We start from the raw sequence: 60,948 nt of genomic DNA, 5'->3' as shown, positions 1-60,948 counted from the left end.
GGAAACTGGGGTGTGCTGGGCTGGCGGACAGAGGCGTTGGGGGGCGCAGGGAGAGCCACCCCCTTCCTCCCATGATGGGCTGAGACGGGGCTGGGAGCCCTCCGCGGGGCTCTGCGGGTCCCCGGGGGCCGCCGCTTCCCCCGGGGCTGTGCCCACCCGCCGCGCCCCCCGGCGAAGGGACCTGGCTCCGGTGTCCCCCTCCCCGTCCCCCCGAGGCGGGGGCATCCCGCCTTGTCCCCACGGCGGCGGGGCGGGGGGGGATCTCTGCGGCTCCACCTGCTCCCCAGCCCCGCCACCCGACGGGGCGGCCCCGGCCGTGCCGGGAGGCGGGAGGGGTGGGGGGGGAAGGCGGGCCGGGCTGGGCTGGGCTCGGCGCGGCGCGGCTCCGCCCGCTGCCCGCCGCCGTTACAGGCTCCTACCGGGGCCGGGACCTGGGGTTTGGGGACAGGGCGGGTGGCGCAGAGCCGTTACCCTCCCGTCCCCGCCGTCCCTTACCGGGGAGGAGCCGGGGGAGAGGGGAGGGAGGGACGGGAGGGTGGGGGGGGGTGGGGGTCTCCCCATGAAGCGCCGGAGGATGAACAAGCTGTACATCGGGAACCTCAGCCCCGCCGCCACCGCCGAGGACCTCAGGCAGCTTTTCGGGGAGAGGAAGCTGCCCCTGGCCGGCCAGGTCCTGCTCAAGTCCGGCTACGCCTTCGTGGATTACCCGGACCAAAATTGGGCCATCCGGGCCATCGAGACCCTCTCGGGTAAGCCAGGAGCCGACACCGCCCCCCCCCCCCCCCCCAAACCTCCGGCATCCCCCCCCCCCCCCCCCCACTCCTCCGGGGCTCCCCCATCCTCTGACCCCCCCCCTCCCCGGTCATCCCTGTCGCTCCGGTGTCCCGTGTCGCCCCCCCCCCCCCCCCCCCGCCCCGTTCCCTTCCCGGCGGCCGCCCCGGCTCTTTCCAACCCCGGCGATTTTTCGCTGATTTTTTTCTTCGATTTTATTAAGAGGCGAGCGGGCGGCGAGCCCCCCGACCCGCCGCTCCCCCGGCACCCGCTCCCCTTCGGGAACCATTTTACGAGGTGCCCGGTCCCAACTCCCCGGGGGAGCGGAGCAAAGGGCGGCCGAAGGGGCGGCTGGGGGCCGGCGGCGGCGGCGGCACAGGCAGGGGACCGGCAGGGCGGGGACCGGCAGGGGATGGCGGGGGGGTGTGTGTGGGGAGGGTGTGGGGGGGTGTGATGGAGGGTGGGGGGTGGTGGTACGGGGGGGCGGGGGGGTGGTCTGCTCCGGGGTGATGCTGACCCCCCCCCCGCCCCCCCGCTGTCTCCGCAGGGAAAGTGGAGCTGCACGGCAAAGTGATGGAGGTGGATTATTCCGTGCCCAAAAAGCTCAGGTAAACCCCCTCGCCATCACCCCCCCAACACACGCACACACCTCATCCCATCCAAAATGGGGGGGGGGGGGTGTACCGGGAACGGGATGGGAGGTGGGGGGGGGAATGAAGGCGGGAGCCCCACCGGGTTTTACTTTCGCTCCGGAAAGCGGGGGCGGGGGAAGGGAGCTCCCGGCCCACGCAGCGCTCCCACGGGCCGGCATCCACCCGGGGGGGGCCCTGTCTGTGTGTGTGTCCGTGTGTCCCGTCCCCCCCCCGCCCCCGCGGGGGCGAGTGGAAACCGGTTGCTTTTTGGAGGGAAAAAGCAAGAAAACCCTCCTTTTCCCCCACTTTCTCTGTGGGATTTACACCCAGGGAGGTGGCGCACAGCAGAATATATTGTTTTTAATCAGTAAGTCAGCAATTTGCTCTCCCCAAACTCCCCTTTGTGCGGCCAGAGGAGCCAGAAACTATATATTCTATATAGTTTTATATTATTATTATAGTTATGTATTGCGCGGAAGCGCGCCCTCTCGTTTTACTCAGGTGTCGGGGCGCGCTGAGGCCGGCCGGCCGGGACACGCTCGTGTCATAGAAAACCCAAGCCGGGACCGCGTTGCGTAGCTGCCTTCTCCTGAGATTCCCCCCCCCCCCCCCCAACAACAATGTATCGGGGTAAAAAAAGTCCGGTAAAAAACCCCGTCGGCTTGATCCTGCCGGCTAATTTGCGGCCGTTTGGTCCCGTGTTTGATGTTGGATTATTAATTTTGAAATTATAAATTAGGGGGCAAGGGGGGTGTGTGTGTGTATGGGGAGGGGGGGGGGAAATGCTGTTGTGTAATTGAGGCTCGGTGGGGGGAATGGCTCGTGCCCGGCATCACGTGTGCCGGAGCGGGATTTCTTCTTCGTCAGGGATCACACGCTTCTCTTACCTTAAAAACTCTTAAAAAAACAAGCCCCCAAAAATAATTTAAAAAATCCTAATTGTAATATTTCTAAGGCAAATCCCTGCAGCAGCCTCAGGCTGGGCCACCGGTGGCTTTTTCAGAGTGATGGAGCCAGAAATTGGGAGTTTGGGAAGATAGTATGGACCCGGGACTTGACCTTTACCATGTACGAAGGGGATGTAAACAAGGAATTAATCTTTACCTAAATTCTCCGTCGGGCTGGGGTGCTGCTGCTTTTCCTTCCGAGTTTGAAAAGGAGGGGGGGGCGGGGGAAAGACATTTTAAACAGCCCAGAAATAAATGCTGATTTATTTTGCATCGGTCTGTTTTCGGCCGGCTCCCAAGTTTTCTGTTCCGGCTCGGCTCCCAAGTTCCCTCAGATTATTGAGATCGAATTTAAGCCGATACCTGTTTTTCACAGCTAAAAAAAAATATATTCTGCTTTACGTTAATATATCCAATACCGAGGCATGCCTTTGCCTCGGTAGATTATAGATTTTATATTAATAATGTGATTTTTGGCAGGGAACAGAGCCTCACGTGGTCATGTTTTTATCCCCCCCCACCCCCCGCTTTAAATTTGTAGAAAATCCAGTTTTTGTAGTTGCGGTCGAGTCCCAGAGAGGCGCTGAGATTTCAGGGGGGTTTAATCGGGTAAAAAAACCCCAAAAAACAACACCCTGGTTATTTAAATGAATTTATGTTTTAATTGGGTTTGGGGAACCCGAGCCCCTCTTGGCTCCGGTCCCCCGGCGTTTCTGCGTCACGGGGCTGGGAACCCGGAGGTGCCGATGCCCGCGCCCGCGTTCACCTGCGCTGCCGGATTTTTTTTACAACAAATACAATTTACCGACGGATTTATACGCGTCTAAAGCGGGTTCGGTAAGAAAAGGGCTGGAAAACACCTCCGGCTTCTGGACGTAGGGCCGGGATTTCCTCGAGGTGCCGCCGGGAGCTGCTGGCAGGGGGTTGTTGGTGTTTCTCCGAAGGCAGGACTTCGGCGTGCGGGAGGTGGGAAGGAGCAGGAATCCTGCCCTTTCCCCCCCGCATCTGCCTCTCAGGAGTTAAAAATCAGCCCTTCTGCCGCCATGCACATGGTTTGGGCTCCTATAGGAAGGAGCCAACAGTGTCTCGATTGTTCCCCCCCCCACACCCCCCGCCCTTGTATATTCTGTATTGTGCCTTGGAGAAGTAAAGAAAAAAAAAATAAATCACCCTTTTTGCTTTTTTATCAGCGTTCGAAAATTGTAAGTTAATTTTTAAACTGATCTTTCAATTCGGCAGGAGCAGAGAATACTTCCCTTTGCTCAAAGCGGGGGCGATGCGATCCTGCTTCCAGAGGATTTTATATCCGGAGCAAAGCATCGCCACCCTGCCCCTTACAGAGAGGTTGTACCTCTCTGAAACCTTGGAAAATCCCGTTAATGGGGAAGAAAGGCATAAAAAGAAAAATATTAGGATGGCTTGTGAAGTACGGGAAGTAAAACCCGACCACCCCCTTAGTGACTTTTATAGAAGGACTGGGTAAAAAATGATGAGTTTAATGAGTAGCGAAGCCCCATTTAATGTCTTCAAACCAGGGAAATGTGCAGGTTCCCCGTCGCGAAGATGCCTTTTAATTTCTGCGTCTGCCGTTAACTTTCAGCGATGAGGAAGAAAAGCACGAGGGACCTGTGACCGGCGCAGAGGGGGAGGCTGGAAATCTCCCTGATATTAAAAATCATAATTTTTGCTCTTTTAATGAATGGCAGAACTTGGGCGGTTTTGCCCCAGGCAGCGGTGGCTGGAGGGGTAGCGATGAGCAGCTTTGCTGGGGGGGTGATTTTATGGGATTTTCAGGATTTTCTCCTGTTTCAAAAGGAATTATCCTTAAATCAGTTTCCTCTCTTGAGCATCGGTGCGATTCTCGTTTGCGTGTATTTGGGCTTTATTTATTTATTCTTCCCCACCCCCTTGTTTTTGCTGGGGATGTTAAGGCTTGGAATAAATGCCCTTTGGTCTCCCCATGGGCAGCCCATCGTTTCTTTCCTTATTCTTAATTGCTTGTCATCGATGAGATGCTTAATTAGGGGAGAGGAAATCCGCGTGCGAACCAGTTGCTTCGCCAGGAAAAACCACCAGCACCTATTCGCCTGAAAAATAACGCTCCGGGAAAAAAAAAAATTACTCCCCTGGCATTCCCATTCTAATATCTCTTTAGCTTCAAAAATATCTCTAATTTTTAAAAAAATGAGAGAAACCTAAAGAGGCAGAAGAGGTTTTTTCCTCCGGCCGTGGCACGGGGAGGGTTTGCTTCGCTTCGCCAAGAGAGTGAAACTTGCTGGAGATTTTCTCCTGCGTGGAATCTGTTGGGTTACACTGGATTTCAGACGGAATTCAGGGCTGCTCCCAGGTCTGGGCCGGCTTTTAAATATCCATATTTAATATCTTTTATGTCTATGCAAATTAATAATGTATCCTTTAGGATTTAAAGTATTTAGTATCTTCTATGTATATATAAATAAAATATACTATAAGATACTTTATACTTCTACTAGATATATAAAAGGTACTTTTAAATATATATATTTACATATACTTAAAACTATACTTTATGTATATATTTATATGTATTTATACGTATTTTTATATATACACACGCATAAATATGACATTGCTGGTTGCAATATATTTATTTATTTATATGTATTTTTTTTATACATATATACACACACACATACACAGAAATATGACATTGCTGGTCGCAATATATATATTTATATGTATTTTATATACGCACATATGCAGAAATACGACATTGCCAGGGCGATGCTGGTGGCACCAGCCATGGGGAAACCCCCTCCTGCTGCTCGCTGGCTGCGCCCCAGCTTTCCCATTGGTCTTGGGTGCTGTTCCCTATGGAACTGACCAGGAGAAACCCCTTGGAGACGATCCTTTCCCAGTCGGACTCCGGCGCTTGTTATGGCTGGGTGTGACGCCGTCGCTCGTTGTATTTCCTCTGCTTTCAGGTGTGGGTGAACTGGGAGCTGGTGGCATCTGAGGGGTTTAATTTTCCTTTAGCTGCCCGGCGCTTGGTTCTTTGACACCCGCCAGGATGCAGGGATGCAGGGATGGGAGCGGGGCGGCATCGGGAATAGGAGTGCGGAGACATCGGGGATGCAGGGATGGGAGCGGGGTGGCATCGGGGCTAGGAGTGCGGTGGCATCGGGGATGCAGGGATGGGAGCGGGGTGACATCAAGACATGGGACAGGACATGGAGGATGCAGGGCGGTGACCGAGGCCATTAATTACCTTTTATTTTTGTCGTTTTACGGTTCCTCCGGCGGCGTGAAGTTGCCCTCCTGCCCCGTTGGGCACGGCTCTGGTGCCCGCCCTGCGCCAGCGCTCCCCGGGGGCAGGCGGGTGCCGGGGCTGGGGGGACAGCGGGTGCTTTGGGTGGCAGAGGAGGGGAGCGCAGGGCGGCCGCGGCAGGGCTGGCAGCGTGCCAGGCTTGGCTTTCCCCTTCATCCCCATGATAAATGGGGCTGCGGGGGCTGCTTTCCCCCCCTTTCCTCCCCCTCCCTTCCCCCCTCCTTTTTCTCCACCTCCCCCCTCTTTTTGTTCCCCCCTTTTCTATTTTTTATTCCCCCCCTTTTCTATTTTTTATTCACCCCTTTTTTATTCCCCCCTTTTTCATCCCTCCCCTTTTTTATTCCTGCCTTTATATTCCCTGCCCCTTTATTTCCCCCCTCTTTTATTTCTGCCTTCTCTTTATTCCCCCCTCTTTATTTTTTGCCCCCTCTTTATTTCCCCCCTCTTTTCTACCTTCTTTTATTTCCCCCCATTTTTATTCCCTCCCTTCACCCCTTTTTTTTCTCCCTCTTTTTTTTTTTTCCCCCCACCTTTCCCCCCTCCCCCTTTTCTCCCCCCCGCCTTAATCTTGGCAAGCTGTGACAGATGGGAGGTTATTTCCCATTCACCCCCCCAGTTAATACACCCCCAGCTGGCGGGGCTGGATCCATCACGTGCCGCCCTCGCCGCCCCCCCCCCGCCCCGGCTCCATCCCTGGGCAGGTTGTTCGTCCTGCGGAAGAGGACAGGGCTTTAACGATGAACGGATTTTAATTCCTTAAGAGCGTCAAGGCAAAGCCCCCGGGCTGGGAGGGGAACTGGAGCAGGCGCATCCGCGATGCTCTTGGCAACTGGTTGAAACTGGGGCAGCTCTTTAATGCTTATCCAGCCCGGCGCTGACGGAGCCGTTGCTCATTAAGATCCGCTGCAGGATTGGGTTGGGTGAGAGCAAAACTTGTTGAGGATGACCCCAATAGACCGAAAAAAAATAAAAATATATATATATAATAATTGAGAGAGGCAAACCCAACAGATGCTTTCTTCCCTGCCTGGTTAGGGGAGCGCGCCCGACTCCGGCTCCGAGCTGCTGAGTCTGGAAAATTCAGGTGGGACTGAGTTTTTGGTCCCCGCCTGCTGATGAACATCATTTCTTGGAGATATTTTCTTGCCTGGGACAAATATTTCATAAAGCAGGCAGGGCCGCCGGGGAGACGGTTGGTTTCCAGCGTGTTTGCTCTCTGGTTTTTTCCTCCAGTTCTCTTTAAAACTGGTTTTCATTTAAATAGGAGTTGCCGCACAGTGTTTTCTCTGCCCTCGGCACCAGTCCAAGGTGGAAGGTGATAAAATCCCTTTATGGCTTTATTACAGTAAGATATTACAAAGCTTGAATAGAAAAAAAAAATCTTCATTTTTTAGGACAAAGAGCAGTGAAGCCATCCCACCCTCTTGTAAGGCTTATATTTAAGCCAGCTCGGTGAAATCCAGTTTCTGGTTCACTCATGGGATGGGAGGTGGAGATGAAGCCCCTCTGGAGTAGGAGACCAGGGGATGGTGGGTGGTCCATGGAGGTGAAGCCCCTCTGGAGCAGGAGACCAGGGGATGGTGGGTGGTCCATGGAGGTGAAGCCCCTCTGGAGCAGGAGACCAGGGGGTGGTGAGTTGTCCATGGAGGTGAAGCCCCTCCGGAGCAGGAGACGAGGGGGTGGTGGGGATGGTGGGTTGTCCATGGAGGTGAAGTTCTTCTGGAGCAGGAGACCAGGGGGTGGTGGGTGGTCCATGGAGGTGAAGCCCCTCTGGAGTCGGAGACCAGGGGATGGTGGGCAGCCCATGGAGGTGAAGCCCCTCCGGAGCAGAAGACGAGGGGGTGGTGGGGATGATCTGTGGTCCACAGAGGTGAAGCTCTTCTGGAGCAGGAGACCAGGGGGTGGTGGAGACGGTGGGTGGTCCATGGAGCTACACTCCGATGGGCAGGGGATGGATGGGCAGACACGGGGAGGGATCGTGGAGGTTGGGCAGGGGGTTTCGCGGCTGATTTTCATTTCACAGCTTTGTCTCATCTTCATTCTTCTGCCTCTGTGTCCCTGGATTTCGGAGGTGGCGGTTATCCGTTATTTCCCTGGGAGCTCTGGGAAGGGTAGCCACAAAGCCGTGTGAGTGGTGCTGCTGACCTGGGCTGCTGGAAGTGGGAGACGTGTGCAAAAAGCACCCCAATCCACCTGATTCTGGGGAATAAACTGCAGGTTTTAAGGCATCTTCTGTTTTATTGCTTGATGTCAAGAAGTACAGCTGTCCAGCACGTGCCATGTGAAGCTCGTGTTTGTGGACATCAGCCGGTGATGCTGGTGGGACGCAGGTGGCCGTGGGTTTTCCGTCCCCTTTCCTTGCACAATTGCGGCGTCGACTTCGCAATTTCAGTCTAACGGATGTGTGAAATACAGCCCAGCTCCCTCATGGATTATTTCATGAAGCCGGTTTACGGCCTTGCTTCGAGCCGGCCCTTCATCCTGCACGTGATGCTGGCCGGCACGTGGTACCCACAACCCAGCTCTGGGATGGAGGAGATGTTTCCTCCTCAAGCTGGGATAGCTGCTAGCACGCAGGGCGGGTTTTTGGTTGAATTTAGCAGGGCAAAAAAAACAGGTGAACTGGTTTCTTTAGCAGTTGAGGCCGATGCTCGGTTGCCACCAGGCATTTGGTCCTGGGTTGGGCACTGAGGCGGCTGGTGAGCACATGCAGGTGAGGAAGAGCAGGAGGATGATGCAGAAGGACATCTCGGGGGCAGCTCCTTACGGCTGGGCCATTTGCACCACATAATTAAGTATTTTTCCACAAACACCGTGCCCCTAGTTGCTGGTTATTATGATTATTTTTTATTTTTTTTTTTAAATTCTTGCCAGCCTGGGGCAAAACAGGTTGGCTGAAACATGGCCGCTGCCTTCGTCACGAGCTCCTGGGCCGCGGGTTGTGTGCGTGCGCTGAAACCACTCCCCCATCTCCCAGCGGGGAAAATGAAAATAAATGGGTTTTCTGCCCCAAAGTCCTCCCCGGAGGGGTGGTGTTGGAGGAGGCTGGCCTTGAGCTCTGCTGCCCTGGGAATAACCACATCCAGGGACCGCGGGTGGTCCTTGCCCCAGCCCTGGGAATAACGCGTCCATCTATCGTGGCCCTGGGTGGACATCCACCACTCTGTCAGCGATGACCGCGCACGGTCCAGCACCGTTTCAACCGGGTGGGGAATTACGAGAGCTATAAAAAATATACCTGGTTGGAATAATAACCTTATTTTAAATGCTGAGTGGTGACAATGAGCTGCTGGGAGACCTGCCAGGTGGTGGGGGTGAAGCCTTGAGCCCCGTTTGGGTGTCTTTGGATGCTCTGCATCAGCTCAGGTGGACCTCAGCAGCGTGAATCTGCTGTAGTGTCCCACTGAGGATGGGGGTTACATGGCTGTGGTCCTTCTCTTTGGGTGTTTCGGGAGATGGGCGAGTGGCACGGAACAGTGAGGCAGCACCTGGGGGGACTGGGGCTGCCCTGGCATCTCCCTGGGCAGAGGTGTAGGGAAGGTGATGCCGCGGTGCAAGTCGGTTCAAGGCAGAGGCTTTTCTGGGGTTGATCCTGATGCCGTTCAGGACTTCACTTGGATGCACTGCGTGGAAGGACTGGTACCACCAGCCTAACCTCCTCGAGGGAGGTCATCCTCCCCCTCTGCTCTGCCTTGGTGGGGCCGCATCTGGAGCACCGTGTCCAGTTCTGGGCTCCCTGGTTCAAGAAGGACAGGGAACTGCTGGAGAGGGGACAGCAAAGGGCTACCAAGATGCTGAGGGGACTGGAACACCTCTCTTATGAAGAAAGGCTGAAGGATGTGGGTCTTTTCAGTCTGGAAAAAAGATGACTGAGGAGGGATCTTACCAATGCTTATAAATACTGAAAGGGTGGGTGTCAGGAGGATGGGGCCATGCTCTTTTCAGTGGTGCCCAGGGACAGGACAAGAGGTAACGGGCGCAAACTTGACATAGGAAGTTCCACCTAAACATGAGGAGGAGCTTCTTTCCTTTGAGGGTGGCAGAGCCCTGGCACAGGCTGCCCAGAGAGGTGGTGGAGTCTCCATCTCTGGAGACATTCCAAACTCGGCTGGACGCGTTCCTGTGCAACCTGCTCTGGGTGAACCTGCTCTGGCAGGGGGTTGGACTGGATGATCTCCAGAGGTCCCTTCCAGCCCCCACCATTCTGTGATTCTGTGAAAATGCCCCATGTCCCCTGGGCTGCTAGGCTTCGGTGATGGGGCAAGCTGAGCCAAATGAACCCCAGAAGGAGGGTGGCTTCTCCATGGTCCAGCCTGAAGCGTCCGTGGGCACCAGTGGTTCCCAGGATGGAGAAGGAGGATGGTTGTAGCGATGCATTGGCTTGCACCTGAGTGGTGGCATCTTGGGATAAGGCAGGTGAAGGTGCCACCCGTTCTGTTTTGGGGCTGGAAGGTGGTGGAAATAACCAGGCAGCATGTCCAGTGCTCTCCACCAGCGGGGAGAGGCCAGTCCTGGGCTTGGGTTAGGCTTTCAGAGCGGAGAAGGGCTTTTCCCCATAAAGCTGTCATGGTTTGAGACTCGTTGGCACTTGGGCTGGGGTTTCCTTGGGCAAACTGGCCTCGCAGCGTGCCGCTGGTCGGCTTGGGAGCAGGATGCATCTCTTGGAGCAGCCAGGAGTGGTCCCCCTGGGAGCTGAGCAACCTCCTGGGATTTGACCCAGGCACCTTAAAGTAGGCTCTCTGGGAGATGTTGGTGGGGTTTAAAATTAAACATGTCCCGTTTTCTGGAGTGGTCTCTGAAGAGGTTCCTGGCTATGGATTTTGTTTTGCCCTCACAGCTCACATCTCAAGGAACATCCTTTCCCTGCCATCCCTTTCTCGCATGGAGCCTGTGTTTTATCTGCGGCGTGTGGGGCGGACACCCCAGATTGCTGCACATATTCGCCAGGATCCAGGTGTTGCTCATGCTGCACCCCAAATCCATGTTTCACAAGGCAGATGGTTGTCCAGCACAAGGTTCTGGTTGTCCTGTGCAGGAGCAGGGTAGGCGGAGTGTGCTGCTGCTGTAGGGACAGAAGGATCACGTCTGGAGCACACCAACCTCCAGCGCTGCCGTGCACGGCTCTCCCCAGCCCTGGCTGCTTTGGGTCTGCATGGACCAGCCTTTCCTCCGCTTCATGCTGTGCCCCACGTTCCCTCCCTGCTCCCAGTGTCTGGCCCCGAACTACCTTAGAAGCTCTTTATTGGCCAAAATTGTTTGTGGGCTGCAGAGGTTCAGGGTGCGCATGGGCGATGAGCAGCTTGGGCCAAAGTTTGAAGGTCTCTTTTTCCAGCTGTTGAAGACCTCTGGTGGAATCGGGGTGGTGGGTGTTGATGGCTTGCAGGTGAGCAGAGCTTCTCCTGCTTCCTCCTGCAGGGCTCATCCTGCAGGATTTGTCCCAAAACCCCTGCGTGTTGCCGGCTGTCTGCTGGGGCTGCTGCTGGTTGCTTGCATGTCCCCATGTAGCGTTCAGGCTGGTGGTACCAGTCCTTCCAAGCGTCCTTCTTGAGCTCATCCCAAGGAAGGGCAAAGCTTCGCAAAGCCAGCTTCCCGCTGCTGATTGACTCCCAAAACCCGGCTCTGTGCGTGGGGTGGCTCAGTTGGAAAACTTATTTCTGATGTTGGGAGAGGTGGTCCTGCTCTGCTCTGCTCAGAGCATCAGAGCTGGACCAGGTGAGAACACAGGACACTGCTTTGGTCGGAGGTGATTGACTATAAGCGGGATGATGAACGCTGGTCTGGGTGAACAAGGGATGAGTTCGTGGCTTGGCTGGATCCTCCATGGACTCAAGTGTCTCAAAGTTCCCTGCTGCCCAAGCGTGTCTTCTTGCAGCCAGGCTGGGGAGGTGTTGGGTGGTCGATACCTCTTGGGAAGCCTTTGCAATGCTTCCTGTGCATCCATGCCCCGAGCCTGCATCGCGGTGAGGTTGAGAGTGCCACCATGTGAGGTTGGGAGTGCAACCACAGCCAGGTTGGGAGTGCTGTCATGTGAGCTTGTGCAACCAGACAAGATTGGCTGTGTTGGCCATCTCCAAGGGATGTGTATTTAGGTTTCCCCACGGAAAACAGCCCCACGTTGCTGGGAAGTGGTGGACATCAGCAGGACACACCTTTGGAGAGCTGTGGTGGGTCTGGGGGCATCCCCCTGTCGCACCGCAGATGGCCAGCCCAGGGCAGTGTGGTCAGGGGTGTGCGTGCGTGCACCTCAGCCGTGCCTGTGCGGACGTGACTCTGCAGAGGCTCATTTCAGGAGGTTTCCTTGGAAACCCAGCAGCCAGTGTGAGGAGGGAGCGTTCCCGAGACAGCTTCGACCCCGGTGGGAGGTGACCGGGGCAAGGCTGGGAGGAATGGCTTTCTCCGGGGCTGACCTGCTCCAGGTCAGCATGGGGAAGCGGGATGCTTTGGCAAGCCCTCACCACCTGCCCTCTGATTCCCGGAAAGCCTTTTTGCCTGCAGACCCTAACCCAGGGCTTTGTCTTTTCAGGAGCAGGAAGATCCAGATCCGAAACATCCCCCCCCACCTGCAGTGGGAGGTAAGAAGTGGACAATCCTAAAATTAATCTCCTCCTCCTCCTTCATCAGTCATGCAAAGCAGCACGAGCTGTGCTGCTGGAGCTCATGGTCTCCATATGGGCCACCCTTTACCTTCCCAGTAACCCCAGGAGGGAGGTAGAGCGTGTACTGGGCTCCATCTCCTGCCTGCTGGTGGGTCCAGAGCTGTGGGCAGCTTTGAGCAGTGGGGCATCATTGGGATAATGGGATGCAGGTGGGTGACGGCATTTAAGCAGTTGGGTGACGCTGGCTCTTTGGAGGGTGTCTGTGGGTGAAGAAGGCTCTTCCCCTGCCTGGCCGACAGCATCTCCTGCCTCACTCACCTGCCCTCTTTGCTGCTCTGTCCCCAGGTGCTGGATGGCCTGTTAGCTCAGTATGGGACAGTGGAGAACGTAGAGCAAGGTAAGATGGTCCAGCGTGGTGGTCCCCATCTGTGCAAAAGCCCCAGTGCCGCTCCCCAGCTCCGCCAACACCGGAGAAAACCCAATGGGGTGAAACCTGGTTTTGGCAGTCATTGTTGCTGGGCTAAAATGTTTTTTCCTGAGGACACAAGCCCTGCTGGCAGAGGTGGGACCACCCATCCGGTGGTGGGATGGCATGGGCCATCAGTCGTCCATCCCCAGGGCTTCTCTTGGTCGCTGGCAAATTGAAAAACCAATTGTCCCTGCAAGCAAAAACAAGCCAAGTGTTGTTTGGGGTCTGCTGGTGGATCGGTAATGTCCGGCCACGCGTCCTCCTTGGTGGGAGTGGCAGGATCGGTCCTTGGCACCTTCTGGTCCTTTGCCAGCCCAGCCCCATCCTTGTGCTGGGGGAAAATCCAGCGGTGCACAAGCTCGCACTCTGTGCGGTGGCTGGGGCCGTACCCCATGGGACAGGCATTACCCTCCCACTGTTGCACCTGCATCCCTGCTCCGGAGCGTACTGGGGGGGGGCGGGAGCAGCAGCGACATCTCCCCGGCTCCTCTAACGCTCCTTCTCTTGCTTTTCCCCCAGTCAACACAGACACAGAAACAGCTGTTGTCAACGTAACATATGCAAGTAAAGAAGAAGCAAAAGTGTAAGTGGGTTTTATTTCATTTTGTCCATATTTTCACACCACCTGAACTTTTTCCGAGGAATCCCAGGTATTTTCTGCCGGGCATTTTTCCAGGCTGCTTCTTGTCTTCTTCCTAAGCCTCCTTGGGTTGTTTCTAAGCTCTTAAGAGTGTAACCTTCAAGTGCCTTAAGGGCTGTTTGTGTATCTTCTTGAGACACAGCAGGCAGATGTTGGTTTTATCTTGAGCTGTGTCACATCCCGTGTCCTCTGCCAGCAGCCAGCTCCACCTTCTCCTCTTCACCGCACCGCTGGGTGATCTCCTGCCTTCTCCCCTCACATGGGAGATAGGGTTTCTCGTGGTGCGCCATCATACATGCACAGGCACCACTGGACCACCTTGGGTCTGTCAGCCATGTGGTTGTCCCCTCTTCCTCTGTGCCTTCTCCTCTTGTCTCCAAGGGGCTCCCGGATGTGGCATGTTGCAGTTCCCTTTGGACACTGTCCTTCCTACAGGGTCTCCTGCTGAGTCACAGCGGGCTTGTCTGCCGGCAGAAAGGCGCTCTAGAAAGCTGATGGTCACGTCAGATAAGCAGTTCCTCAAGGAGTCGTCTTCCCAGGTTGGAAGTCCAGACCTAAACTGGGAATGCACTGGATTAATCACCAGTCTGACCACCCAGTCAGAGCTGCTGAAGAGGTGGAATATGGTGAAGGAGGTGGGAGAGATGGTGAAGAAATGCTTTGATGATGGGAGACGTAAGGACTCCCTGCCATTTGGGGAAAGTTCAAGTTGGAGACCAAAATATTCTAAGCTGTCACCTCCTGCTTCCTGGAGCCCGGAGAAACTGGCTGATGAACTTCTAAAAGGCTTTTGAAAAGTTCTTCTACCATGGACAAGAGGGAGGGCCTTTGGATGAGTGGGGGTGAGAGTGGTCCATGGCTGGGTCCTGTAGGGGAGGGAGGGCAGCAGAGGGTCAATCACCAGGGCGTTGGCCGCCCATCAAGACCAACTTTTAAAGGCCGGAAGAACCTGTTGAGGCCGTGCATCAGTGCAGTAGGGCTGTGTGAAGACGTCCTTAAAGATTTATCATAGCCAGCAGAGGGGAAAAAAAAACCAAACCCAAATTAGAGGTTAATTAAGGAATGCAGGGACTATTTCAAGCAAAATGCTTTGTTAGAGGTAGAGACTTCAGCCCCGTGCTAGAGACCAGCCTTAAGTTAGCTACGAGTAAGCAGTGAGCACATCTCAGACTTAGTGGCCAGGGTATTTTTGATATGACCAAGAGCCAGGCAGACGCCATGCAAGGAAGAGCCATTTCCAGAGTCCGTTTGCCGATGGACATTCCAGCAACTTCCCATCTGAGTTGACCACCACAAGGTTGGACTTGTGAGGGCAACGATGGGGAGAACAATCTGCTAGTTCAGGAGGCCAGAGAACAGCCCACCTTGCTCCAGTTGGGGTGGCCACGCCGGGCGTGTGGTCCAGCCTCGGCTGGCCAGAGGAAGGTGGTTGCCAGAAGGTGAAGGGAAGGTGCTGTGGACCACACATTAACAAGGTGTGAGTTGCCATGTCTTAGGATGCCTGGCGGGAAAGGAAGATGAAGAGTCTCGCCAACACAGCAGTGCTTGACACTTTGGGGTAAGAGTCTTCAGGATTAGCGAAGACGCTGTGATTGGTCACATATCCAGCCAGACTGATGCCAGTTTTCGGTGGTGCTCAGCAACTTGATGCAGAAGCGACTGATGGAATGAAAGGCCAGGATGGTTTGTGGGTATGTGTGTTTGGCTTAGAGGAGGTTGTGATAGGAACAGGTGAAGTGAAGACCTTGGCAGAGAAGTCAGGCTGAGGGGCACTGTGCTGATTTTGGAAAGGGACGGCGAAGCTGCAGAAGTCATTGTTGGATGTGATGTTCAGCCTGGCAAGGCCTGCCTATACACAGCCAAAGTGAGATGTGGTAGGAAGACGACAGAAGTATAGCTGAAGCCATCACTGCTCGCAGAAGTCATCGCAAACTCCGGTATGGCTGAGCATCACCTCACCGAGGAAGAACTTGTGGGGATGAAGAGTCCTGGTGGTGTACCCCCGAGCTGGAAGGGGAGTTGGGGTTCCCAGTAGAGGGGCACCACATGCCATGTTCTTCTCCTTGGAGTGGCAGCTCTTGCTCGGAGTCCCTCTGTCACCTTTTCCATATCCAAAAAGCCCACGAGAGTGTTTCCACGCTGCGTGATAGGTTCTGGCCAGCACTTTCCCTGGGTGAAGTGTCAGATCACCAGGCTGGCATCTCACCTCTGCTGGGGGAACAAGCCGTGTGCCAGTCCTGCCAGTGCCCCCCATGTGGGTCAGGACCACGCTAACGGGCTTGTTCTGCACAGGGAAAGTTGGGGTCTCTGGTTTTCCATGGCTGCCTCCTCCAGACTGGGGAGGGAGGAAGATGCAGGGTTGGGGAAGGACCGTAGTCTACAAGGGCAAGTTCTGGAGGTGTCCCCATCCCTGGACCATCCCCTCACCACCCCCCACCTCTCCCTGCCTTGCAGAGCAATTGAGAAGCTGAGCGGCCACCAGTTTGAGAACTATTCCTTCAAGATTTCCTACATCCCGGATGAAGAGGTGAGCTCCCCTCCGCCCCCCCAGCGATCCCGCCGCGGGGGCCACTCTTCCAGGGAGCGGGGCTCCTCCCCGGGGGGCTCCTCGCAGCCCAAACAGCTCGATTTCCCACTGCGGATGCTGGTGCCCACGCAGTTTGTTGGTGCGATCATAGGAAAGGAGGGCTTGACCATAAAGAACCTTACTAAGCAAACCCAGTCCAAGTAAGTACCTTGAATGGTTTTGTTTCCTTCCGTAGGGTGCTGTAGGTCCCCGGCGTGGGTCCTCCATGCACTCGGGGCTTTTGAGTGCTGGCCAGTGCTGTTTTCTTGGGGTGCAGCCTTCATGGGATGGTGGCAAAGCCCATGTCCTAAACCATTCCTGCTGGCCAGGGTGGTCTGGGTGCGGCAGGAGGGGGATGCACACTCAAAAGGGTCAGAAATGGGTTTCTAAAGCCTAATCATGAGAACAGTTGGGGGTGAGGCTTTAGGGAAAAAAATGGCAAGTTTGGGGCTAAAATGCTGAAGGGGGATCCCAGGTACAGCGGTCGGCACCCATGCGGTCTTTGCCCTCGGGATTTGCTCATCCCGCGGTGCCCTGTACGGGCCGGAGCTGTTGTAGGGGGAAAGGGGGCACCGTGGGAGCGCCTTGAGAAGGATGGGCTTTTCATAACTGTTCAAAGCCTTTCTTTGCAGTCTAATGTTTTTATTTTTGAAGAAAGCAAAAAAAAAAAAAAAAAGGAGGGGGGAGGGGACTGTCTTGCCAAAGTTTTCCATGTTTCTCTTGTCAATGTTCACATTGATTTCACCTCTGATTTTCTGCATGGTTTTCCTGCATGGTTTGTTCCTGCCCAGATTTGTTTGTGTTTAACCCAAAGCTGTCTTCTCCCATGCTCATCATCCTGAACCCGGTGGTCCCACAGGACGTAGGACTCCTGTACCAGAACATCCTCCAGGGCGTCCTAGTTCTCAGAGAAGCTTTTAGAGGCAAATTATTTGGTAATAGCGCATCTGCTTGAGCAGGAGGTAGGAAGATGCGCTGCTCTGCAGCCGAGCGAGCTGAACCCCGGCATCGGGTTTACAGGAAGAGGTTTGTACGGAAAGGGGGCAGACGTGTAGGGAGAGGAGCTCCTTGAGCCCGGCTAGCCCTAGAGGGTGGCCACCTAGTAGCCATGAGCTGGTCCCGGTTGGCAGCAAGCCCTTCTTCTCCAGGTGAGTCCCCTGGCGTGATGAGCAGCAGGTGTAGCCGTATCCTTGCCACTCAAGACTGGAAGGTTGCCCTTTGCAAGCCTTGTGCCTGGTGAGGAAGGTGAGGGGCACTGGCTGTCGGTTTCTCCTGACCATGAGGCCAAACACTGCTGCCTGGGGCAGTTTCTGCTGCCAAGCCGTCCCTCCTCATGGGTTGGCTCCCCATTCCTGCCCCAAAAACCTGGTGCCGTGGAGGAAGGCCATGCTCCACGCTTTCACCTCTCCTGACCTGCCTGAGGAGGCCATGTGCCATGGTGGGCCACCACCTCAGCTCCAGACTTGGGCAAGGGGGGGGCCTCATGTGTCCAGCCCGGGCAGTTGCAAGAGACTGTTTGGGGTGTCAGCCCACAGCTCTGTGCCTGCCCAGGTCTCCCTCACACACCAGCGTGCAGATCCTGGTGACAAGGGTGCTGATGACATCCTGTTGCCCGGCCCCTGCTCCTACACAGAACAAGGTTGGGTCCTGGATTCCTCTGGTCACGTAGGACTTCACCCCTGTCTCCGTGTACAGTGATGGCTGGAGATGCTCTTGAGCTCCAGGGGACAAAACTGTCCCCAGGTTGAGCCGTCTTCTTCCTTGGCTGAGAAGGAGCCCAGACCAAGAGCCCACCCCACCAGAGGACTTTCCACGATGATTGCAGCCCTTGTAGTTTGATGAGGAGAGAAGACCATCGCTACCAAGCATCCAGGCGGCCAGGATAACCCTACGTGCACATTGTATCGTCCACCTGGAGAGGGCTGTCCCTCATGGCCACCACTCTCTGAAGCCTTCCCAGCCCCTGTAAGGTGCCTGAGGTCCCAGGCAGCCAGGGTGAAGGTGTTGAGGGTCCCCTTCTTCATCCTCCTGTTGGACTGGAGCTGTGCAGCAGCAGCACTGGGACATGCTGGAAAGTCCAGAGCCCTCCTCCACCCTCCAGCTCTTCGGGGCAGGACTTGCCTGAATGCAGCAGCCCCTTCCTGGCACCCCATCTTCTCTCTGCAAATTGAGCTCCTTCCTGCACATCCAGGTTTGGGATGGGTTGGAGGTCAGCCAGAAACCTGGCCCGTGTCCCTCTCCTTGGCATGTCCAGGGCACTTGTCACTTGGGTGCATCCATCCAGCCCGTCTGTGTCTCTTGGCCCCTGTTTGGTACAAAGGCGCAGCTCTGTGCCCCGTCTCTACCTCGACTGCTCATGGGTTCAAGACGCTGCCAAATCCACCCCATCCATGGGGTTTGGGGTGGCTGTGGATTCCCCATCGGTTCAGTCAGCGTCAGCCCAGCGTCATGTTGTGGCACCACTCTGGAGCATGGGCCTGTCATTGCCTCTTGTGGCACATCGTGATGTGTTTGCCATCTCCCCGGTGGAGGGTGTGACAGTGGGTGTCCCTGTGGCTGCTGGGCGCTGCCTTTGAAGGAACACATCCTCCACGTCATCCTGCTGGAGCTTCACAACTGGGAGCGCCTTAGAGGGTGTCACATGCGAGTGACAGCATGCAACTGGGTCACTGTGTGACATAACCTGGCGGTGCTCTTGTCTCTAGCACCTCTTTGCCCAGTCCAGGCAGGACCAGTCTCCTGCCTGAGCTGCTCTGACTGAAGCTGTAGGAGATCTGGAGAGATGTAGCCTGCAAAGGGGATCAAACTCTTGTCTTCATTCCCTCTTCAACCCTGGGTTCCCTTTCGAGGCTGGTGGTGTTAGGTTCTTCCCTTATCTCAGGGAAGGCTCACCCAGCTCCTCATCCTCTACCTGTAGATGAAATGTCCTTGTTCCTACACGCTGGTTCATGAACTCCTGGAAGAGTTGACCTGTGCAAACCCACCGTGACCCTGCAACATCCAAATGTGGTGCTAGCTACAGGTGACTGCACCACAACCCTTGGCCATGCATGCACAGCAGCATCCATGAATGATCCCAGTCAGGATGGGGACCTCTTTCAAAAACATAGACATGGCTGAAGGGCAGCGTGTTGGAGCTGAGCGCTGGTGGCATTCACTGGGTGGCTGAGCGGTCACTACAGCACCTTCCTCAGAAGATCTGACCCAGCCCAGCTCTGGCTGCGGCAGTGACAGGGACCCTGAGGTGGTGGCCGATGGCAGGATGGCTGCACGGCATCATCCTCCAGTGGGAAGAGTGCACAGACTCACATGGAGAAGATGGAAAGGTTGATGTTCTTGAAGACGCGTGGTTGACACGGGAGTCTGCTACCCTGCTTTCCTCTCTCCCTCTCTCTCAGGGCCTTTGCCAGGTATGGTTGAGTGGTGAGGAGCGAGCTGGAGGCATGTGCCTCCTCCCTGCCATGAGCTGAGGGGAGGACCAGAGGAGCTAGAGCACGGTCCCTGCCGGTGTGCAAGGGAGAGCTTTCTGGTCTCCCATGGAAGGGCGTGAGTAAAAGCGCTGTTGTTGACGCATACCTCCGTGTTGTGACAGCGCTGCCTACGGGTAAGTTGTCTCTCTGTCCTGAAGGACACGCAATGATTGTGGCAGCCGCTGGTCACTGGACAGCCTCGGGTGTTGTGCAGAGAGAGGTTGAGGTTGGAAGGGACCTCCGGAGACCTCTAATCTGGTCTCCTGCTCCAAGCAGGACTGGTGTCAAAGACGATAGACTGGGTTGCTCAGGGCTTTGTCCAGTTGAGGAGGTGTTCTCCCCACTCTTGATGCATCATTTGACGTTGACTGACATCCCTCAGCTCCTAGGCAGACCTCAGGTTATGAAGGCGAACGTAGCTCAAATCTGATCTAAAGCAACCGAAGTGAAACGCTGCCTGGGCTTGCATGAGACCAGGTGATGGTAGATGTACATCAGTGAGACCCAGGTTCACCCCAAAGCTTGAGCAGGTGTTGAAATGAGCTTTTCTGTGAATAGCGAGCTCAGCTCCTGAGCTCTTGAAAGCCTTTGTGTGACACCAGACGCATCTCAGGGGGCTTTTCTCTGCTGGTTGTTTCACTGTAGGGTTGACATCCATCGGAAGGAGAACGCTGGCGCCGCCGAAAAGCCCATCACCATCCATGCCACGCCAGAGGGGTGCTCCGAAGCGTGTCGCATGATCCTTGATATCATGCAGAAGGAGGCTGATGAAACTAAATCGTAAGTGTCCTTGGCTTGGCAAAACAGGCAGGTTTGGAGAAAGGGAGGTAAGCTCAGCCATCAGAGGAGTTTTTCTCCACTTCTGTCACCTCCCACCCCCTGCCAGAACTGCTGGCATTTGAAGTTTCAGGACAGAGTCATAGGTCAGTTAATAACTTACCACTTAAGAACTTCTCCATGATGTGGTTGACAGTGTTGTAGAGACCAGAAGCTCAGGTGGGTACAAAGAGCACGTAGGCAAACTTGGAGAACAAAATCTCGTGAAATATAGATGTGTCATTGGGCTTGGGAAGTTCTTGACTTCCCATTCCCCTGAAGCTGAGGAGATACATTCCCTCCCTGAGGAGGGAAATGGTGGTGGTTCTTCTGCTCCTTCCACCACATCGTTAGTGCCTGTTGCTGAAAGTTGGTTTACTGGCCAGATGGACCATTAGATTTAATTTTTTAATCCATTTCAGAACAGAAGAGATTCCCTTGAAAATCCTAGCACACAACAGTCTGGTGGGGAGGCTGATTGGCAAGGAGGGCCGCAACCTCAAGAAGATTGAGCAGGACACGGGCACGAAGATCACCATCTCCCCGTAAGTCCTGGTGAACACCAAGCCATCCCCCTCCATCCAACACGGTACGGGCAGCACTGGAGCCAGAAAATAGAGCAGTTGCGTCCTCCCATACATGGTCCCTATCCTGGGTGGATGTTCTGCATTCCAGGTGGACGCTGGCATTGGGCAGGGAGAGGGCCCGTGGTTTTACATGGTCTCGGGGAGGAACCCTCATCTGAGTTTCCCTTTTTTTTTTTTGACTTGGAAGAAAACGTAACTGTGTCTCTGGTTTTATCCATGGGCTAGTTTGCAGGATTTAACCATTTATAACCCCGAGCGGACCATCACAGTAAAGGGCAGCACAGAGGCGTGCTCCAATGCCGAAGTGGAGATCATGAAGAAGTTGCGAGAGGCCTACGAGAATGACGTCGTGGCCATCAATGTAAGCTCCCAGCCCTCCCACCTGGGACACCCCTGCTTCAAAGCCACTGCTGAGGTGGCCAGAAGAAAACTTGAGCGGGGGGAGGGGGGGGTGTTGATCTGTTATGGCAAGGATTGGCCCTCACCCATCACGTCCACACTATGTGGTGAGAACGCCAGAAACCCAACTCTGTCTTTTACACGTTTCTCCATGTCTTTGCTTTCCCAGCAACAAGCCAACCTGATCCCTGGACTGAACCTCAGTGCTTTGGGCATCTTCTCGACGGGACTGTCCATGCTCCCATCCACCCCAGGGGCCAGAGGGGCTGCGGCAGCCGCCCCGTACCACCCGTTTGCAGTAAGTGCATGAGATTTTGAGGTGTGGGGGGCGTGTTCTTGAAGGCAGAGTGGTCTCTAGACTCTCCTGCTGTAGCTCTTGGGTTTGGGTGGACACCATAGCTATAGGAGCCATCTCATGGGGAGCCTTGAACAGGAACTCTGAGTGTTGGCCATTTAGGGAAGATGCTCATCACAGCAGCGAAGTGGAGAAAACAGTGAATGACCGTGGCTTGTCCCTCCTTGGATTTAGCACCCTGGGAAGATCAGCTGCATCCCCATGTTGTGCTGAGCTCAGTTTCACATGTGGTTAGGGACTAGCTGTGTCCCAAGGGTGCTGCTCTCTGCAGGTGGCTTTGGACAGCCTGTGCCAATGCCAGCACGGAAAAACCACATAGATGGTCTTCAGTCCTGAGCCCAAACCCACCACCGGGTTGTGGTGTTGTGGACGCGGTTGTGCCCCCGTGGGTCTGGTTGTGGTGGCCACATGATCGCATCACCGCAGGGTGTGGGGAGCGTGATGTGAAAGGGGACGAGCTGCGTGCCCCATGCAGCCATCATCCTCGGTCCCTGCCCTGGCACCTGAAGGGTTACGCCTGCTGGGAGCTGATCCTCACCTGGTTCCGCAGGCGGTTTTTCTCTTTCTCGGGGTGCTGTGGCTGCTGCGACCTGGGGCAAAGCAAGCCTGGGAAGCTGCTTCAAAAACCACTGAGGTTGCAACGCAGGCAGGGACAGTCCAGCACTGGGAAGACAGGTCGGCCAAAGTGCCGGTGGAGAAGGTCCATCCCCAACCCGCTAGCACCTGCAGAGCACCCTTGGGATGGCGGGGCTCTGCGGTCTCTCTCCATTAGTCTCTAAATACATCTGCTGCGATGCTTTGGCCGCACGGCGACGGGCGCGCGGGTTGATTTACTTGTGCTGTTTTCTTTTCCTGGCGACGCCAGCAGCAGAGCGGTCGGAGGAGAACGGTGAGTGCCAGGCTGGCGCTGCGGGGTGGCGGGGGTGGGGGGGCCGCGGATGAGTGTGATGTGCGCGGTGGCCCCCGCAGGGCACCGAGAGGGTCGGTCTGTCTGTCTGTGCACCTCCAAGGGGAGGATGAGCTGCCTGCCTCGGCCGCCCCGAGCAAGCGCAGCCTTGGGGAAACGTCTGCTTGAGATTTTGTTGGTGCGATGGAGAGGAGCTGGGCAAACCAAAAGGAGCGTTTGAGGTGGGCTCCTTCACACCAAAGCTTTGTGGGGCCTTTTTCAAGCCACCCTGGTGAGGCCAAGAGCAGCGATCGCCTCTGCCGTCATTTTTTATGGCAAAACAAGAAGCAGACCAAAAAAAAAAGAACTAATAGGATACCAGCTTGGCTCTGTGGCAGCTCCTTCCCCCCAAATGCTTTGTGTTTCACACCTCAGAGCGGACATTTGTGACCGTGCCCTCAGCAGGACCTGGGGCCGTTGGCTATAGCTTCAACTCTGGAGCTCAGAGACCTGGCAAGGATGGAGGACGAGGAAGGAACCTCATGGTGAACTGGGGGAACTGGGGAGGGGCAGTGCCCACCCCGGCCTCAAGGGCTGGTTGAGCAGGAGAGGACATGTTGGTGTAGGAGACGTGGAGCAACCCATGGCCAGAAGCAGAGGGTGGACACGGGGAGCATTTTGTGCTTCTGCTTGGTGTGAGGAGGAGGAGCACAAAACCTCAGTGCAGGAGGTTCAAGTAGAGGGCTGGGAGCGAGAGTGGCACCTGCCGTGGGCAGGGGAGCTGGGTCTGCTCCCCCTCCACCTGAGAAATGGTGGTTTGCAGGTGGCATCTGGTTGTACTTGTTGGAATCCAGAGCAGGAGAGAGTTGTGTCTACTGCCGAGAGAAGTGTCCAATGTATTTGGGACACGGAAGAGTTGAAGAGGGGTTGGGTTGGGTTGAGTTGGGTTGGGGTGCTGGCGCGCACCCCTTGCTTGTGGCTGCTTTCACCCCGTCTCCAGCCCAGGTCCTGGGGGAACATCTTCTTCAGCCTTGGCTTTTTCTTCTCTTGGAACTAGAGAAGGGAACTGGTGATGGAAATTGGAGCCAAACCAGACGTTTTGCTCAGTTCCCACCAAACCCCCACCTTCTCTGCAGGGGACCGCCGGTGGTTACAGCGTGGTTTTGGCTTTCCAGGGTTGCGGCTGCTCTGAAAGGCTGGAGGGGCCGGTTTTCCGCTGTCAGGACACGGATTGTAAAATGGCAGCAGGAAGGGACTGGGGGCAGCTGGGAGCCCCCATCCACCTCCCAGCCCTGTTGTGCTGTGCTGCAGGCGCAGGATCGGGGCTGCAGCTCACCCTGAAGCACCTTCAGGTGCTGCTGTGCTCTCTGGAGCCGGGGGGGCGTCAGGGGCTGGAGGGTTGTCCCCGTGTCCTTGCCAGGCTCATGCTGGTGGCGCGCTGCTCCGCGTCGGGCTGGGGGTGGCCGGGAAGGGGCTGGCAGGTTGGGGCTGTCACTGACCCTCATTTTCTCTCCCACCGTAGAGCTCCTCAGCGTATCTCTCGGGTCTGTACGGAGCCCCCCCAGCCGGCACCTTCCCCCATCAGCACCCCGTAAGTGCCTGGCACCGCTCTCCACGAGATCTTCGCTCGGGCACCTCAGGAGGGTGGACACGGGGCCGGGGTGGGCGGCCGCTGCCCTGCGATGCCGACAAGGGGACAGCCACCCTCCTTGTCCCTTGTCCGGCTGGTCCCCTGACCCTCTCACTCTTCCCTGCCCTCACAGCTGCCGGAGCAGGAGGTTGTGAACCTGTTCATCCCGACGCAGGCGGTGGGGGCCATCATCGGGAAGAAGGGGCAGCACATCAAGCAGCTGGCGCGGTTTGCAGGTGCCTCCATCAAGGTGAGCAGGGCGCTGCGGGGCCGGTCCTGCGCTTCGTGCCTCGGTTTCCCCTTCCTACTGCTGAGAGCGGCCAACGGGGGTCCTCAGGGAGGGGTTTTTCTCCCCAAATTAGTCCTACAAAACCTTGGTTATCACCCCTGCATTCATGGGGGGATGCCCCTGCATGGGGGGGCCGTGCCATTTCGGCAAGGTCTTGCCAAAGCGGGGCCGGAATTAATGCTCCTTCTCCCCCATCCCTCCGCAGATCGCCCCGGCAGAAGGTCCCGACGCCAGCGAGCGGATGGTCATCATCACAGGGCCACCCGAGGCTCAGTTCAAGGTGCGCTGGGCACGGTCTGGGGCTGTGGTTTTGGGGGCGGGGGGCGATGCCAAGGGACAAGCCGAGAGCGTCCCTTTGGTTGCCACTGCGCTGCCAGCCTGGGTTTGGCTCCCTGAGTGCCCGGGCAGCCCTTTGCTCGGTGGTGCCGTGGCTTTGTGGCTTTGATGCTGCCGGCCATCGGCACATCATCGCCCTCGGGGCTGGGACTGGGGGGGCACTGCCAGGACGGCCGCCCGCCCGCCCACTGGTTTTACGTCCCTTCCGTCTCCTCCCCAGGCCCAGGGGCGAATATTTGGGAAGCTGAAAGAGGAAAACTTCTTTAACCCGAAAGAAGAAGTGAAGCTTGAAGCCCACATCAAGGTGCCTTCCTTCGCCGCTGGCCGCGTGATAGGCAAAGGTGGCAAGACGGTAGGTGGGGGGTGCAGGGGTGCCCCTTCCCCGCCCCCCCCCCCCCCCCCCAGGGCTGCGGAACTGGGCATCACCCACCACCCCTGGCCACCCCGGGGGGGCAAAGCCCGGGGGCTGGGTGGTCGCAGCAATGTCTCGACCCCCAACCCCCATGTCCTGATGGTGGTTCTCGTTGGGTGGTGACCGTCCCCGGCGGGGGGGGGACAGGGTGTAACCCTCAGGAGCCAGGTGCTGGCTCGGAGCCGGGGTGACACCGGCAGCGATGGATTTTGGCTCTTCCCCAGCAAACCCCACCCGGGGGCTCTCTCGTTTGCTCCAGGTGAACGAATTGCAAAACTTAACGAGTGCAGAAGTCATAGTGCCACGAGACCAAACCCCGGACGAGAACGAGGAGGTCATCGTTAAAATCATTGGGCATTTCTTTGCCAGTCAGGTAAGGGTTGGCCGTGGCTTTGCCGACATTCCCGTCCGGTTTCATCCACCGAGGAAAGCCGCTGGGGTGATGGGCAGCCCCGAGCCCTGAGCATCCACTCTCTGACGGTTCCTGTGCCCCCAGGATGCGCTAAGGTTGTTCCGGCAGCTCTCCCTTGCTGTGCTTGCGCTGAAATTAAAGATTGGCTTGATCTAGCGAAAATAAATGTCTTGGAGGCCGTGTGCGGTGGCACCTGGGGATGAATCGGCTCCTCCCTGGGCTCAGCGCCGGGAGGGAGCTCCTGGGTACCACAGCCTTGGCTCCCGACTGCTGCAGCGGGATGGCGGCACCCCAAAACTCAGGCTCCCGAAGTGCGATGGAGGAAGCACAAGTTCAAACCCCACGCGGAGTTCAGTCGCCTTTAGCCCAGCCTTAATTACGCCTGCGCCGAGCCGCGTGCGCGTCCCGTAGTTAAACCTGGGAGGGCGTTGAGCGGCGAGATGCTCAGCTGTGGCTCGGGGCCGGGGGGGAAATCCTCAGGCTGCCCGCGGTGCCCACCCTGACCCCTGTTTTTTTCCTTCCCCCGCCCCCCCCGCCTCTCCCTTCAAGACTGCACAGCGCAAGATCAGGGAAATCGTCCAGCAGGTGAAGCAGCAGGAGCAGAAACACGCTCAGGGAGCCCCGGCCTCGCAGCCCAGCAAGTGAGGCTCCCGCCGTGCCGGCCAGCACCGCCCGATGAATGTAACCCCGCCGCCGGACTCCCCCCCCGCCACCCCCCCCAGCAGGTCAGGGGAGCAAACCAAAGACCCCCCCCCACCCCGCCGTCCCGAGCCCCCCTCCCCGCGGCCCGGGGTGCTGGGAGGCTGCGCAGCCCAGGGGTACGGGGAGGGGGGGGCTCTCTCTCTCCATCCCACAGCCTCCCCCTTAACTCCGTCGCCTCCCGACGCTATCCCTTTAGTTGGACTAACATAGGCAGAGAGAGAGAATTTGTTGTTGTTTGCAGTTTGGTTTTTGTTTTTTGTTTTTTTTTTTTTTTTAAATTTTCTTTTTAATTTCCTAAAAGCCACCCGTTTCACCCAGGCACGGCCGGAGGAGCTCCCCCCAGCGTTGGGGCCGGGGGGGGGGGGGCGGGGGGGGGGAACGGACACGGACGTTCAGCGCACAGGGCGGCGCTCATCAATTTTAATTTTATTTTTTTTTTTAGAATTAATATATCGATAACGAAACTAACGCCGATTTTTAAGTTTTGTAAGAACGTTTTGTTTTGGGGTTTTTGTTTGTTTTTTTTTTTTAATTCTTTTTTAATTTCAGAGGGGTCGGGGGGGGGGAACGTTTGTGGGTTTTTTTAGCAAAAGCCGGCTTTTCTAGACGTTTAAGGAAAGGAGCTAGTCCATTGGTTCTCTAATGCACAGTAGAGCAGAGCTGTAGGATTGCCAGCAGGGGAAAAGAAAAATAATAATTAAAAGAGTGTTAAAAAAGCGATTTCTTAAGGGCTTTGAGAAGAGCAGTGCCTGTATGAGCCAACAGAAGGGATACCGTCTCCTAAAAGAGGAATCTCTCCTTCACACGCCCTTTCCTCTTTGCTTCACAGAGTCCAAAAGTGGGGTTTGCATCTGTTCTGTCCCCCCTGTCCCTTCGTCGTGTCCCCCCCCCCCGTCACCACGCCACGCAGCCGCGCTCGGCACCCAAAGCCCCGGAAAACCACAGGCAGCCCCAGCCCTGCCGGCTTTGGGCAGGGAAGATCCCCGTTGTAGGGAGAGGAGGGGAAAAGGGGCTGGGGGTGGGGCTGGGGGGGGACAGATTTACAAGAGCTTGTCGGCCCAGGGCTGGAAAAAAAACCAACAAGCACCATTTTTATTTTTTTAAAAAAAATTCAAAAAAAAAACCCAAAACCCCACCAACCCCACCTGACACACGCAGACACACACACACAAAAACTACCTCAGGTTTTCGTACCTCAGCACCTTGCGCTTGTGTTTCCCTTCTAGAGATTTTGTATGCCTTGTAAAACTGATAGTTGGAGCATTTTTTTATTTTTTTAATAAAAAAAAAAAACAACGAGTTGGAAAACGATCTCGACCAAGTGCGAGGCGGGAGAAGGAAACCATCCCACGTGTCCCAGAGCTCTTCCGTAGTCTCCTTCTGCTAGCTGAGAGCCAGTGGCCATGCCTTCGGAGAAAGCTTGAGAAATGTTTAAAAAGAAAAAAAAAAAAAAAAGGAAAAAAAAAAAAAAAACAACCCCAAAGATTAAAAAAAATAAAAGTAAAAAGGAGAAAAAAAATAAAAAAAACCCAACCACCCAAGGAAAGCGGTGAAAGCCGAGGGGCAAGAGGCGGGCCGGGAGGTGCCGGGGTGAGGTGCCGGTGCCAGCGCCGGAGCCGCGGGCTGCGACACCAAGTTTTTGTCCTCTACTGCGAAGTGTTCTGTGAAAAAAAAAAAAAAAAAAAAAAAAACAACCACCTGACAAAACGACAAAAAAAGAGAAATATATCCAGCTAACAAGAGCCTGAGCTTGCTATCCGTTGCTTTCTTTGGAGGGCCTTGCAGTGGTGACGAGCAGGCTGGGCTCGGGGAGGGGGTTACCCATGGCCACCCCATGGTCAGCACGGCGCTACCAGGGGGAGAAAAGGTGGATGGGGAGAGGGGTTGGGTTTTTTCGAGGTGGGGGGGGGGTTGGTTTTTTCCAGATGTCACTTGGTTGCATATGGAGGTGTAGCCATCACCAGCAGAAGAGCCCACCTCTGGGGCGGCTGGAAGGGCAACACCCAACTGGGAAAGGACCAAGATGGGGCTGGGGTGTCCCTTGGACAGGTGGTAGGGCTGCGCCCGGGCATCGTGTCGGGTGGGGGGGCTGATGTATGCCACAATGAGGGAATCATAGAACCATAGAATGGTTTGCGTTGGAAGGGACCTTAAAGATCATCTTAAAGATCCCCTGGACAGGGACACCTCCCACCAGCCCAGCTTGCTCCAAACCCCGTCCAACCTGGCCTTGAACCCCTCCAGGGATGGGGCAGCCACAGCTTCTCTGGGCAACCTGGGCCAGCGTCCCACCACCCTCACAGCAAAGAATTGCTTCCTCACATCTCATCTAAATCTGCCCTCTTCCAGTGGAAAACCATTCCCCCTCATCCCATGGCTCCCCTCCCTGATCCAGAGTCCCTCCCCAGCTCTCCTGGAGCCCCTTTAGGGACTGGAAGGGGCTGGAAGGTCTCCCCGGAGCCTTCTCTTCTCCAGGCTGAACGCCCCCAGCTCCCTCAGCCTGTCCTCCCAGCAGAGGGGCTCCAGCCCTCCCAGCATCTCCGGGGCCTCCTCTGGCCCCGCTCCAACAGCTCCGTGTCCTTCTGCTGTTGGTGCCCCAGAGCTGGAGGCAGTGCTCCAGATGCGGGGGTTTCACGGGAATCCCCCCTGCCAGCCATGGTGCCCAGAGCTGTGCTCTGTCCCTCCCACCCATCGGGCACCAGGGACACAGTGCCACCGAGAGGTGGCCCCCGAGGGGGGAAGGCTCCGGTGCCGCTCCTGTAACACTTCAAAGCACCAAATCAGGGCACTCGTCATGCCCACGTGTTTTGGAAACAAAATAAATCCCCTCCCTGCCTCCAGCATGAGCAATCACAAAGAGAGCATCAGTTTTCACCTTTGCTGTCCCCCCGCCATCCCCAGCTGAGGATGACTCTGCTCCTGGTAGACCTGTGGTCACTGGCCATGTGAGGCCAGGTCTGAGCCAGCCTTGGGGGCTGAGCCCCCTCCACGGCCTTCCTGTGAGCAAGGACCACCTCACGGGGCAGCCGGCAGCGTCACAACTGTGCGAAGAAGCCCCATGGGGAGTCTGTGTCCCCCCCTGCCCCGCCGAGGGCGGCAGGGCATTACTCACACCGCACACGCGCTCGCCCATCAGCATGAAAAAGAGCAAGCTCGTCATCTCCAAAAGGCCATTTCCTAAGGAGAAGCGAGGCCCAGCTCCCACCCAACTGCTCACCCAGAGCACAGTGTTAACAGGCTGTTGCTCCCCAGGGGCTGCTCTCCAAGAACCTCCTTGGGGCACAAGGACACGAGCCCCGGCTGAAGGGCCAGAGCCCAGGAGGTGACCCTGTAGACAGAGGGGACGGTGGCTGCTACGCCTACCATTTCCCCACCACCTCAGACGCAGAGGCTTTCAGCAGCCACCAGCGCTGCCAAGCGACCAGCAGCAGGGATCCCCTGACGGAGGACGGGGAACAAAATCCTGCTTTTGTACTCAGCAGAGCACAGGGTCAGCCTCAAAACTGCAGCCCCCAGACAGCGAGAACCCAAGGGAAGGGGAAAGGACACTTCAAGCATTCAGCTACTGCGTCCCAGCGGTAATAAACAGCTAAAATCTTCCACGTCCTCCGGGAGCCCGGGAAGATGAAGTATCTCATGGAGGGACAAGCCGCGACACATTGCCTTTGCAATAATTCTTCCTTTGGAGAACCTCCTCTGATTTGGGGACGGATTAAGCTCATCACTTTGAAAGCAGAGGGCGATGTGGCTGCTGACCCGCACCACAGCCAAACCACCGCGTCAGCCGGCCCAGGAGAGCAGACCTTCAGGCGAGGAGCAGCACCGGGAAGGCTGATCCCACCCACGGCGACAGAGGGCATGGCCCCAAAATCACCAGCTTTCTCCCCGAAGACGAGGAGAGGAGAGACCGCATCAGCGGGCAGGAATCACCTCACATGATGGTAACTGCCATTACAGAAACACCACCACACGGTCATTTGTACAAGCATTCCAACACGGGGCTTCCAAACCACCTCTTGGGCAATTTTTCCTCTGCGATGGTCAAGGAAAGACCTGAAATCCCACTCCAGCTCTGGAGCGTAAACTATGGGGGGGGGGGGGTAAAAATGAAAGAAAGGGGGAAACGCCATGTTTAAACTGATCTAGCTGGGTCTGAGCGTAACAGAGCGAGGATCGACACAAGCTCTTCATTGGGCAGACGCCTGGAGGCAGCGCCTGCGGCAGAGCAGCAATAATCTCCTACTTGGCTGTTCCTGGGATTCTCGCTGCTGAACAACGTCCTGGTTGTCCCTTCAGCATTTTGGGACAATCGCTTGGAGGTTCTGGTGCTCTGATACCCAGCCTGGCCAGAGTCGTCTTCCTCCATAGACTGTCAGTGAGCTAAAACCCACATTGATATGTCAACCTTTTCTTCAATGACCAAAAAAAAATAAATAAATCACTCTCATTACCAGATCAAGTTTCATTCCAGTAAGGCTCTTTAAATAATTTAAATATTTATTTTAATAAAAATAAATAAATACTTCTCTTTTCACATTATAAAACTCCCTGGAGACAGAAAAAAACCAAACCAACCCCAACCACAGGGGTTTCTCTCGCAAATCAAAAGATGGTAAATGCTTTCTTCTGATGGTCATCACAAATCCACTTGTAGGCATCAAGTAGATGGTAGATTATTCCAGAAACAGAAGAAAACTCTCTTTGAGGAAACAGCAGTTCAGCACCTTCTTGTTGGGATGAGAAGTTCAGCTCACACAACTGTTGCCACCACCAGATGAGTCCCATTTGTCCATAACGTGACCACGTGTGCTGTGAGAGAAGTTCAGCTCATGCAACTGTTGCCACCACCAGATGAGTCCCATTCCTCCATAAGGTGGCCACGTGCGCTGCGAGGTGTGAGCAGCCCTCTCTGCGATGGAAGTTCACAGCATTTGTTCTTAAGCTTTCCCTTGCCCAGGTGACACCAACCTTTCCAGCTTGCGCTTAAGGTGTGTTAGCTAATTTCAAAGAGAGTTACTGTCTCCAAAATAGGGGCAGGCGGGGGGTGGGAAATAACAATCTTAACCACTACTTCTTAACCTACAGAGAAAAATTTCTAATACCAAGAAGATATTAGAAAAATAACTAGAAGAAGAGTTGGTCACCCGAAGGTGACCCCAGGGTTACTCCTGTAGTGCAGGTGTCACAGCAGCTCTTGGTGGAGTATTTCCCACACCATCTTCTTACGGAAGTAAGGCATGTGGCTCTGAAAAGAAAAGAAAACTCCATGAAATGCACCTCATGGCAGAAAGAGACACAAAATACGCAGAAACACCCAATTAATTCTTTACTATGAAGTTCCTTTTAAGAACCGTCAACACTTGCCCTTCGGGTACAGCCTGGCTTTCACCCGCACAGCTCCTAAGAGGGTGACATGCCACCAAAACCAGATCTCCTTGACCACACAACAGCTCACAAGCACTTTCACAGAAGAGCACTGCCTTGGAAAAGAACCAGTGTCTGCATTGGTCAAAGGCTGAGACCCATTTCTCCCAAAGATCCCAAGGCCAGATCCCACAAACCCCCTGGCTGCAGTATCTCCCCCAAGAGGAATCTCACTGGGAGCAGACACCTCAGCCGCTGCGTAACTTCCCTGGCTCTTGTCTCTGTGCGAAAGGGGCTGGAGCTGTTTAGAACCTTCACTCACCTGTGTAAAGGTCAGCGGTCTGTCTCTCGAGATGTAATCTGCGTATTTGCAGGTGAAAACGCCGCAGTCACTTCCATTTGATTGCTGAGGGATTTCCTAACGAACGCAAAGAAGATGGAGAATTTGCCTCTATCTTCAAGGAAAAGCAACTTGGAAGCAGCACCCATTACCAAAAATACCCTAACCAGACACTCCTGAACTTGCACCATCCCCAGTAACCGCTCCCCAACACAAGGAACAGACCCCAGGAACTGCACATCATCCCTCCCCTCGGCTTCCTACGCTCGGATGTTACAAGCCAAATTCCTGGCAGGCTGATAAGGGACAGCAGGCTTCCTCCCTGCAAGGTGTCTGGAGGTTTCTACAGTGTCTTTCTAAAGTGACATCCCTTAAATCGAGGCTTTCGGTGCTGCTTTTCACTATTAACTTGTCGAGAAACATCAGCCCAAGCCCTTGCTTTGTCACGTGCCAGGATCTGGGCTGCAAACAAGCAGCCCACGTTCTCTGACAACTGCTAAAGAGACTTGAAATTTGACTTGTGAAATGGGGGCAAAGCCAAATTCACCTTCACGTGGCAGAGCAATTAAAAAAAACCCAAGAAAGTATTCAGCCAGCAAGGAGAGGCACTGCGCAAAGATTTCATCCCAGCATGGTTTCCTGGTCCACTTGCAGCCCCATGTGGGACCAGAAGAAGATGCTTATGGCTGTTCTCTGAAGTCCTGGCCTTATGAGAAAGCGTTAAGAGCTTCGTGACAAGGAGTTCTAGTTCACATTTCAAGTGCAAGTAGTGTTCGCTTACGTGTGGCTCCATGCTGTGAACAGTCCACTCTGAAACATTCAGCTTCACGTGTCTTTTTTCACAGCTTTCTTCTTGCAGGTATTTGCTGTTTAAAACAAAAGCAAAATCACTCTTCATCGCTGTAATTCAGGCCGAGAAAAAAAGAGCTGCTCAAAGATCACAGGAAGATGAGTGGCAGGAGGGTTTTATTGATCACTAACAAGGTTGGTGCCCGTGTGCCACGGGGCTACCATGTCTTTGTCTGTGCTATAGGGGGAAGGTGGCAGAACCCAGGCACCCAAGACGCTGGGTGGAGGGGACGACGTGAGACTAGGGAAGGAGTCACTGTCAGACAACTCGCAGCAAGCGAATCCAAGATTTCTGGTTTGTTATCTACAAGACATGTGGAAACTTGCAGCCCTGTCACAGAGGCAAAATCCCAAAAACCTTCTCCTCATTCACAACACAAAAGCACTGACTGAGCAGTTACTTACAGCAAAGTCTCACAAATCTTGTCCCCTCCTTGTCCCAGGGAGTCGTAGTATTTGATGGTCTTCTTTCTGGTGTCTATGACCTGTTATTCAAAGGTGACTGTTAGACAAAGCACCACCTTGTGCTGCACAAACCTACATGACTTTTCTTCCCAGCTTTTTCTCCCCACCCAACTCTAAATAACAAGCCCGTTTCACTCACCGCTAGTGTCCAGTGCAAACGCAAGTTAATGGGCACTAAGATGATGTCCTTGTGGAAGAGATCCATGCGCCTGGTCCATCTTCCCACGGCTTTGTAGCCCCCAGAAGTAAGTTTTTCATAAAAGAACGAACTAAAAGCATGGACTGATGGATACCTCTCCTTCTTACTTCTTTCCATCACAAGACCCATGTAGAAATTGATGACCTGTACCATAAAGAGGAAGCTTGAGATGTAAAACAAGACAGTAGCTTACCAAATGAAAAGCACAGCAACATCTCTTTTCTGGCCACCCTGAAGTACGCAGCTGAGAGAACTCCAGCCTCAGCTGTCAGCTTTTGTTGTGAGAATTTCCCACTTGGTGACATCTGCAGTTTGATAAAAACACCTGCCACCCACTCCAAGAACCTACACTAACTCCTGGAAGCGGCACAATACAAGTAAAGGAACTGCCAGAAGCACCGGACCCTTCAGTACCTAAAATAAGAACCGTACAGAGATTTCTAGGCTCTGCAGTGCAGGTCATCAAATAACTTTGCAAAGACTTGTGTACACGCTGAAGGGGTATTTTGAAATAAACGCTCCATTAGAAGATCCCTGTGCTGCAGCTACTTTTACCTCATCGTTTAGCCAGCAAAGGTTCCTTAGGGTGTGGATGTCCTCGCGCGTGACCCTTAGTTTGAAGGCACTGCTCAGGATCTCATCCGGCTCACCTTTGCCTAATGCTGCAACGACCTCTCTCTCCATGGCCTGAAATGAACAATCAAATGGGGAAGGACTTGTGAAACAGAGCATCGAGCATGCCAACCTGTGGGCAGCTTTCAACTCAAACACAGCCTGGAAAGGAAGCTCAGGTGACAGAGCAACTGCCTTTGCCGGCTTTCGGCTAGGTTAGCAATCGCCCTTTTTGGTTGGTTGGTTGGTTTCAGCATCCTGACTTGGAACTTCAGGGCCCAGGTTTGCCTCAATTTGTTTTCACCAAGGAAGCTGAGATAAAACGCAGGGACAAGCAAACACACAGCAAACGCCTTTCCCATGCGATGCTGCAGCCCTCGCAACGCTGAGGTTTAAGGCAACCGCAGCAGGCGTTCTCCATGCCAAGGCAGCTAAGTCAGGAGCCTGAAAGAATGTGAGGGTGGGGGGAACTTCAAGGGAGCTGAAGTACCAGCAAAGGGGGAAACCGAGGCAGCTACACTGCAGTCAGGCAATCGGGAGTCCAGGCTGTGCATGCAACTGGTTGTCATTTGGACGTTTCCATCCAAGTCTGCTTAGGGAACGCAAATAAACCACTGGGTCTGTTAGTATAAAATACTCTGAACTGCCAGAGCATCTTCTTCTGGGTTGAACGTGGGCTAGCAGGATAAGAAAAACCCCTGGTTTTCCTTGTACTGAGCATCACCCCGCAGACGTTGTAAACTCTGGACTTGCTAGCCCTTTCCAAGTCAATCCTCAAGAGGCAAAAAAGGGGACGCTCAATTAGACGGCAACTCCCAAGAATAAGAGCAGCCAACATTCAGACAAGCAGGGGAACCTCAACTCCCACTCCCTGTTGCATAGCGTAACTAAGTGAACTCCTGTGACCACTGCTACACGCAGTGCAACCGTGCCCAGAGCGCATCCGCGGCTCGGTGACATCCCGAGGACGTACGCAAGATGCTCAGGTCCCCCACAAGCAAGGCAACACCACGGAGCAGTAAAAGCTTCTATTTCAAGTTCTATCTTCATGCTAGGACAGGTTGAGAGGCAGATCCCATACAACTGTAGGAATCAGGTCAGCACTGCTCTGGGAGACTGCTGTTAAACCTGGACTCATTTTTGTCCGAGTAGCAGAAGACCCACAAACCCTTAGGTTAGAGCACAACTCAAGGAGTGCGTGGAGCATCAAATGCTTAAATCCTTGAAATCCTTCAAACCAGCTTTAGTGCTGACCTTTGCACTGGGAAGTCACAGCTGCAGACACTCCCTAACAGCTTAAAATGCAAGTTCTTCAGATTTCAAAAAGCCTGAAGAACCACCTGTAACAAATGGAGTTCCTTGCAGCTGTTTCACAGCCTTCAGTTTTGTCTAACAGCCTGTCAGCTACGGTACCTCTGTGAGTGGAGTAAAGCCTTCTGCTCTTTTCTGCAGCCTTGGCAGTTTCTTTTCTTCCACCTCACAGGCAGGTGACTTTTTGGTCTCACCAGGTGCCAGGGGTACCGCTTGTTTCGCTGGTCCATGCTGTTGCGGAGTAGCTTCTGCTGGTGGGGAGCCCCTGCGAGGAGCGGGAGAGAGAAAGAGAGAGAGCAGTGAGCTGTGGACCTGTACTGTCCCACGGAATTCTCAAGAATTCACCTTCTGGACAAGAAATGCTTTTTCAAGGCTCCTGCTGACTACAGCCTCGGTTGCACACGTGTGACAACATCGTCTCCGCTTCCAGCACGATTCTTTCGGAGCAGCGAGACTGGCATAGAAGGAAGCGCTGGAGCTTTGTACATTTTTTCCCATCTCCCTGTGCAAGACTCCTTTGGTTTCTCTTGATCAGTTTCATTATTTGGAAAACAGGGAAGCAACCAGCACTTCCTCTGTCAAGTGCTCTAGGATCTACTGGGGATAAATGCTGCGTGCTAGGGCTTATACTGCAAGGTATAACATGAACACCCGCAACTCTACCTGCAGCCACATACAGTTAGCTTACGGGAACTAAGACCAGCACAGGGAACTAAAAATGGGACACCTACAGGATATTTACTTGCCTCCTATAGGCTAGTCAAGAGAGTGACTGTCCCCATTTGGAGAGGATTACCAGTAAAACCACGCAGACTCTGAAGAGCAAACACACAGACAGTAAAGTTGTCCATATACACGTGCCTTCTTCAAAACCAAGAATCTGCCTTGTCACCAAAGACAAGGGCAGGGAGACCTTTTCCAGGAGGGAGACCTACAACAGACTCTCACAGTATTCTCCACTTTCAGTCCAGCGTGTTAAGAGTCGGTATCACAAGCTTTGTCAAATGACTTCCCTCAGTAGTTAAATCCACAAAAAAAGGCAAGAAAATGCTCCTTTCACTTGAACCCGTCCTGCTCTCTCAGTTCCTTTCTTTCCTTCTCTCCCCTCGAGCTCAGGTGAACCACAGACAATTCCAGCACACAACAGTGCCGCACGGCTAAAGAGAGCGCTAGGCTTTAAAGCGGGGAGAAGAACAGAGACAGAATTAGCTAAAAAACAGGACTGCCGCAACTGAATCTCTCTCTGCTCCTATCTACGCTTTCGCCTCTCATTTAAGGGCAGGTCACTGCAGAAAGATGCGTGCATCAGACTGCCAGACAAAATCTCTCCCTGTAGCTGCACCTGCTGCAACCAAAACCCCATTTCCCTCAACAACACAAAGCCATCCGAACTCCTGGTCCTGCCAGCTTCCTTTTTGCTCTCGTATTCAAACCCAAGGCATCCTGTAAGTCACAGAAACTGCCTCAGTCCCTCCAGGCTTTACAAGCTCGCCGATCCTTACGCTTAGCATCCTATTTTCAAAGTGAAAGAAATGAAATGCCAGCTCGTGAATAGTTTGGCAGAAAGATTCACAAGCAAATATGGACTCTGCAAATCCAAGGACAACTTGGTACGACCACCATTCTCCCCCTCACTGGCTTTCTTCCCGCAGCAAGGGACCCAGCAAACACCACACCAGCACAAGCCTGTTTGTCACACAGCACGGCTCTAGCATGGGAGCTGTGTTTGAGATGCAACTGGCTTGTGAGAAATTCCAGAGCCACAAGCGAGCTACTCCTCTTCCACAGCACTGAGACGATTAATATGATTTGTCATCTTCTGGATGCTGAAAGGGACATGCACACAGAACCAAAAGAAACAAGAACCATGATTAAAAGAGACTCTACCTGGTCACAACATCTCCCTGAGACGGCTCTGGGCAGCAAACATCCACCCATTTGATACCTGCACAGAAAAGCAGCAGTATTAAAAAAATAAGTCAACTTTCAATTGCCATCAGATGTACGTAGCTCTCCATTTCTGAGGGATAAATAAAAAAAAATAAAATTAAATGATGACTGTATGGTTAGGAAGTTTGAACTCTGGCAAGCAGTGTGAACTTTGAATATCATGTGGGAGTGTATAGGAAATGCCCCATTTTGATTTGAAGTCTACCTACAAACTGGAACATGTTTGAATCACGGGGATACTCACCAGTCCTTAGTGTTGGATATGGATAGACATCTCCTCCTTGTTTTGTTTCTTCCAGGTCACTCATCACAGGTTCCTTGGAACAGGCTTCAACCCTTTGGTGCAGCAAAAACAACAGAGGAGAATCACAATTTTTATACACAGGGCATTTGTTATCAGTACACACCAGTTCACTAAGATGGATACAGTTTAGTGGTACACAACTGCCTACGTTAGAGTTGGAAGCCATGGGTAAAGCAACAGGTATATGTAAAGTAAAATTAAGTGGTTTAATGCCTTGTCAGAAACATCCTCTGTCTCCTGCACTAGTTTCATGACAAAATGCAAAGGGATTTCCATGGGGAGTTTACGTTCAGAAACTCGGCTACTTTCAACTCGGGCACACTGAAGATACACGAGTCCAATTTTCTGTCTCTTCAGAATTTCAAGAGAGATCAATCAATCGTGATATTTGTTCCCTTTACCTTTTCACCAGTCAATTAGTGGCTTTTTTTGGCTTGTCTTTACAAAGAAAGAAACATTCTTTGCACATCCTACAAATACCTGGATTAACCTGAGGAGGCCACTTTATTTTATGGGACAAGACAGCATTCATTTCGACCGTCCTTGACCAATTCTTCTCAAGCTATGTATTAAAGATTACGCTGACACTAAGAACGTGATGTCCACAACATACATACTTCCGGGACATTTTACTTCAGACCTGCTCTACCCTGACCTCAGAGACTACATGCTCATTAGCAGTCGGAGTGCATTAGGCACGTGCCCTGGGAACACTCTCTGGTTTAGCTTCACCTGAAAGGAATCTGCTTCACATGCTCCAGCTCTGCTTGGAGATCTGAGCCAAACCACAATAATCAATGACTGGGAGATCAGATGCTGAAAGCAGAGCCTTGACCCACCCTAAAATGCTATTGCCAGTGCACTTAAAATGACACAAGGTACTGTTTTCCATATCATTTTCATGCACCAGAATGATGCGCTGTTCTGAAGTTGTGTGTTCACATGTTTTCTATCTGTGAACCACCGATGGAGACTGGGATTTTTCTAAACCTTGGTAACAACCCACGTTTCACAGCATTTAAAGGGAACTGCAAGAAAGCATGGCATTTTCTATCGTCTTACTGCGCAGAAAAGCATGCTGGAACTTCAGCATCATCTTGGCATCACTATTTGACAAGAATTAGGCCCCTTCTGCACAGCTTTGAAGAGTAATTATTCCACTAAGGTAATGGTTTTTACTTGTGTCATTAACTTGGCATAATCTTTTGATACAGTTATATCAAATACACTCATCACTGGTAATATATGAATCATAACTACACACAAGTTCCCCTTTGCAGGTTGCTTTATGAACTGGAATTCTACACACAAGTGGGATTTTGTCAACTTAGTGTACTGCAAAGGGAGAACTTCCTATAATTTGTGCGAGAAGGACTAGGGGAGGTGGAAAGGAGGAACAGAGAAAATTCTGGCATTCCCTGTGTTTACCTGAAGTTTCACATTCACAGATAAAACAGGATTCCCGAGCAAGGAAAAACTCATCCATTGCAAACCAGAGGAAAAGAAATTCTTTTTAATGGTGCTACGGAATAACCAGTGCTCTATATTTTTATACTAGAAGTTACATTGCCAGCACTGGAACTAGATACTACCTTTCTTAACACAGAAACAAGAAAGGAGTATCAGAGAATCATCCATATCAACAAAGAAATTGTCACCTTTAGAATACACATTCAGAGACTATTCGTGCTTCATTGCAGGGAGCTGAAGCGGGGGGGTCGGTCTTTTAAAAATCACTTTGCCCCAACACCTGCCCTGGGACACTGCCCAGAACCCCCACAGTAGGACACAGTCATCCCCTCCGCTTCCATGTACAACACCTACAAAGTTACCACCAAAAAGTTAAAGGTAATTTTGCCTATAATTACTTGCGGAATCTTGTCAGCTCTGGATTAGGACGGCTTCCAGGACTTTTTTCCTTTACCAGTTCCAAGAGCTTTTGATACTTCACCTTTTCTCCTCGCTGAACATCCTAGCAAAATGGAGGGAAAAACAAACAGCTTAGAACCACTGCATGTGAAGCAAACGTTTGTCATCCGGATATAGCGTGGACTGCACAGGCTGCTCCCAAAATACTGGCACGTTATTCACATTTACTTTAGCAGGAATTCCCACCTTCCTTTTATGTTAGCCCTGCTCTAGGAGCTCGTGTCCCACCAGAACGCTCAAAATTCCTTCTGCAACTGTTTTCTCAAATGGGGGCCTCTGCTCTTCAGCTATGGTCTGCACCCCTTGCCTAATAATGCAGGCTAATAGGCATTCCTGCCAATAGACATCATGATTGGCTGCTATGAGTCCCCGGGCGTATCCTAGTCATGCTCCACAGCTTGCCATGGCCTGCTTCTCCAGCACTTTGCCCTACGTTCTTCTCCCATGTAAGCTCATCAGGAATTTTCCAATGGTTCCTTCAGGTGTTGGAAGGAAAGGACAGGGAAAGACCTCTCAGACAGCCCTGTAAGGAAGGAGTAGCAGCAACTCAGTGGGTTTTTTCCCTCCGCCATCCTTTTAGACTTGCTACCTAAAGAGCAGAGTTGAGCTCGGTTAAGGACAAAGTAGTGAAACAACTCTGCAACAAATACATACTTAGTGACAAGGCAGTACAGCTCCACTGACAAGGGAAACTGGCTGGACGGTCCTCCACCACTACATCATTTCCATGAAAATGGTTGAAAAGTCAATCTTTTGGCAACAAACCACTGCTCTGTTCCAAGACCTGATGCATGTAAAGGCAAATGAAATGCTATATGCTGATTTCCCAGAAGCATCCCTTCAACTTCTTTCACTACACCCACTGTGCTGTTACAAACTGCTCCTTCAGCCTTTACACACCGTTTTGCTATCAGTGCTAAGTTCTTTCCGTTCAAAAGACACATTTCGCACTCAGGTTACCTCTTCAGCAGTACAGAAAAGCCTCCCCATTTTGCTGACTTCCGAAGAGGTGGATTCTGGCGCAGGGCGCTCCTTAATGGGTGGCCTCAGTGTCAAGATGCTGTCTGAAGCAGGTTTGATGTTCTGCTTGCCCCTCTGGCTTGTGCTAAAAACATCAACGGCAAAAGAAATAGTATCAAGAGAAGGTTCAAATATGCACCTCCTTATGCTTCAGGAGTTCCAGGCTACCTTGGAGAAATATTGCTCTGTGGACACAAATAGAAATGTTAGGCAATACAGAGAAAGTTCAACAACGAAAGTGAAAGGCAATAAACCTTTCAGAGAAGAACTCCAAGAAAACAGAAGGATTTTTACCTCAGATGCGGAATTGTCCTGTGAGAAAGGGATAGTGTTTCCTTAGTCAAGTAAGCATTGGTTCCACAAGGCATTGGGCCTACGAGAGAAGAGCATAAGGCATCAGTAACTTTAAAAAAAAGAAATTGAAGAGTTTTACGAGTTTACAATAAAGAGATCCATGAAAGAATACTTGTCATTTTCTCTCCTACATCATAATATTATTTGTGTTATGTCACTTGAGGAGAGTTTCAGAGTTTCATACTGGCAACTACAGAAACTTGTGCACACAAGGGATTGCCAGCCAAAACCGGAAATAAAAAAGGGTTATCAGGACCTACTACCCAAAATCACCTTTTCAAACAATTGACTTCTGGCAAGCCAACAGTGGACATATCAGAACTGAAGGACTGCATCCAAGGCAGCTCGTCTACTGAGACGACAAGATCAACGCCTGGCTCCACTCCAGAGGCAATGCAAGGATGCAGGCAGGAAACAGAGCTCACACTCAAGTATTCCCAGACGCTGCCTAGTATTGTGCCTGCAATAAGCCCTACAGAACTCTAGGGCTCCAGCTGTACGGTGCACAAGGGCGGGTGAAAAAGAAACGAGTTCATAACTCCACGTCAGCCTTACCAATTTGTAGCGTTCCTACTTCTTCCGTAGAAAATCTTGGTCTCTTAGCTGGAGGCTCAGAAGAAGTGGACTGAAAACAAAATGAAAACAACGAGAGTATAATGTGAATTCCATGTGAATGCCAGCAAACATAAAATTCCTGAAATATAGTCAACTCTGCTATGACTTGGGGACCATGATCTGCTGGCTCAGACTGCAGAAGAATGCCAATCTTTGCAGGATCTCTGACGAGTACACTTTAGTTTTTTAATACAGGCTCTCATACCTGCAGTGATTAAAACAATATAAGCTTGTCACGCAGTTATCACTAGTCCAAAGCGTGATAAGTTAGCCCTTGAAAAATATATTTTGTACAAATAAGAGTGAATGACTCTCTCACGAACGAATAGTCAGAGCATGACAGATTCTTATTCCTCTTATCCTATAGGGCAATAAGAAAAATAGCACTACTACTTGAACCAAACTGGGAAGTCAAGCATTTCATGACTCATTTTGACAGAGTCCAAGTCCTACAGGAATCCTCTCCTGGAATGGTGGATTATGAACCTATCAGAAGGAGGTTTATCCAGAGGAAGTACGCAGTTTTTCTTGCAAAGTTGTGTATTTTGATTCCTTAACTACAAGCTTGAGAAAGAGAGTAACAGTTTACAAACACAGTAAAACTGGGATAATTGTAAAGTATCTGGAAGGCGACAAACGTTTTGCTCCTTCCTCGGCTGCAAGTGCCAGAGCAGAGGACGCAGAGCTGAGGAAGGCAAACCCAGCACACACGAGCTGCCTGCTAGAAATGGAAAAGAACCACCTACTGCTGCACAGGCTCAGAGCAGGCCCAACTTCAGGACGCTTCAGGGAGAGACGCTTGCTCTTTCATCTTGCGCAGATTCTACCTAATTTCCCAACCCTTGCTAACCTCTTCCCCAGACTCTGTGGTCGGAGCATCATCAATGACTGGATCTCTCGGGCGTTTAGTTGCCTTGGTTGGTAACTGCACCACAGTAGAAACTTCTTCAACTTTCTCTCCTCGCTCAGAGTCATCATAATCTAAAAAAGCAAAGACAGGCCATATAAGAACATGATAGGAAAGGAGATTAGGATTTCTATTTGCATTAAAGCCCCTCTTCTTAGTCCCAGCTAAAGCACTGTAACCCATTTCAAGTTTCACACCCTTCTGCCAACAGCACTTGGTGGCAATTTTTGTATGAGTTGCCTCACTGAGCAGCCCCTCAGAGCCACAGCTCAAAGATTAACCCACCCGTGAGTCTGCCAGCCAGATCTGCAAAAAAACCCTGCTTTGGGGAACATTCCCTGTTTCCGGAGAAGCAGCACAGGGTGCAATTTATCCTCCTCACTCCTCCACACATGCATGTAGTTTATTATGTATACGTGTTTATTACGTATACATCCACACACATGCAGTTTATTATGTTTCACTCTTGTCTAGTTGAGAGAAACTGTTCGCTGAGGTCTAGAAACCAAAGCTACCCAAGCCCGCTCTTTTCAGTATTAAAGAAGCAGAGATATACAAGCCCTTAGACAGTATTTCCAAACTTCAACAAGCCAGGGCTGCCTCATAACACGTCTCACATGTTAGAGATTAAATCATACTAGACAAAAGCATTTGTTTGAACATAAGAGAATGACACTTTAGCAGATGAGGGCATAGATGCTACCACATTCTTAGAAGCAGATTTGGCCTGCTTACTAAGAAGTGGGAATTATTCCTACCAAGAGTTGGTCATGTCGCTAAAAGGAGGGATAGGGGAGCAAGATGCCAATTTGATGTATTTTTCAATTGGTTTATGCTCTTAAGCTTTCAAAGTACACAAACAGCTCAGCAGCCCCTACCATTAAACAAGGGGCAGCATCGTTTGCCAAGCAGTAACTAGGAAGCTCCACATCTCCCCGTAGAACTTGTGCTGTGAAATGTCGTACAGCCTAAAGAGCATAATTTCTCCCTCTTTATCAGTAAAGAGAGAAAAGGGGAAATGTCCATCTCAAATCATGACCAATGCAGCTGGCATCCAAAGGCACTGACATGGCTGCAGGCAGCTGCGTAATTTTACCCTTAAACACTTTGTGGAGCAGGTATCAGAAAGAGCCTCACCAAAGAGAGCACTTCTCTACCCCGCTCTTCTCTCCTCTGCTGTATCTCCATCCTTCTTTACTCATCCTTCCTCTAGCTTTTCAAAATGCCAACATTTTCAGATTCAGACTAAACTTCTGTTTTTAATTCAGCTTCCTCCCCGCCCCCAAACCCACAGAAATACCATTTTTCTCTGCCTATCACCAGTTTAAAGTTACCTTCCTTCACGTCCCAAAGTCTAAGTGATTTCTTGTAAGACATACGGGTATTTTGAACTGACAGAGGTACATTGCGAATACAGATAGGAGGGAGCATGCAGCTTTGATTTAAAATACTCTTTCTGCTGACATAGGCTCACTGCCAGAGAGACGTGGGATATCACCTGCTGGCATTAAAAGTATTGTACCCTGCCACAGTCAACACAGATAACATCATATATAAGGCTAGGCCCTACGACACGCCTTCAAGTCACCGGCTACACAGATGGCCACAAGGAAAAAGGCTTGAAAAACCACAGTTTCAGGAACAATGCTGAAGTACAGAAGCCAGAGTTTTCTAAGGTAGATGAAACCGAAGAAAAATCAGGCATATTAAATACTTCTGTAATGTGCAATACCTGTCCTCCTCTTTTTTGCTGTGGTCTCAGCAGGATCGTCCGCAGCTGTACAAGTGCTGAGGAAAGAACACACAGAACCGCGGTTTGAAACTTCCTTAAGCTTCTACCAGGCTGACTTCCCTTCACAGGACCCAGACTTCCAAAGTTACTTTCCAGAGCCCAAAGGTTTCCCCCTCCAAACGCCCCTGGCATCATCTCAGGCACACACACCCAACCTGAGCACACCGCTGAGCATCCCCCATCAACCCCCCACAACCTCTCCCAGGCAACGGACCGCTCACACACAGCTCATTATCCCACTACACCCTATTAGGCCTCTTTTCCTCATTCTCCTAATGCTTCCTAACCTTTTACATTTGTTCCCATCACCAAAAACTTGCAGAACTTAATATGTCGAGTTTTCCTCTTTCCTCAAGGAAAGCCACATACCAGCCATTACTAAGCCTTCCAAGTTCCTCAGTCACTACACGGAGTTGCAAAGAAAAGACTAAGTAGGACAGGAAACAAAAGGTGGGAAAGCAACTCATGCAGACACCCACTGCAATAACTTACTGCTAAAGCAGTGCTCGGGAACTCGTTCTTCAAAGGATTCTTAGCTGAACCCTTTCTTATTTAGCTTAAGTCCAAATACTAGATCAGTTGAAAACAATGATAAAATCCAGTAAAACTTTTTACTTTGGGAATGGAGCACAAAGGTTGCTCCTAGTTGGGTTTTTCCTCTATTTGCTCCCCAAAACACCATGACAGATGACAAGGATTCTTGCAAGAATCCTTTGGTCTTTCTTACACAAAATAATTTCTTTTCAACTGTTATGCCCCCGAACCCTGCTAATATCATTGCTTCTGTATGTATCAGGAACACAAAAAGGAACTGATATCCTTAACAGCACCTTTCATACAATATCAAGGGCTAGGTGTTAAAGGCAAATACACCATTACAAAAATGCATTCTTATGCAGCATATTTGACGTGGCAGAAGGTAAAACTAAGGAATGCAAAATATTTGTATCCTCCTGCTCAACTTTTAGCAAGAGCTAGCTCATTCTGGGCTGCTCCTCAGTGAAAACTTTCCAGCCTCATTCTTCTGCAGGGATAAGCACAATCCAACCTCCTCAAGGCTACTTCCTCAGAGAAGCACACTTGAAATACCCGACCGCGGTTTCTGAACAGAAGGGCCTCTTTCTCCACCTTTACCAGAGCACCCAACACCTGTGACAGCCTTGTCTTCTCCTATTTTACTTTACCAACCACTTGGAGGGCTAGAATTACTTGGATCACAAGAAAAGATTAACTCTCTCTTGCCAGTTCAGAAATAAACGTGGAAATCTTTGCTGTTCTGCAGTGGGCATGGCCAGGGAACGTGGATGGGCAAAAGGGAAGGAAAAAATCAATCTAAGCCTAGCTACCTCTGTCTCCCATGGGAATACACAACCCCAGGAGGAGGTTAAACCATGTCACTGCAACTGGGGTTTTGCCAAGGCCCTGGGAGAAACAGGTAAGTGTGCAGAGCGTTGAGTAGTATTTGAAACATGATGAAAAAACGGGCCAGAACATAAAAGCAACTTGAGACCGCTCTCCAGGGAGAGACACATTCATGTCCTTCTCCACGCTCTACAGGAGACAGCACCTATTTACGCCCAGCATTTGACTTGCCTCCTTAGCAAGGACAGGAAAGAAAGAAGGTATTAGGAAAACTCAGCAACTCTGTAGGCACCCACAGAAGCTCAGGCCCTCCTCTTTTCAAAACCTCCTGCCCACCAGTGTTGAGGACACTTCATTAGGATTTATAATTTGAATTTGTAAAAAATTCAAGTTTTCACAGGTTAACCCCCCCAAAAAATCGCAGACTGCGCTTCAGCAGTGCAGTACGAGAGTAGCTAACGCTTATCTCCTTTGCCCACCAGCTTCACCACTCATACCCATAACTGTTAATCTTTCTATCACAGAAAAACCTCAAGGGGCAGCAATAACAACCACCCTGTGCTTTAGATTGCCTTCAAGAGACTCACACAAGGGAGCTTTGCTATTTTCCTGCATATCTCGGAGACCATTGTTAGAAGCAGGACAGCTTCTGAAGCCGTCTAACACTTTTGCTTCACTTTCATCCTACTTGCTTCGCCTGTCACTCCCAGTGAACTCTTAGCAAAACTGGGTCTCCTGGTCAGGCCGTGACACGACAGCCTGCAGCGCCCACAAAGGCGCATTCTTCACTTTGGGATTGTGCTCTGCACAGCAGCTGTGAACTACTGCTTGTGCAACGAGTGGCTCCTTCCGGAAGACCTTCGCTTTTCCCATTCACCAGGGAACATGAGACGCTCAGCAGAGCCTCCTGGAGCAACCACACTCCCCAAAACGTGGCACGTGTTCCCAGATGTTCCCTCTCCTTGGAGAGACACATGCGACAGGCACGCAGATGGCTCAGCCATCTGTCACTGGGAGCTCTGGGGCACCTGCAACGCTTAACGTCTGGGAAGGCATCCCCCTGTCTTCCACCCCACATACCTGCCACATCCCCATGCCATGCCTCTCCTCCACCCAAGATATCCCTACATGTATACAGACTGTTCCCTGCTCCTTCAACACTCCTACTCCAAGTCTCTTCCTCTTTTTTTTCTCTTTTCAAACCCCCACATTGTAAGAGGGAAGGCAAGTGAGGGGGAACGTCTGGAACCCACACTCATCTCAGCATCACGAGTGAACAACTCTGGCCGCGGGCACAGGGCGACCCGACAGCGGCGGGACCAATGGCCAGCCACACAAGGCAAGAGCCGGGCCGGGAGGAGGGGTGCCAGGGTGGGAGAGGGCGGCGCATGGCACCTGGGAGCCCACGCCGAGCCCTGCCGCCCCGCAGGGGGGGCTCTGGGCGGGCAGAGGGGCCGAGCCCAACCCAGGAGCGTGGCGGGGACCCCAGGGCAAGACACCACACTGCGCCCCAGCCCGCAGAGCAGCTAATGGTTCAAGCCCCTCAGGCCGAGGCGACGGGAATGAGGCTCCCGCTGCCCCCAGGCAGGCCCCGGAGAGTCCCGCAGCCCCCAGAACCGGGGTAGGCCGCGGGCGACGGGCTTTAGCGATGGGACGGGGCGAGGCCCTCGGACGGCCCGGAGGCAACGGGGCGACTCGCTGACCTGGGGGGCGGCCTCTTGGGGGGCGGCCTCTTGGGGGTCGGCGGCGGGGCGGGGGGCGGCGCGGGGCGGCGGGCAGCGGCGAGGAGGGCGCCGAGGGCCCCCAGCAGCCATTGGTACATAGGCCCGCGCCGGCCCGGGGCGGAAGTGCGCCCAGCCCGCGCGCCCGGCGCCGCCTCCCTATTGGCTGCCGGGGAGCGCCCCCCCGCCCCTGCGAAACGGAGGGGAGGGGCGGGCAGGCGGCGGGGCGCGCGCATGCGCGGCGCCGCCTGAGGGAGGCGGGAACGGCCGCCCAGCCCTCCGCCGCCTCCTCCCCGCTGGGGCCGGGCCTGTGCCGGCCCGCCCCCGGACAGGCGGGGAGCTTTCCCTCCCAGAAAGCCCCGAGCCGGGTCCTGGATGGACGTGGAGGGCGACAGGCCCGTCTGCCCTTAGGGAGAGGCCCCGCAGAGCCCGGAGGGGCGGCCGTCAGGGGCCCAACCGAGGCCGGAGGGACCTCGCGGGGGACCCACAGAGGCCCGGCGGGCCCGTCGGAGGCCGCAGGGGCGCCCTGGAGGACCCAGAGGCTGGAGAAGCCGTTCCGCCTCCCGCAGGACGGGGGCGGGCCACACGGCCCGGCGACACGGGCTCTTGCGCGCCCGCTACTGCCTCCTGTGCTCTGCGGCGGTGAGGGAATGGCATTGCCGGGCTTACCCAGCCCTGGCCTCACGGCCCAAGCGGCGCTTTGTGCCGCTCCGCTGGGGAGCTGCAGGCGCTGCGTGCGGTTCCGCCATGGCTCCGCTGCAACTAGGGACGCGGACGCTGCGTTCGACCCTGGTGACCGACTGTGATGTAGCGGCGGCCAAGGGCCCGCTGCAGGGAGCCCGGCTAAAGCAGCCGCTGTGGGGCTGGCGAGTGCTGGGCTGGCTCCTGGTGGCCCGGGCTGGCTCTCGGGGGCAATGCCTTGCCCTGCCCCGCTGTCCAGGGGGGTTTTTTAATACGGTGCTTCCTAATGGTTTACCAGCTGTTGCCTCTGGGTTGGAAATGTGCATGTGTTGCTGCAGCCGCGTCCTGGAGAGGTTTTTCTCTCCTGGAGAGACACATGAGGCGTGAAAACAAGTTTTTAAGTCTAAGAGGAGCAAAGGGGGCAGATGAAAGGGCTCAGGGCAGGAATGGCCGTTTGGAGCAGCCCTTGTCACAGGAGGTCCCACTAGCCTTTTATGCCTGCAGGGAGTCTGAAGTGATGGTGGTGTCTGGTTTAATGACAACGACCTTGCTCATTGCTTTAGGAACTTAATTGCTGCTTCACTTCTGCTTCAGGGCTCTGGCCCAGGAAGATGCCTGAGCGCTGGAGGCAGGAGTGGCCATGGCAGAGGCGCTGCAGGCAGGCTGCAGGCAGGGTGGGCGGTGGAAGCAGCCCGGCAGAGGGCAGGGCAGCCCCCCGCAGGGCCTGCGACTTGGAGATGCCTCTTCAGTCGGCTTCTGCCTCCCTCTCCTCTCCCCATCCATTTGTTTGAGGTCCTGAATAAGGAAAGATGCCAGGTTTTTCTCGGTTTAGCTCTGTGAAGCCAAAACTCACCTGCAGCACTCCTGTTTCTGTCCACAGCAGAGAGAAAGCCGGAGCGCTGAACCCACTGGACAATATTCTAGGAAAGGGGGAAGGATGGTCTTTTGGGGAAGGGCTCTTCCCTGCTCCCAAGGCAGATGTGGCCCACGTGAGACTCGTACAGCTGCCCTGTGCCACAGGGTGATGCTGAGGCTTCTCTCCTGCCTTGGGACCCCCTACCCTGGGCACAGGTGTGGAGCCAGCCCTGGGGCTGCAGGATTCCTCTGCCAGGCATGTCCCCCCAGCCGCAGTTTCTTCCACCCTGCAGCAAAACCCACCGCAGGACAATGCTCAGAAAAAGATGAGAAATCTCTGGGAACTGTGGTTGTTATTCTAAAGCAGCTCCTCTGTGCTTCCTGGTAACACCACTTCCTTGTCCACACCAGGACAGGGGTTTGAATGCTGTTAAATGATTTGAAAACACTTGCGTGAATGGCTTTGTGTGTGCCAGAAAAGTACCTGACAGTGATGGCAGGGTCAGTGTGACTGCGGTGCCCGTCCAAAGGTTTTGTCCCAGTCGGATTCCTTTGTGCGTGGTGTTTGGTGTGGAGACTCTTGTGATCTCTAGACGTCAATAACCAAACACATCAAGAAGTTACCATTTCATTAAATTAATGCCACCAGACTGAGGGTCTTTCTTTTTAGAGTGGAGTCTCTTGTTGCACCTTACACTAAATGTTTTGGGATTTTTCCTCCTCTCTGTCCTGTATATGGCAAAAAATTCCCATTTTTCTAAAGGCAAATACAACAGCTGGATGTGCCAGAGGCTGCCCGTTGTAATTCCTGGCACGTCTTTACAGTGCAGTTTTACATCAGTTACATTTCTCAGTGCCTGTAATTGATGCAGCTGATGGTCATGACTTAATTCCTTACTGTGCCTTTGAGCTTCTTGCTCAGTACATTGATGCGTAAGGACTCAAAATTAGGCTCTTTGGTGCACGAAAATCTGGAATCCCGTTACCAGACGTTTACATCCGCATGGATTACTGGAGTCCCATCTCCGATCCGATAGTGAATGCGGATCATTCCAGAATCTGAGCTCATTAATTGTGCGTTACCCAAAGTCTGTGCCTTTAGAGCAGCTTCAGTGTGAAAGCAGCTTCACACACCTGGGTGCTGAAGCAGCATATTTCCAATTAGTGGCATAACAAACTGAACAATTAACCTTAGGGCTGGAGGAATGCTTGGTCATTTTAGCTATACCCCTACTTTTAGGTATGGAAAGTGTAATATGCTTAATCTAGCATTTCAATCTCTTTATTTCGCATGTGTTCAGGATGATGCCGGGTGGCACAGCGCTATCCCAGACTCCAAACCAGCACTGCGACTCCCCGCAGCGCGCCTTTGCTGGGGCTTTCGCTGGCTAATCTCGGCGGTTCTTTGCCTTGGGTACCATCCCCCTGGATCTGAGTCAGTTTGTCACCACAGCTGCCTTATGGCTCGTGTGTGTTTAGCCCGTCGGCACCTAAAGGCACCTCGCAGCTCGTCCCTGCTTCCCACCCCAAAACGGGCACTCCGGGACGCAGACTCCGTCTCGTGGCCAAGCACGGGTCTGGGCGGTCTTACTCGGGGTGTAAAATGGCAGAACGTGAACTCGGCTCCTGCCTGAGCTGAGCAGGGCACATCTGAATTCCTGCCCGTCTTCTCCCCTGCCCACCAACCCCTCCCAGACGTTCCTCCTCCTCCACGGGCTGTCGCGGTGGTGTTTGTCACTCAGCTCAGAAGGGACACCGCCATCACCACCACTTTGTGGACCCAGAAGGACTAGGAGTGCCGGGCAGGGGTCCCTCAGCTTCCCGCCACCATTGCCATGGCAGGGGCTTGCATGGAGGTGGCACATCAGCTCAGCGAAGCCCCGCTGCAGCGTCTGCTCCACATCTGGGCTGGGCTTGGAGGATGGCTTTGGGGGAGGCGTGCGGAGACCCTGCTCTGTCCTCCCGGTGTCACCAGAGAGGTGCCCAGCACTCCTGGAGATGGGCTCTGCTCCCTCCCCTGCTGCGTGGTACCTGGCAGGGAAGGGCGAGCGCCTTCAGGGCGGCCACAGGGGCTTCCTGGGAAAGCCCCGCTTGTTTGGGAACGGCTCAGCAGTCGGCTGCGGGTGGCAACTTCTTCCTGTAACTGCTCCAACGTAACTCCCTCTTCTGCTCTGAGAAACCCACAACAATTTATTGTCGTTTAGACAGGTATTCTCTCACCCAATGGCCCCTCCCCACCCAGGAAGGGGAACTGGGAAAAAACAAGGAAACCCGAGGACTGAAATTCAAACAGGTTTAATAGAATAAGACTAGACAATTAACATTGAGAACACTAAAGAACCAGTATTGATCCCGATACCAATAGAAAATGCACAAGGACTATTCCCAGCCCATCCCATCAGCAGAAGCCGTGCTCTCCCAGCAGGGACAGCCAATGTGGGACCCTGCGAGTGCTGCGGCGTCCGGAGGAAGGGAAGGGCTCAGGGCTCCGGCACCGGGGCAAGGAGTGCTCAGGATGGCAGCCAGCAAGGGGGAGAGAACTCTGCAGCAAACTTTCTCGTTTATACTGAATGGTTATAAATACAGAGAGACATCTATATACACAAATACAGAGAGACATCTATATACACACCTGCACAAGCGTCATTACGTATGCAGGCTTCACACTTCCAAACAAATCATAATTTGAAATACGGGTGGTCTGACACTGAGAAGGACACAAGAAATGCACAACTGGAGGGAAGCAGCAGGGAGGATCTTGCCCACAAACATTCCCCGTACCCTTTTCTAGTGTTTAGAAGTTAATAAGCTTTGAAGAAATCAGTAGAGAAATCATATTAGCGTAAGCAAATGACTGAAGTCTTCATCCCTTTGACATATTTTTACAACAACCTTTGCTACATTACGTTAAGATGGATGTGGAAGCGGGACACCTGTGATCTGAGAGGAAACAGATGTGTATCTAAACCAGAAAATTAAACAGCTGGCTTAGGTTCATTCAGCCCTTTTGGATTTTACAACATTTTCCAGTTTTTAAACATCCACATTTTTGTTTCCAGATCATCATTCGTTGAAACCTCTCTCTTCAATCTCCCCCATTTTACAGGATTATGCCACTTCTTTAGTACTTCCAGCCCCAAAGGACTTCCTGGCACCTCACCTGCTCCGCCTATCGCTAAGACTGGCAATAACCCCTAAAATGTCAAAGCTCTTACCCACCCCCCAAGCCCCAGGAAATCCTCCCTGGCTAAAATGTCAAACACAGGAGCCTGCATCACTCCAAAAGCAGTTTATGCCCCATTATCCTGACACATACTGAGGGCTCCTACAAGCCACTCCCACAGCTCACTGAAATCACAGAGTTTCTACTACCTCCTTTGGTTGTTCTTCAGACATTTTCTCTGCCTAATTTTTGCTCTTTTGCCAAACTAGGCTCCTGTAAGGAATATGCAATAACAAAAGAAGAAAAAACAGACGACTTTACCCTCCCTATATTCCAACTCTGCCGGTAAGCAGATCACGACTGGTGTTTGCTATTAAATAACCATTTTATTCTAACCTTCAATTTGTGACGACGTGTACATTCCCAAAATCACCAGATCCCTTGATCGTTACCAACAGTTCTTCCCCTTCATTGGCCACTACTGGAATTGAGGTGGAAGCCCTGAAGTCCAGGCTTGTGGACTGGAACAACTGGAAGGAACAGCTTTTGCCTCTCTCCCCCTGAAGCACACCAGCACCAGACCAGATCACTGCTGGGGGGGCTGGGAATCCACTGGGAGGGAAAGCAGAGCAGCCCCTTCCCATGACAGTTCCCACACTCCACCAAAAAGAAAAAAAAAAAAAAAGACAAGAATGTGTTTTGAAAAATGAGACTATCAGACAAGAAGCACGGAAGCCCAGCTTCCTCCCACCACCTCTGCCGCTTGCACTGGCCCTGGGGATCACTCCGTGCCACCAAGCCGGCAGGAGACTAGTCCAGCAGCAAAAAGCAAAGGATTTTCTGACAGCTTTGGGTACCGACCAGCCCAACAAAAAGTCAGATCAAGGGCAGCTGATGAAGGAGGAACACAAAGAACGACCTGTCCTTTTGGTGGCATCCAGCTATCAGATTGTTTCGAACCTTCTCAAACTGCTTCCTTACTTCTTCTGCCACAACTTACTAATAAAAATCAGCATTTTTAAAAAGAGATGCCTTAAGTATCTTGTAAGTACATCTGTACGTTGAGCATTTCTACTATTCAAGTTACTCTGATTAAAAAAAAACAACCAACCAACCAAAAGACCCGACTACCATATTAAACCATTGCTGACCAGGCACGTACCAAGTAATCACCACCACCATTAACTAATTCACACAACGAGACTCACTACTTTTCCCTTTAACTAGTCTTCTTCCCAGCCCTCCCATGCCTGAATCACATGCACTCCAGTGAGCGCAATTTCAATGAAGGAAAACACAATACAAGCGACTTGGAAAAACGTGGCAATTATTACAGCATACCGATGGTATCTCAAGTGTGTTCCAGTATTCGAAGTATTAGTAGCACCTAATAACTTAGAGCCTCTTCAGTTAAAAAGAGCTTCCGGAGTTTAATCCCACTATGGACTATAAACTCTGAAAGAGGATTTGAGCGGGGATTTTCTTTCCCTTCTTTTTTTCACCCCCCCCCCTTTTTAAACTGTGACATAAACCAGTTTCAGTTTGCTTTGCTGCTGAAATAGCAAGTCCCATTACTTGCAAAAGCACCTGGTATTTCTTCTCCATCCCCAATGCTGACACTAGGACTCGTGGCTGCACAATCCAGTCAAGCCTGCAAAGCAACGCAGGTGGAAATGCAATCGGGGAAAAAAAAATAAATGAGCTGATTTAATTCCCAGATCCGACTGGCTGTCCAAACACTCGTATAAGGGAGAAAGCAGAACACGTTTTCAGGAGCACAATTCTTGTTGGCAGCATAGACTTGGAGCAGCTAAACAGACAGTCGGAAAGTCATATCCTAGGTTAGATCCGAGTATAGAAAAGGGAAGAAGAGGGAAGCAGGAAGAATGGGAAAGTACAGACTAGGAAGTAGGGGGGATAGCAATTGCTGTCCTATCACACCCTGCACAGTTACCTTTCCAAAAGACTTTGCTCGAAAGGTCTTCGTGTTTCCACTCCTTCTGACTGGAAATACAGCGCAGGTTATCCTGCCAAACTTTTACTAAAGGTCGGCTGCCGTCTTCAACTGCTTTTCAGTGGACTTGCACAACAGCAATTCAATCAACCTTTTATAAAAAAAACTAACCCACAGAAACCCACCTTGAGCAAGTCAGAACTAAGAGTTCCTCCCCAACAACACAACAGTTGTAGGAACGACGTGAAGACACCAACGGAGAGGGAAGACCGGGGGCGGCACGAGCCTATTCTCTAATCCCTGTCTTTCAGCATTCATTCCCATGCAGCATTTTTAACCTCCCGCAGACCAAGTTTTCCTAACCTCAGCTCCATGGAAGGACAAACACTTGCACTATTAAAGCTTCTTACAGGGCATCTGAAAGAGAAAAGGCCCTACCCAAAGCAAGACACTCCAATTTCCTGCTCAGAATTGTTACGTTCTCTTCAAAATTGATTTTTTGCCACCTCCAGTGAAGGCTAAAACTTCAAACTACTCATCACCTCCACAACTCCTGCTGAGGCTGCGAGAAGTTCAAAAAGTACAGGCTGATGAGGGAAAAAAGCACCCAAACCACAGCGCTGACCCCGGCACTGCACTTCTCCGTAAAAACTAAACACCTCGAAGGAAAACAAGGCTCATTTCCCAAAGGAAAAACACCCCGACCCCGACCCCGACGCCGCCGCCGGGGCCACGGCGGGCCCTTCCCGCGGCGGCTCCTCCCCTCGGGCCGCGGCGCCGCCCGGAGAGGGGCGGCGGAGGGAGGGATGGAGGGGAGCGCGGGCTGTCCCGGCCGGGCAGCGCACTCAGGCTCCGTGTATTACCCGCTCGCCGTAGTTCTGCTCCCCGCTGTCGCTCATCGTCCCGCCGCTCCCCGCCACCGGCACCGCCGACCCGACCCGACCCGACCGTCCCCGGCGCCAGCGCCCTCCGCAGAGGAAGTGACGCCGCCCCGCCGGCGCGCGGGCCCCCGCGCCAGGCCCCGCCTCCCCCGCCGCCGGCCCTGAGGGGAGGCCCCGCCCCGCGGCGGCCCTGGCGGGAGGCCGTGGCGGCTGGCGGCGGGCGCCGGGGGTGGCCCCCTCCTGCCCGGGCTCGGGAGCTGCTGGGGGCCGGGGGGGCGGAACCCGACGAGCGGCCCCTTCAGAGACAGCTCCGGTGCCCGGTGGAGCTGGTCCTGCCCGCCCGAGCGGGGCCAAGGCCAGGATCCTGTCTGTCATGGAAGCAGAGAAGGGGTTGGCTTGGAAGGGACCTTCAAGCCCACCCAGTGCCACCCCCTGCCCTGGGCCGGGACACCTCCCACCAGCCCAGGCTGCTCCCAGCCCCGTCCAACCTGGCCTTGAACCCCTCCAGGGATGGGGCAGCCACAGCTTCTCTGGGCAGCCTGGGCCAGCGTCCCACCACCCTCACAGCAAAGAATTGCTTCCTCACATCTCATCTAAATCTCCCCTCTTCCAGTGAAAAACCCTTCCCCCTCATCCCATGGCTCGTCCCCTCCAAAAGGCCATTTCCTAAGGAGAAGCGAGGCCCAGCTCCCACCCAACTGCTCACCCAGAGCACAGTGTTAACAGGCTGTTGCTCCCCAGGGGCTGCTCTCAGGGAACCGCCTCGGGGCACAAGGACACGAGCCCCGGCTGAAGGGCCAGAGCCATGGATCAGGGGGGACGGCGGCTGCTACGCGTACAATTTCCCCACCGCCTCATACACAGAGGCTCTCAGCAGCCACCAGCGCTGCCAAGCGACCAGCAGCAGGTGTCCCCCGACGGGGTTTACTCCACACAAGTCCTTGGCGGGTCGCGGAGAGGACAGAGAAGGCACCAGGTAAGGTGTTCACAGCAGCATCACCCTGCTCCTACCATCACACCCCCGAGCCCCCTCTGCTTAACAGGGGGGGCCCAGGAGGACCTGGGCAGTGTCCTTACCCCACTCGCCCCTCTGCAGGGCTTGTTTTCTGCTTCATGGGGCTTTTTCACAAAAAAAACCCCAGATTCTGCTTTTGTACTCAGCAGAGCACAGGGTCAGCCTCAAAACTGCAGCCCCTAGACAGCGAGAACCCAAGGGAAGGGGAAAGGACACTTCAAGCGTTCAGCTACTGCGTCCTAGCGGTAATAAACAGCTAAAATCTTCCACGTCCTCCGGGAGCCCGGGAAGATGAAGTATCTCATGGAGGGACAAGCCGCAACACATTGCCTTTGCAATAGTCCTTCCTTTGGAGAACCTCCTCTGATTTGGGGACGGATTAAGCTCATCACTTTGAAAGCAGAGGGCGATGTGGCTGCTGACCCGCACCACAGCCAAACCACCGCGTCAGCCGGCCCAGGAGAGCAGACCTTCAGGCGAGGAGCAGCCCGGGAAGGCTGATCCCACCCACGGCGACAGAGGGCATGGCCCCAAAATCACCAGCTTTCCCCCAAAGCTGAGGAGAGGAGAGACCGCATCACCGGGCAGGAATCACCTCACATGATGGTAACTGCCATTACAGAAACAACACCACACGGTCATTTGTACAAGCGTTCCAACACGGGGCTTCCAAACCACCTCTTGGGCAATTTTTCCTCTACGATGGTCAAGGAAAGACCTGAAATCCCACTCCAGCTCTGGAGCGTAAACTATGGGGGGGGGTAAAAATGAAAGAAAGGGGGAAACGCCATGTTTAAACTGATCTAGCTGGGTCTGAGCGTAACAGAGCGAGGATCGACACAAGCTCTTCATTGGGCAGACGCCTGGAGGCAGCGCCTGCAGCAGAGCAGCAATAATCTCCTACTTGGCTGTTCCTGGGATTCTCGCTGCTGAACAACGTCCTGGTTGTCCCTTCAGCATTTTGGGACAATCGCTTGGAGGTTCTGGTGCTCTGATACCCAGCCTGGCCAGAGTCTTCTTCCTCCATAGACTGTGAGTGAGCTAAAACCCACATTGATATGTCAACCTTATTTTCAAAGACAAAAAAAACCCTAAATCACTCTCATTACCAGATCAAGTTTCATTCCAGTAAGGCTCTTTAAATAATTTAAATATATATTTCAATAAAAATAAATAAATACTTCTCTTTTCACATTATAAAACTCCCTGGAGACAGAAAAAAACCAAACTAACCCCAACCACAGTGGGTTCTCTTGCAAATCAAAAGATGGTAAATGCTTTCTTCTGATGGTCATCACAAATCCACTTGTAGGCATCAAGTAGATGGTAGATTACTCCAGAAACAGAAGAAAACTCTCTTTGAGGAAACAGTAGTTCAGCACCTTCTTGTTGGGATGAGAAGGTCAGCTCACACAACTGTTGCCACCACCAGATGAGTCCCATTTGTCCATAACGTGACCACGTGTGCTGTGAGAGAAGTTCAGCTCATGCAACTGTTGCCACCACCAGATGAGTCCCATTCCTCCATAAGGTGGCCACGTGCGCTGCGAGGTGTGAGCAGCCCTCTCTGCGATGGAAGTTCACAGCATTTGTTCTTAAGCTTTCCCTTGCCCAGGTGACACCAACCTTTCCAGCTTGCACTTAAGGTGTGTTAGCTAATTTCAAAGAGAGTTACTGTCTCCAAAATAGGGGCAGGTGGGGTGGGTGGGGGGGAATAACAATCTTAACCACTACTACTTAACCTACAGAGAAAAATGTTTTCCTTAACCTACAGAGAAACATTTCTAACAACAACAACAAAGTATTAAAAAAGTAACTAGAAAAAGAGTTGGTCACCCAAAGGTGACCCCAGGGTTACTCCTGTAGTGCAGGTGTCACAGCAGCTCTTGGTGGAGTATTTCCCACACCATCTTCTTACGGAAGTAAGGCATGTGGATCTGAAAAGAAAAGAAAACACCGTGAAATACACGTCATGGCAGAAAGAGACACAAAATACGCAGAAACACCCAGTTACTTCCTTAATATACACTTCCTTTTAAGAACTGTCAACACTTGCCCTTCAGGTACAGCCTGGCTTTCACCCGCACGGCTCCTACGAGGGTGACATGCCACCAAAACCAGATCTCCTTGACCACACAACAGCTCACAAGCACTTTCACAGAAGAGCACTGCCTTGGAAAAGAACCAGTGTCTTCACTGGTCAAAGGCTGAGACCCATTTCTCCCAAAGATCCCAAGGCCAGATCCCACAAACCCCCTGGCTGCAGTACCTCGCCCAAGAGGAATCTCACTGGGAGCAGACACCTCAGCCGCTGCGTAACTTCCCTGGCTCTTGTCTCTGTGCGAAAGGGGCTGGAGCTGTTTAGAACCTTCACTCACCTGTGTAAAGGTCAGCGGTTTCTCTCTCGAGATGTAATCTGCGTATTTGCAGGTGAAAACGCCGCAGTCGCTTCCGTTTGATTGCTGAGGGATTTCCTAATGAATGCAGAGAAGATGGAGAATTTGCCTCTATCTTCAAGGAGAAGCAACTTGGAAGCAGCACCCATTACCAGAAATACCCTAACCAGACACTCCTGAACTTGCACCATCCCCAGTAACCGCTCCCCAACACAAGGAACAGACCCCAGGAACTGCACATCATCCCTCCCCTCGGCTTCCTACGCTCGGATGTTACAAGCCAAATTCCTGGCAGGCTGATAAGGGACAGCAGGCTTCCTCCCTGCAAGGTGTCTGGAGGTTTCTACAGTGTCTTTCTAAAGTGACATCCCTTAAATCGAGGCTTTCGGTGCTGCTTTATACTATTAACTTGGCGAAAAACATCAGCCCAACCCCTTGCTTTGTCACGTGCCAGGATCTGGGCTGCAAACAAGCAGCCCACGTTCTCTGACAACTGCTAAAGAGACTTGAAATTTGACTTGTGAAATGGGGGCAAAGCCAAATTCACCTTCACGTGGCAGAGCAATTAAAAAAAACCCAAGAAAGTATTCAGCCAGCAAGGAGAGGCACTGCGCAAAGATTTCATCCCAGCATGGTTTCCTGGTCCACTTGCAGCCCCATGTGGGACCAGAAGAAGATGCTTATGGCTGTTCTCTGAAGTCCTGGCCTTATGAGAAAGCGTTAAGAGCTTCGTGACAAGGAGTTCTAGTTCACATTTCAAGTGCAAGCAGTGCTCACTCACATGTGGCTCCATGCTGTGAACAGTCCACTCCGAAACATTCAGCTTCATGTGTCTTTTTTCACAGCTTTCTTCTTGCAGGTATTTGCTGGTTAAAACAAAAGAAAAAAATCACTCTTCATCGCTGTAATTCAGAAAAAAAGAGCTGCTGAAAGATCACACGAAGATGAGTGGCAGGAGGGTTTTATTGATCACTAACAAGGTTGGTGCCCGTGTGCCACGGGGCTACCATGTCTTTGTCTGTGCTATAGGGGGAAGGTGGCAGAACCCAGGCATCCAAGACGCTGGGTGGAGGGACGACATGAGACTAGGGAAGGAGTCACTGTCAGACAACTCGCAGCAAGCGAATCCAAGATTTCTGGTTTGTTATCTACAAGACATGTGGAAACTTGCAGCCCTGTCACAGAGGCAAAACCCAAAAACCTTCTCCTAATTCACAACACAAAAGCACTGACTGAGCAGTTACTTACAGCAATGTCTCACAAATCTTGTCCCCTCCTTGTCCCAGGGAGTCGTAGTATTTGACGGTCTTCTTTCTCATATCTATGACCTGTTATTCAAAGGTGACTGTTAGACAAAGCACCACCTTGTGCTGCACAAACCTACATGACTTTTCTTCCCAGCTTTTTCTCCCCACCCAACTCTAAATAACAAGCCCGTTTCACTCACCGCTAGTGTCCAGTGCAAACGCAAGTTAATGGGCACTAAGATGATGTCCCTCTGGAAGACATCCACACGCCTCGTCCATCTTCCCACGGCTCTGTAGCCCCCAGAAGCAAGTTTTTCATAAAAGAAGGAACTAAAAGCGTGGACTGATGGATATCCCTCCTTCTTACTTCTTTCCGTCACAAGACCCATGTAGAAATTGATGACCTGTACCATAAAGAGGAAGCTTGAGATGTAAAACAAGACAGTAGCTTACCAAATGAAAAGCACAGCAACATCTCTTTTCTGGCCACCCTGAAGTACGCAGCTGAGAGAACTCCAGCCTCAGCTGTCAGCTTTTGTTGTGAGAATTTCCCACTTGGTGACATCTGCAGTTTGATAAAAACACCTGCCACCCACTCCAAGAACCTACACTAACTCCTGGAAGCGGCACAATACAAGTAAAGGAACTGCCAGAAGCACCGGACCCTTCAGTACCTAAAATAAGAACCGTACAGAGATTTCTAGGCTCTGCAGTGCAGGTCATCAAATAACTTTGCAAAGACTTGTGTACACGCTGAAGGGGTATTTTGAAATAAACGCTCCATTAGAAGATCCCTGTGCTGCAGCTAGTTTTACCTCATCATTTAGCCAGCAAAGCTTCCTTAGGGTGTGGATGTCTTCACGAGTGACCCTCAGTTTGAAGGCACTGCTCAGGATCTCATCCGGCTCACCTTTGCCTAATGCTGCAACGACCTCTCTCTCCATGGCCTGAAATGGACAATTGAATGGGGAAGGACTTGTGAAACAGAGCATTGAGCATGCCAACCTGCGGGCAGCTTTCAACTCAAACACGGCCTGGAAAGGAAGCTCAGGTGACAGAGCAACTGCCTTTGCCGGCTTTCGGCTAGGTTAGCAATCGCCCTTTTTGGTTGGTTGGTTGGTTTCAGCATCCTGACTTGCAACTTCAGGGCCCAGGTTTGCCTCAATTTGTTTTCACCAAGGAAGCTGAGATAAAACGCAGGGACGAGCAAACACACAGCAAACGCCTTTCCCATGCGATGCTGCAGCCCTCGCAACGCTGAGGTTTAAGGCAACCGCAGTAGGCATTCTCCATGCCAAGGCAGCTACGTCAGGAGCCTGAAAGAATGGGAAGGTGGGGGAACTTCAAGGGAGCTGAAGTACCAGCAAAGGGGGAAACCGAGGCAGCTACACTGCAGTCAGGGAAGCGGGAGTCCAGGCTGTGCATGCAACTGGTTGACAT

At 52.7% G+C, this 60,948-nt stretch overlaps 1 protein-coding gene across 4 annotated transcripts; it reads left to right on the top strand.

The window, feature by feature from the left end:
* The first annotated feature begins 403 nt into the window (after window positions 1-403).
* Window positions 404-27,698, top strand: IGF2BP2 (insulin like growth factor 2 mRNA binding protein 2). Of its 4 annotated transcripts, XM_063338095.1 has the most exons (18): window positions 404-749; window positions 1,319-1,379; window positions 12,181-12,229; window positions 12,599-12,650; window positions 13,242-13,305; window positions 15,817-15,889; window positions 16,022-16,089; window positions 20,044-20,178; window positions 20,637-20,759; window positions 21,027-21,162; window positions 21,370-21,498; window positions 22,421-22,444; window positions 23,964-24,032; window positions 24,205-24,321; window positions 24,566-24,640; window positions 24,917-25,048; window positions 25,368-25,481; window positions 26,070-27,698. In XM_063338095.1, the coding sequence occupies exons 1-18, from the start codon at window positions 560-562 to the stop codon at window positions 26,163-26,165; spliced, it is 1,707 nt and encodes a 568-aa protein (XP_063194165.1). In that variant the 5' UTR covers window positions 404-559; the 3' UTR covers window positions 26,166-27,698. The 4 variants fall into 4 exon arrangements, with proteins under 4 accessions (XP_063194165.1, XP_063194163.1, XP_063194162.1 ...); XM_063338093.1 differs by having other exon boundaries at window positions 15,817-16,089; window positions 22,424-22,444; XM_063338092.1 differs by having other exon boundaries at window positions 15,817-16,089.
* Window positions 27,699-60,948: the final 33,250 nt, after the last annotated feature.

This window comes from Chroicocephalus ridibundus, chromosome 6 (genome assembly GCF_963924245.1).
Source record: "Chroicocephalus ridibundus chromosome 6, bChrRid1.1, whole genome shotgun sequence".
Lineage (NCBI taxonomy): Eukaryota > Metazoa > Chordata > Aves > Charadriiformes > Laridae > Chroicocephalus > Chroicocephalus ridibundus.
The sequence above is the reverse complement of the archived record's forward strand: the minus strand, read 5'-3'. Positions and strand labels throughout refer to the sequence as shown.

What these genes read in the sequence shown, in the direction of transcription:
- IGF2BP2 (XM_063338092.1), top strand. Translation starts at nt 560, where the DNA reads ATGAAGCGCCGGAGGATGAACAAGCTGTACATCGGGAACCTCAGCCCC. An exon ending in CACCCGAGGCTCAGTTCAAG is followed by an intron (nt 24,641 to 24,916) that starts GTGCGCTGGGCA and finishes TCTCCTCCCCAG; the next exon opens with GCCCAGGGGCGAATATTTGG. An exon ending in GGCATTTCTTTGCCAGTCAG is followed by an intron (nt 25,482 to 26,069) that starts GTAAGGGTTGGC and finishes TCTCCCTTCAAG; the next exon opens with ACTGCACAGCGCAAGATCAG.